The 59,641-nt window shown below is 38.6% G+C and overlaps 5 protein-coding genes and 3 long non-coding RNA genes across 8 annotated transcripts; 3 read left to right on the top strand and 5 right to left on the bottom strand.

Moving 5' to 3' along the window:
* Positions 1–2,134: 2,134 nt before the first annotated feature.
* LOC126633248 (uncharacterized) lies at positions 2,135–2,728 on the bottom strand. Its single transcript, XR_007627009.1, has 2 exons — positions 2,625–2,728; positions 2,135–2,459 (listed from the first exon to the last, which is right to left on the bottom strand). It is a non-coding gene; the product is annotated as an uncharacterized LOC126633248 (long non-coding RNA).
* A 1,519-nt stretch (positions 2,729–4,247) lies between these two features.
* Positions 4,248–7,694, top strand: LOC126632982 (uncharacterized). Its single transcript, XM_050303527.1, has 4 exons — positions 4,248–5,072; positions 6,653–6,745; positions 6,955–7,022; positions 7,281–7,694. Exons 1-4 carry the CDS (start codon positions 4,443–4,445, stop codon positions 7,441–7,443), a joined length of 954 nt encoding a protein of 317 aa, XP_050159484.1. The 5' UTR covers positions 4,248–4,442; the 3' UTR covers positions 7,444–7,694.
* Positions 7,695–7,760: 66 nt separating this feature from the next.
* Positions 7,761–15,662, bottom strand: LOC126632984 (14-3-3 protein 7-like). Its single transcript, XM_050303529.1, has 7 exons — positions 15,334–15,662; positions 14,401–14,707; positions 14,105–14,192; positions 13,867–13,976; positions 13,596–13,741; positions 8,154–8,188; positions 7,761–7,999 (listed from the first exon to the last, which is right to left on the bottom strand). The coding sequence occupies exons 1-7, from the start codon at positions 15,398–15,400 to the stop codon at positions 7,994–7,996; spliced, it is 759 nt and encodes a 252-aa protein (XP_050159486.1). The 5' UTR covers positions 15,401–15,662; the 3' UTR covers positions 7,761–7,993.
* Positions 14,186–15,399, top strand: LOC126632988 (uncharacterized). Its single transcript, XR_007626922.1, has 2 exons — positions 14,186–14,367; positions 15,114–15,399. It is a non-coding gene; the product is annotated as an uncharacterized LOC126632988 (long non-coding RNA).
* A 2,694-nt stretch (positions 15,663–18,356) lies between the features above and the next one.
* LOC126632986 (uncharacterized) lies at positions 18,357–22,029 on the top strand. Its single transcript, XM_050303530.1, has 6 exons — positions 18,357–18,674; positions 18,784–19,030; positions 19,346–19,504; positions 19,884–19,989; positions 20,077–20,191; positions 21,810–22,029. The coding sequence occupies exons 1-6, from the start codon at positions 18,627–18,629 to the stop codon at positions 21,849–21,851; spliced, it is 717 nt and encodes a 238-aa protein (XP_050159487.1). The 5' UTR covers positions 18,357–18,626; the 3' UTR covers positions 21,852–22,029.
* A 5,799-nt stretch (positions 22,030–27,828) lies between these two features.
* On the bottom strand, positions 27,829–30,694 carry LOC126632983 (5'-adenylylsulfate reductase-like 4). Its single transcript, XM_050303528.1, has 4 exons — positions 30,182–30,694; positions 29,122–29,309; positions 28,917–29,041; positions 27,829–28,560 (listed from the first exon to the last, which is right to left on the bottom strand). The coding sequence occupies exons 1-4, from the start codon at positions 30,362–30,364 to the stop codon at positions 28,115–28,117; spliced, it is 942 nt and encodes a 313-aa protein (XP_050159485.1). The 5' UTR covers positions 30,365–30,694; the 3' UTR covers positions 27,829–28,114.
* Positions 30,695–32,796: 2,102 nt separating this feature from the next.
* LOC126632979 (uncharacterized) lies at positions 32,797–39,052 on the bottom strand. Its single transcript, XM_050303522.1, has 5 exons — positions 37,909–39,052; positions 36,235–36,370; positions 34,379–36,154; positions 33,653–34,090; positions 32,797–33,208 (listed from the first exon to the last, which is right to left on the bottom strand). The coding sequence occupies exons 1-4, from the start codon at positions 38,958–38,960 to the stop codon at positions 33,737–33,739; spliced, it is 3,318 nt and encodes a 1,105-aa protein (XP_050159479.1). The 5' UTR covers positions 38,961–39,052; the 3' UTR covers positions 32,797–33,208; positions 33,653–33,736.
* Positions 39,053–53,218: 14,166 nt separating this feature from the next.
* LOC126632987 (uncharacterized) lies at positions 53,219–53,801 on the bottom strand. Its single transcript, XR_007626921.1, has 3 exons — positions 53,733–53,801; positions 53,335–53,436; positions 53,219–53,274 (listed from the first exon to the last, which is right to left on the bottom strand). It is a non-coding gene; the product is annotated as an uncharacterized LOC126632987 (long non-coding RNA).
* Positions 53,802–59,641: the final 5,840 nt, after the last annotated feature.

Genomic DNA, 59,641 nt, shown 5'->3' on the forward strand with positions numbered 1-59,641 from the left:
AGCAGCATAAAGACCGTCGGGTCTAGGTGTTTTTAATGCACCAATGTTATTCACTGCTTCCTAAACTTCCTCATCTGAAATACATTCAAGTAGTTGCATATTATGCGTATGATCAATGCAAGGAGTTATGATATCAACCATTGTAGCCAATGTTTCCTAACAAGGGAAACTATCACAAGAAAAACGTAGTATAAATTCCTACACAAAAACTTGCTCTAGACCTTCTCCATAATTCCACTAGAAACCATTACTATCCTTAACATATTTTATTTTATTTCATTTCATTTCTTATGGATAGAAGTCACCGTTTGAAAATATTTAGTATTTTTATCTCCCAATTGAAGCCACGTAATTTCCCCTTCCTGTAAAACTCTGTTAAGCTCACTTCTAATTTTAACCTTGTCCTTCATTCTTATAGAGTTATTTTGATCCCTCATAATTTTATTTTGAATATCACATAGAGAAAAGCTTATCTTTACGATTTTTGACATTACCAAAGGTCTCTTTGTTCCACTTCCTTACCAAATACTTGAATGTCCCTGCACAAGCAACTAACTTTTCTTGTGGCTTTGAAGTATTTGTACAAGTCCAAGCACTTTTGACAAAATTCCTAAAATTAGGATGATGTAACCACATAGCTTCAAACTTGAAGGAATAAGAGCCTTTTTCTAACAGGGTTTATATTATTCGTAAGTTTCACATTTGAAACAACGTTTTCAATTTTCAGAAATTAAATTGGATTATATCATAATTTTTAAATTCGGAATTATCGGCATGTTTGAAAATTTTGGAATTGGAGTAATTTTGGAAATTTAGGAAAATTATATATTTTATAAGTTTTTAAAGATTCTAAAATTTTTATGTACGTGCAATTTATTGTTCTTTCTTAATATTTGGTATATATTTTTTTACACAAATTTTGACACATTTTTTGGGCACGACTTCGTAACGTATTCAACTATCCGAATTGTCTATCTTTTAAGTCTTCTCTCAAAGATCATGTCTACCAAAAATCACCAAAACCTAAAACTCATATGACCATTGAATTAAGGAGCCGGGGGGGGGGGGGGAGTTGTGTAAAAGAAGTGGTGTCATGGATCCGTCCTCTTTTTTAATATATAAAGGCATGTTTAATATAAAAACAATGAACATAATAACTTTTAAAAGTTGGATTATTTCAAAAGGTTTTCTATCGTAATCGGTTCGGAGCACTTCAGAAAAATTTGGATTGATAATTCAGAATTCTCAGAATCTCTAAATGCACTCCAAATTTTTGAAAAATATTTAGTTTCAAAATTTTCAGGTTCGCATTCAGAATTTTTAATGTCGTTATGGGAATCACCATTCCAATGTAAAAAAATTTTGGTCCTCAAAATATTATAGTATGTAGGTTTGTTTGACACTGCAACATTTCATAATTCTTCTACAACGTAGTCCAAGCCAAGTCAGTTTAGCGTAGTCCCTAAAACTTGTTCAATTCTAGCTACAAAGGTGAAACAAATGGGGCCCGAGAGACAAGAGAGTAAATTGGTTGTGAACTCGCCATTATCTAAATATGAACTTAAAATCTCTTACTTACAAGTTATAAGTAAAGAAAAATACTATTAGATCATAATACTAAATGACTCAAGACTAACTTGTGGAAAAAGAAAAAAAAATCCGGTGATTTTGTAGAGGAAGAATGACACCAAAGAAACTTTGCAACTAATTAAGAATAAGTTAGAACATGAAAAGTGGTTAAGTTAGGTGTTTTTTTTTCTTATGTTTTACATTACATCTAGTCTGCGATCACTCTAAGTGATATTTGTCCCTTTGACACTACGCCGATCTTTATATGTTTCGGCCACGTTTGTTTCTGCTTCGAAGAGGAAGGTTTAGACGTGTCAATCTTATGCCATCTCTCCCAATATCACTTGTAAGAGAGAGAGAGAGAGAAAAAAGGAAAAATATAGAGATTAAGATCTAAAAACAAATCCTGATATATTTTGTAGTATGAAAACAGTGGCGAAGAAGAGTGGAAGTAAGAAGTAGGAAGTCAGACCATATCAAAGTAGGAAACATGAAGTTAGACCAAATCAAATCGAGAAATAGGACTAGTAATTCTTTCCTAACTGAAAATCTAAAAGAAAATAAAGAATGTTACCCAATTCGAAATATAGTTGGACAAGAAATACGTTTAATTTCCTCTACATATACTCCTGAAGGACTTGTCCTCAATACAGTTAAGATTCTTTCTGCAGTTCCAAAAATAAAATCGACATGCCGCCTTCAATTGAAGCTCTTGCAATGGCTGGTGCTGATTATCTACAATGTGGCATTACCTTGAACGAGTTGGGCAGACAATCACAACCAAGCCACTTACTGGTTGATGCATACCGGAGCGATATCGATATCTTTAATTCCCTAAGCCAGCGCTCATCCAGTTCCCACAGCCAGAAAGAAGGTTGCAATCTAGGGTACTACAACAAAGAACGCAAGGGTGGCGGGAATGAGTTGAAGAGAGACACCCTTATTATCACAAAGGTGATAGGTAGGGTTTTGAAGAAGGCAGCTCAAGCGATGAAAAAAGGGACGTAGATACGATGAAAATCTCACTGGTGTGAAAACTGACGCAATTGACTTACATAATTTAGAGTAGGTTTGTTTTGTGGCCAGTCACATTGCACATAATATGTTCAAACTTCAAGGGTTAATTCCTCGCTGAAACAACTATCTGTTGTAGTTGTAATGTGCTTTATTAGCGAAATAGGAGTATTTTTTACTGATATCATTAATATTCATGTCATATCGTGCATTTATTAATTTTGGATATGACATACCTTAAAAAGTTTGGTATAGAATAATCGGGCAGTTATTTATCTTACTCTTTTTTATTTTTAAAGATAAATGATAATGTCGATGAGTCTTGAAGAAGGGCATCCGGATACGATCAGGAGGGATCCCACTCCAAACCATATTACAACCAAAAGAGAAAGCAAACTTTGCTGAACGATGGGTAACCTCATTTCCGAGGATGTGAAACATAGGTGATTCTCACATCTTGTAATTGGGAAGGCCACTCATTTGTATCCTCCATCAAACAACCTAAAAACGTGGAACATAAATAATTATCACATCTCATACAAATATTCTCACACTGATTCATTACTTTTAAGATTTTAAGTAAATATGTCATTGTTTTTGTGATGAAATTTGTTCAGTTTGCATCTACAAACTACAAACTTGTCTACATCCTCCAGTTCGAACATAATTATAACCTAAATATACTTCCATCATCTGCTGTCTACAGGAGCATTCTCCGCGATTCCATAGATAATATGCACACCAGCTATTGGAAGCTTTTATTCTTAATATACTACTGCAATTTTTATCTCAACCAAATTCAGGTTGGTTATAATTTGAATTGGGTCAATATAAACAACGTTATTCACTTGGTTGGGTCAATGAAAACAACATTGCGAAAGGTCATATATTTGGAGATACGGAGGTGATTTTTCACACTTTTTTTATTTATTTTTTAACTTTAAACACTCTCTTTATTTCTAATCGTCAACTTATTATAAAAACAACAAATATAATTAAATTAGAGTGTGTGAAAAGTTAAAGGTTATTGCATTTTATCATTTTCTTTGCAGATATTGTGATGACCGATCGGTACTTGGATTCAAGAGATATTATTAGTACGATATCCTCATGAACCATGTGATCCAGATCATATTGTCCCTTCATCTCACCCAATTTGTTCTATTAGGAAGTGCCATCTTTGCATATGAATTATGGGCATTGCTTCTCTTCTTAAACTTGAACACATTTTGATAAAAATCAATTGATCAATAGTTTGAACACATTTTGATAAAAATCAATTGATCAATAGTTTGATTCATTTATTAGAGAAATTCGTAGGTGTGGATTGATGAAATTAAGATTTCTATATAGAACCAATTGGCAATATAAGGAGTAGCCCAAGATCATATAAACACATAGCAAACATTGTTCCTCACCGATGTGGGATAACTCTCAACATGGATGACCAGATTACATAACCCTCTAATCACAGACGTACAAAACACTTCATAACACCTCCCACTTTTAATTTTAGTCCCACGCTATGGTGTCTGGTGGCTATGTACACAGGTCGACGTTGAAACTCATTTTCTCCCTTTGTGGCTCTCAACTACCACATCCATGTCAACACTATTACTAGGACTAGTCGACTCCCCGAAAGCATCCTATTCCTCCTCCTCAACTACTTTTCAACCCATATATGCATAAATTCCCCGTGTTTCCGCACCTATTTCTTTCCATGCAACATTACATCCACATGAAAATTGTGCAGCCAGCCCAATCCGACCCAGCCATCACCTTCTCCCATCTCAAACCGACCCAAATTGTACCACGCAATCTCACCCGTTCCTCAATTTAGTTCCACACACAGTCCCAAAATGCCATGCTTCAGCCTCACCCAGTCCAAAAACTCATGCCACCGGTCCACCTTCGCTCGAGCCGGCCTCCGGTCCGCAATCACCGACCTCAAAGACGGCGCCACCACCATGCACTGCTGGGTCCCGCAGTCCCCAAACCCTTCCAAACCCAACCTCCTCCTCATACACGGCCTCGGCCTCAACGCAATGTGGCAGTTCGTAGACCTTCTCCGCCATGTCACCCCTCACTACAACGTCTACGTGCCGGATCTCGTCTTCTTCGGCGATTCCTACACGACCCGGCCTGACCGGTCCGAGTCGTTCCAGGCGGAGTGTGTGATGCAGGCGATGGAGGCGCACTCGGTGCGGCGGCTGAGCCTGGTGGGACTGAGCTACGGCGGGTTTGTTGCGTACAGCTTGGCTGCCAGGTACAAGGAGGCAGTGGAGAGGGTTGTGATATGCTGCGCCGCCGTGTGCCTGGAGGAGAAGGACCTCCAGGAAGGTGCGTTTCGGATCTCGGATTTGGATGAGGCGGCGGAGATTTTGACGCCGCAGACGCCGCAGAAGCTGAGGGAGTTGGTTAGGTACACGTTTTTCAGGCCACCTCCAGTTGGGTTGTTGCCCTCTTGCTTGCTCATGGATTTCATTGAGGTAAAAAGCTTGCTAATATTTTGATCCCCGTTTAATTGTTTTGCAATAGTCCTTAAATTATTAGACTAATTGAATCCGACTGAGAGATTACCCATATAACAAAACAAGTTAACCACCAGGGATCAGGTTAGCAACGAATTCCAAGTTCATACCATAGTTATTAACCGAAGTCACCAACTGCTTTTTTATTTTATTTTAATATTACAAAACAAGTTTGTTTCACTTTTAATTGCATTCCAGTTCCCTTAACATGGAAAATCCTTCTTCTTAGATTGAGGTTAGTCCTCTGTGTGGCTCATAATTCCCTTAACATGGAAAGTATATTCATAACAAAAAGGGTGATTTATCTTTACTCTTTAAAATAATTAAAGACGATATTCAATTATCATCAATCTCATCATATGGATCAGGATCCTCTCCTGAGCAGATGGAGAGGATCCTCCTAACCAGGCTCATTGGGCCGTTCAATTTTTATCCAACGATTACAAACAAGGGACCTCTCTAAAAGTTATAATAATTATAGTCTTTGGATAAAAATTGAACGGCCCGATTGGCCTGGTCAGGAGGATCCTCTCCATCTGCTCAGGAGAGGATCCTGATCCATAAAATATGATCTATCTAAAATTATTCTAATAAAATAATTACAAATTAATAATATAATAAAATTTTAATAGCACATGAAAGCTTCAGTTACACCAAAAAATGTAAATACACACTTTTTAATCTTTCATGCATTTAATTTAGGAAAACTAATGAAAATGATTTAAAATTTTAATAAAATAATTACAAGTTAATAATATAATAAAATTTTAATAGCACATGAAAGTTTCAGTTACACCAAAAAAACGTAAATACACACTTTTTAATCTTTCATGCATTTAATTTAAAAAAACTAATGAAAATGGTTTGAAAGCTTTGAGTTTTAACAATAAGGATAAATGATAAAATAAATAGTACCACAATTGACTTTTTAATGTAAAAATATAATTTTTCATTAAAATGAACAGTATCTAGTGTTTTGCGTTAAAGTTTCCTTTAATTTTAATCGTTTCATTTGGCAGTATCTTTATTGTCCTTTTTTTGTCGAATATGTCCATTTTTCAGCAGTATCTTCTTGGCCTTTGACAAGCGTAAATATTACGTATACGCATACAAACACCCAAATTTGACTTCTCCTTTTTGTTGCTTTTTATTAATTTACGAAACGAGATTGGAAAGAACGTATCATCAAATCAACAGTTAGTTGACACGTGTAAATTTAGTTTTTTAAGTCATATCTTAAATTCTTGTCCCCGGAAGGATTAGTCGTAAAATCCCTCGTTTTATTGAATAATTGATCGTGTGTGTGACAATTGAGAAATCAAACAATCAGTCATAAGATTTGTCGGTCAACATTGTCCGGTACAATACAGTCTTCAAAGAAATAATAAATTAATTTCATGCAAGTGATTGTTGCAATTATTATATAACGTAAAAAAATTTCGGTGCGGAGTATAAAGTAATTTAATTTTTTAACGATTAAATTTTAATTTGTATGTTTTTAAATAAAGATTAACGATTAAAATATTTGAAATGAACAGGCAATGTTCACCGAATTTGTGCAAGAGAAGAAAGAGTTGATCTGGGCCGTCCCCCAAAACCGTAAACTTTCAGAACTCCCCAAGATTCCTCAGGTTCAATCTTCTTCTTCGTCTTTTCCAAAAGAAAATGCTTTGAGTCAGTCGCCCGCATTCACTATGTAACTTTCAACCGTTGATGCATATTGGACCAACTGTTGAAAATCTCCCTAAGTATGCGAGGGCAACTATCTCAAGCAAAATTCACAAAATTTAGAACAACGTTAGTAACAATAAATTTCGAATTTTGTTCGCTTCTCTCACAGCCAACCTTCATAATTTGGGGAGAACATGATCAAGTGTTTCCAGTTGAGTATGCTCACAAATTAAAAAGGTCAGTTTTTCTGATGCTTAGCTCAAAATATTTCACATCACAATTTCCTTACTTCAGGCTTTGTCATTAAGTTGATGGCATTTCGTCACTCCTACGGTATGGTTTTATCGTCAATTTAGTAATGGCCAGCACATTTCCACCCTTAGCTGGAACGTTAATCGGGTCGGGGTGTGTCAGTTAAAGTCTTTGACCAAATGCATTTGTTTAGTCACTCGGTCGCTCACTCTTCTGGGTTTTGAATTCTTTGGAAAAACACAGGCACGTCGGAGAAAACGCTCAGCTTGTAGTAATCAAGGATGCAGGGCATGCACTAAACGCAGAGAAGCCCAAGGAGTACCATAAGCACATCAAGTCCTTCTTAGTCGATTCGCTGCCCCGTTCCCCTCCGATAACTCCATCTGCTATACCAGTCACTCACTAATTAATCATCTGTAGAGAGATGCCGCTGCGTCAATGGGTGAGGCTCTGAAAGTTGATCCCCATAAGAATCAACTGCAGCGAGTTGCCCACGCGCACATTGTTGACATTGCCAACACCTGATTCGTTCAAGGCTCCAAGAACAAGCTTGTGTTGTACCGAAAACAAACATCGTACTAGCTAGTTTGGACATGTTGTACAACAAAAAGGGGATTCATTTGAAGGATCCTATTTAACGTAATTTTCATCGCATAAGGGGCACATAATCTGCGCGCCTACCCTGTAAGCAATAGGCGTGTCTTGTTCATAGACGAAAGCAAATTCTGATAGGAGAGCAAACATAAACATAAATGAGTTCAACAGTTTGGCATACAAATTCCAACAGGATCACAAATGCAGAGTGTGATTATGTTGATAGACAATACATACACAGATACAAGCCAATACTACTCACTTTCCCTCTGCTACAAACTTAGTAATCCGTTGAGTCACAAGCCTTATGTTGCTTCATTGTCGAAAGCCAGTCCCAAATAATTAGTCTCTCTGATCCCCATCTAACTCTGCAGATTCATTACTAACTAGGGATTAAAGGAAACAAGGTAATTTAACAAACAAAAGCAGAAAATCTACGTTCGAAAATAAACAGCACAAGGTGGGAATGACATTTTGCCAAGATGAAACTGCAGTTTTCTGTCATAATATTATCTGACTTACCTCTGGAAGGGGTTCTTCAATTTTAAGTTTCTCACCTGAGAATTCAATAAAAAAACAGTAATCACCAATTAAGTGCATAAACTCTTGATTAATTTCCATTACCTACACATGCAACAACAACAAAAAGAAAGCGAATAAGTTGGAGAACATAATCAGATGGAAAGTATTTCTTGAAGAAAGCAGACGTATTCGCTTTCTTTTTGTTTATGTAAAAGCAACACAGAATGGTCTAAGAATTTAAATTTCACCACAAGGAAAAGAATTTAGACAAACTAAACTTTGTGATAACGAAAGAATACGCGCTAACACAAGAATGAGAAAAGAACATAATGAATTTAAGAAGATTTTACCCTGTAACACGATATTGAAACTGATGGGTGGCCATCACTTTGTGTTAAAGTGTTATTCCTTAATTTTAGGGTTTATGTCTTCTAGGAGATTTCTTGTGAGTTGTATTTAGGGCTAGCCTTTTATTCCTTAATTTTAGGGTTTATGTCTTCTAGGAGATTTCTTGTGAGTTGTATCTAGGGCTAACCTTTTTCTCTCTAGCTACTACTTTGTAGCTATTTGCATTTGTTTATTGGGTAGGTTTTTCCTTCCTTGCTTCGTCTCCTTTTTATGAGACCTCTCCCTTGTAATTCTTTTTCATGAATACATACACATTTTGTTGAACTTAAATCTCAACATGGTATCAGAGCAGGAACCATAGAGTCCTGCCTCTGTTGTTCAATCCATTCCATTCAAAAAAATTTCATTCTTTCTTGGTGTCTTTTGCTCTTCGTTCACTGTCATGGCAGAAGACCAAAATTTAAGCCGAGAGGCAACAAGCTCATCAAACACTTTATCTTCCAGTGTGAATCATGGTGAAATCAATCCAAATTTGTGCCTGTGCTCAGTGTTATTAAACGAGTTTATTTACCTACCATGGTCTCGCGCCATCTCTCTTGCCTTAGGTGGAAGATCGAAGTTAGGGTATGCCAATGGAAGGATTAAAGCACCTGAACCATCCTCTACATCGTATGGTGCATGGCATGCAAACGATCAGCTTGTTATGTCCTGGATACTTAACTCTATGGAACCTAAGTTGTCTGAACTCTTCAGTTACTCAGAATCCTCTCATATTTTGTGGGAATCTATCAAAGAGATGTATGGCAGCCAAAACAATGCTGCTCGTATATTTCAACTCAAGAAGGATCTCACTGGGCTAAGGCAAGGTGATCAATCCTTCGTGCAACACCTTGGGAGCATGAAGTCCATGTGGAATGAACTTGACATGTATCATTCAGATACAACAGATTCTGCTGCACTCTTCAAAAGAGCCGATGAAGACAAAGTGTTTCAACTTCTGGCAAGTCTTGAAGCATAATATGAAGATCTTCGAAGTCACTTGCTGATGACTGCAGATCTGCCCTCGTTTAATAGTGTTTGTCAAGCTGTCCAAAGGGAGGAAACTCAAAGAAAAGTCATGCACATTGAACCCAAGTCCAACTTTGAGGCAAGGGTTTTCACCAGCAATCATAAACACATTGGTGAAAAAAAATTTACTGGAAAGAAGGCAGATTGGAAATGTACCTACTGTAACATGAAAGGGCACATAAGGGAAAAATGCTGGATCCTACATCCAGAGTTAAAGCTAAAGCTTGATAAGGAAGGAAGAATGATCAAAGAAGGCAAGGGAATTTTTCCAAAGGCTCTCCATTCAACTAGCTCGTTGACTGGTGGTTTACCAAACTTCACTGCAAATCCCATAGATTTGATAAATGAATTTGCAAGCTTTCTTTAAAGGAGAGGAGGCACCACTGAAGACGAGGAAGTGATCTCTAAGAATCCTACTGCCATGCTTGGAAAATTTGCAGGCTTCTTGAATGAGACCACAACGCAAGACAATGTTTCAGGTATTATCTCTGCCCTCTCCACTACTCTCAATGAAATTACGCATGATTGTTGGATCATAGACTCAAGTGCCACAGATCATATAACAAATAAGTCCTCTTGCTTAGATAAGTTTCAAAATATGACTGAGTCTTCACTTGTGTCTGTAGCAAATGGGAAAAGAGAACCTATTATGGGAAAAGGTAAACTTAAACTGTTAAGTGATGAGATTGAGTTAACAGCTTTGTATGTGCCTTCATTTCCCTTCCAGCTTTTATCCATAGGAAAACTCACAAACACACTAAATTGCCTTGCCATATTCTCCCCTCACAATGTTGTATTTTAGGATCGAGTCACCCAGAAGAAGATTGGTGAAGGGTTTCTATTGAATGGACTCTACTATCTTTCAAAGAAGCTCAAGCCTGTTAAGCATACTTTTGCCAACCTAAGTCTTCCTCAAGAGTACCAACTTTGGCACTTCGATTGGCCCATCTCTCAGAACCTGTGATGAACAAACTATTTCCAAAATTTTGTAAAGCCACACATGAATGTGAAGTCTGTCAAATGTCAAAAGCTACTAGGCTTCCTTTTGTTTCTTCCAAGTCTAGAACTAGTAAACTGTTTGAGGTTGTTCATTCAGATATTTGGGATCCTTCCCGTGTATAATCATTTGATGGATATAAATATTATACCACCTTTATTAATGACTATTCTCGTTGCATTTGGATTTACCTCTTGAAATTCAAAAGTGAATTCTTTGATGCTTTCAAAGACTTTCATCAATCTTAAACCAATTCTCCTCTAAGTTAAACATTTTACAGTCGGATAATGGCAATGAGTATACATCTAACAATATGTCTAATTATTTGAGCAATCATGGGATTTTACATCAAACCAGCTGTGTTGGTACACCACAACAGAATGGTGTAGCCGAGAGAAAAAACCGTGACTTATTAGAGAAATCCAGATCTCTTATGCTTCAAATGCATGTTCCTAGAAGGTTTTGGTCTCAGGCTCTCCTCACTGCAGCCTACATCATCAACAGGTTACCTATCCGTGTATTGAATTCAAAATCACCTGTTGAAGTAATGAAGGGAAGAACTATTGACATCTCACACCTGAGAACTTTTGGATGCACATGTTATGTCCATATTCAAGCTGCACATCGAGACAAGCTCGATCCCAGAGCTGTCAAGAGTGCCTTCATGGGATACTCAAGCACTAAAAAAGGATACAAATATTACAATCCTCTTAATGGAAAGATTGGTGTCTCAAGGGATGTTCGATTTGATGAGAATGCTCCATTCTTTCACAAAAATAGCATTGAAAAACCTCAAGGGGAGAACTTACTGGACATTTTCCCTTTGCCCATTCCAACAAATCTACATGAATTTAATGTTTATCTCGACCACCACTTAGAACAACATGATGATGAGGAAACATCTCCTGATCAAGGAAGCTCATGCACTACTCCTCAACCTGTCTTGGCACCACGAAGAAACCCTACTCGTGATAGGCATCTTCCTCTAAGGCTGCAAGAGTATGTTACGTACACGGCAAGACATCCCATCTCCAAAGCCTTAACTTATCAAAAATTGTCACCATCCCATACAGCCTTTCTACATCAGCTGTCCACTAATGATGAACCAAGAAATTTTAATGAAGCTGCTCACATTCCAGTATGGCAGAAAGCTATGAAAGAAGAGCTTCAAGCACTAAACAACAGCCAAACATGGAGTGTGGTTGATCTTCCAAAAGGAAAAAAGGCAGTAGGAAGTAGGTAGATATACAAGACCAAGTTTCATTCAAATGGCAATATTGAAAGACATAAGGCTTGTTTAGTAGCCTGTGGCTTTACTCAAACTTATGGCATTAACTACAAAGAGACATTTGCTCTCGTAGCCAAAATGAGTACTGTACGAGTGTTGTTATTTGTGGCAGTCAATCTCGATTGGTCCCTATTTCAAATGGATGTGAAGAATGCATTTCTTCATAGTGACCTCGAAGAGGAGGTGTACATGAAGCTTCCTCCCGGACATCCACAAGAGCATGAAACTAACAAAGTTTGCAAGCTCCATAAGGCCATATATGGACTGAAGCAATATCCCCGAGCCTGGTACTCGAAGTTAAGTTCAGTCCTTGAAGCTGCAGGATTTACAAGGAGCCATGCCGATTCCTCGTTATTTGTTCGCACTGGTATAAGTGGCAAACTAGTTGTTCTTATATATGTTGATGATCTTATTATAACAGGTGATAACATAGAAGAAATCAATGCCCTCAAATCCTCTCTTCATCAACAATTTGCCATTAAGGATTTGGGAATCTTAAAGTACTTTCTTGGCATTGAAATGGCTACTTCCTCCAAGGGTTTGTTCTTAAATCAAAGGAGGTATGTTCTTGATCTATTGGATGAAGCTGGCATGTTGAATTGCAAGCCCGCTTCTACTCCTCTGGTGAGTAGACTTCAAGTAGATGCACCCAGTTAACCACTACCAAACCCTAGGGTTTATCAACGCGTGGTAGGAAAACTAATCTACCTCACTATCACCAGACCTGATATTGCTTATTCTGTAAGTTTTTTCAATCAATTTATGCACTCTCTCTCGATGATTCACTGGGAGAGTGTCAAAAGGATACTCAGATACTTGAAGGGATCCATTGGCAGAGGTTTACTCATGCAAAAACATGGTTCAAATCATATCATGGCATACACTAATGCTGATTGGGCGAGTAATGCCCTCGATCGGAAGTCTACCACTAGTTTATGTACTTTTGTTGATGGCAATCTTGTGACATGGAAGAGTAAAAAACAAACCGTGGTTGCAAGATCAAGTGCTGAGGCTGAATATAGAGCCATGGCAGCCACGGCTTGTGAATTAATTTGGTTAAAAAGTCTCCTAACGGATCTTGGTTGTGTTAACAAGGAACCTATGTCCTTATTTTGTGACAACCAAGCTGCCATGCATATAGCTTCAAATCCGGTATTCCACGAAAGAACAAAGCACATTGAAGTTCATTGCCATTACATCCGGGCACAAGTCCAATCCAAAGTCATCAACACCGTGTACACTTGAAGTTATGATCAACTTGCTGACTTGTTTACAAAAGCTCTCGGCTCTACTCATTTCCAAAGATTGCTGAGCAAGCTTGGATCAATCAACCCCCTTGATCCAGCTTGAGGGGGAGTATTGAAACTGATGGGTGGCCATCACTTTGTGTTAAAGTGTTATTCCTTAATTTTAGGGTTTATGTCTTCTAGGAGATTTCTTGTGAGTTGTATCTAGGGCTAGCCTTTTTCTCTCTAGCTACTACTTTGTAGCTGTTTGCATTTGTTTATTGGGTAGGTTTTTCCTTCCTTGCTTCGTCTCCTTTTTATGAGATCTCTCCCTTGTAATTCTTTTTCATGAATACATACACACTTTGTTGAACTTAAATCTCAACACACGAGGACTCCAATTAAGACGGATTATCAGGACTTGTAGAAATCATACTAAGACATGGCTTGAAGATAATATAGAAAGTTGACACAAGATTCAAACAATGCAGAAAGAAACCGACTCGTAAAATTACCTCCCTCTGGCAGATCTGAGGTCCACAATGTGAGATTATCTTTGAGAAGCTGCATAATGAGGGTGCTGTCCTTGCTAGATTCTTGGTCGATGCTGTCAAGTTCGGCAAAAGTCTCATCAAATGCCTTCTTAGCTAGATGACACGCCCTGCACGGTGCAATGTTGCAAATGGAACATAAAAGTGGTGACTCGATGTTGTAAAAGTAAACACTGTGTAAAAATAATTGGAAGGAGGCATGCAAGTGGGGCAGAAAGAGGAAGATTAGGGAAACCTCTCCGGGGAGTTGAGAATTTCATAGTAAAAAACAGAGAAGTTTAGAGCCAGGCCGAGCCTGATTGGATGTGTTGGGGGCAACTCAGAGGCAGCAGTATCAACCGCAGTCTGCAGCACAAATGTAAATTGCGTTATGATCTAGTTATTGGTACGTGAATATAACATGACAATGAAAAGAAATTGTAAACATGATAGGGGAAGAAGACGTCCAGCAAGGAAGCGGAATCAAAGCATACCAAATAGGCTTTAAGCGAGTGATCAGCAGCTTCTTTGCGATCATCACCAGATTTAAATTCAGCTAGATATCGATAATAATCTCCTTTCCTGTCACACAACAACAAGGGTCACAAGTCAAATCTCTCTCTCTCTCTCACCCACACATGCCGTATTGTTGCCAAAGAAAACCGCAACATTACTTTGCATTGTGATAGTCTGTCAAAAGGAATAGGCAATGAAGCGAAGATCCTCCGAACATAATGCACACGAAAAGTAACCAAAGGTAAGAAATTCATAACGAAATAGTTGCTCTCACATCTTCTGGTAAAAAACAGTAGATTCCCCAGTGGACGAAGAGGGGAGAAGGTGATAATCAACAACTGTTAGTATGTCATGGCAAATTTTCGCAAGCTCGTCTTCAACCCTCTGCCTGTACTCCTTTATCCTCTTCACATTTTGTTCACCACCCTTGGCCTCTTCCTTTTGTTCAATGGAAGACAGTATCCGCCATGACGCCCTTCTTGCCCCGATCACACTCTTATACCCAACTGACAACAAATTTCGCTCCTCCACGCTCAATTCCACATCCAACTTGGCAACTTTCTTCATTTCTTCAATCATCTCTGAAACAAGAAAAATGAAATATAATTAATTTGTATTATGCAAGTGTAGTACTGACCCAAAAACAGAAAATTATTTGCGCCACTGCCACCGCAGATGACCAAAACTCAAATCAGCAACTTTCCGGAAAATTTGTTGCAAAAATGATAAGACCAATACCTTATTTCCATTAAATTTCAGATGATATTACACATGCCACACACAAACCAAATAAATGGTACTGAATTGAGTCTCAGAATGAACAGGTGATCGAGGACGGGGTATGACATGTATCGCAATCAAAGAATGTTTAACATAGCCAGTTTTGCTTGTAAACAACTGGAAATTTAATTTCTGCTTACGAACACCTATTGTATATGTAATCACTCTTCCATTTCCTCTCTTTTCCGGATCAAAAAACCAAACCAGGCAAAGCTATCAAGGATCAAGCCGGAAACTTGAGATAATCATTGTTATAGGATCAAACACGCGCAGTAATTAACTTGGTCTAGTTATGATGCAAACTTAGATGCTCCTTGTGTAAAACTCATAACTTGGTCTGGTATTCCAAAAGCCATGAGAATATAACAAACACTTCACGCCACCACAAATCACAAAAGTAAGAAGGGTCCATGCAAGAAGAACATACCGTCGTATCTTTCGGCTTGCTCGGCAAGTTTCGCCTGGTAAGCATGCTTCTCTCTCTCTATCTCCATAGCCTTTCTCTCTGAAACTCTGGTTTTGGCAACTAATAAAAATTCTGCAACTAAATAATATGCTCTAGCTCTACTTATATATATCTCGTCACAACCCTCCGTCTATCTCTTTCATCACATGACGATTCAAATAGTTCAACCGAGAGACCGTTGGATATGGTTAGTGGACAGGTACTAGGATCAATGGTCTGAAATGGTTGTGGATTTTCCTCAGAGGGCGAGATAAGGGCCGGTGATGGAATTAGATTCGAACGTGGATCACATGGAGCAACGTGGTTGGGTGCGTTAGTGAACGGGGCGACCACTGATGGGTGTTTGATGTTGGAAAGGATGAGAGTGGTGAGTGGTGCACTGCAAGTGGGCTCCATTTTGTATATATGCTTACATGTTATGTCAACTCCTTTTCATTACGGTTTTCACCAAGAGAGATCTTTACGCAAGGGTGCCTACCAAGAAATGACTTATCTTGGTAAGAGTAAAATTTGTATTGAATCATTGCAATGCTAGCCACAAATTCAATTTTTGCTGTAATTTTTCGTCCTCCAATTCGCTTTCTTGTTCATCTTCCTCAATTTCTTCATCCCCTATTTCCCCCTCAATGTCTTCCTCCTCCAACAAGTCTTCCTAAATTATTTCATTACCCCCATTCATATTTGAGACATTATATGTATAGAATCACCTAAGAAAAATACATGAATATAAATAGGGATACTTTAGATGCGGTACCTAATATTCAACATTATTTGACTAAAACCTTAATGATATTCAAAGTTTGATCAAAGTCCCTTGACTTTGTACACCTCATTATATTACAATTAATATTTATATTTTTATAGTTTTGACATTAATTGTTTGATATTTTATGAGATTTATAACCTTATAAATTTAAAATCCCTCATTATAATACTATTAGAAACGGTTACAATACAAAAAATTCAAACATTTTGATTGAATAAATGGATAAAAACTATGTAAAAATAAGAAATAATGAATGGCAAAAGAATGCATCCATAGTGTTAAAAAAAATTGGTACATTTTACAAAAAATTGGTACATTTCACATATAACAAAGTGGTACATTAATAAAGAAGAATGGGTACTTTATAAATAAATTAGGGCAAAACTCAAGTTTAGCTCATTTTTCTAACAAGCCTAATATTGTTATAACTCGGCTAGTTTCATTTACCAACCGAGTTAGAACAAACGAAAGACGAACTAAATACGAGTCGAACTCAATTCATTCCATCTGATTCTATCTGGAAGTACCTAATCTTGTTATTTGAATAGTTGATTGAAATAAGAAAAACTATCTGATAATTATTGAAAAATTATACAAGTCTTTAAGGGCCTACTTGGTATCCTATTTGAAAATTTTAATCATTTCTTAAAACATTTTTTAAGAACATTTCTTGAAAATAATTTTTTTAAGACTCAAAAACTTGATTGGTTTGTGATTTAAAAATTTTAAATCTTACGACTTAAACTAGACAAAGAAATCTTAAAAGAGGGGGTTGCATGAGAGGGAGAAAGATGAGAGAAGATGAAAGAAAGTAAGAAATGATTGAAGGAAAGATAAAGAAGAGAGATGATTGAAGGAAAGATAAAGAAGAGAGATGATCGAACGAGATAGAGAGGAAGATGAGTGAGAGAAAGAACCAAAAGAATAAAGAGAGCGAATTAGAGGAGAGACGAAAAAAGTAAACGAAAAAAAAGAGGAGAGAGAAAGAATAAAAGATTAAAAATTATGAGTACAAATGAATTTTAAAAAAAATATAGGTGCTAAAAGAAATTAATACATGGGTACAAAATAAAACTAAAAAGAAAATACTACAAATTTAAAAAAAAAATGTTGCAAATTAAAAGTGGGTACAAACTCAAAATATAAATATATGATACAAAGTTTAGGCATAAAATATAAATATACCATATGTAATTTTTCTATTATGGATTAAATATACAATGTCACGTGACGGTATACACATGGATACAAACACAAATAAAACTTTAAAAAATATGGGCACAAAAAGAAACTAATATACGGGTACAAATTAAAAATGAAAAGAAAATTGATACAAATTAAAAATAGGTACAAACTAAAAATAAAAATATATGATAAAAAATTTAGCCATAAATATAAATATACAAATTTTAACATTTTTAACATTAAAGGAATATATTTAAAAATAAAAATATTTTATTATTCAAATAATTAATGATGTTATTAATACCCAAGGACCTTGATGAAAAATTGAAAATGAATAGGATTTTAATCAATGGAGTAGCAAAAAGAAGGATGTGAACCTAATTTCTCCATATAAATATTAAAAGGTTAACAATCTGCATATCTTAAGGTATTTCTCTTCACTTGAGAGTGAGAGGTTTTTGGTTCGATTCTCGTCAAAGGCGAATTTGAACCACATTAATGCTAGTCCATTGTGAGGTTTAGCCCACTCTCCCACCCTATTAGTGTAAATAATATCGTTTATAAAAAAATATATATTTGAATATAAATCCATAAAATAAAAGTTTGTAACTTGAAATTGAATATAGCATATGAAAATAGAATATTTATGAGAGATGAAATGAAATCAAGGTTTTAAAAGACGCTAGCCGCTAGTTGGGCGGCGGGACTTAGGCAGGCGGCTAGGCGAACTTAGGCGGGCGGTTAGGTGGACTAGGTGGATTTAAGTAAATTTATTATATTTTGTGTAAATAAATGTCTGTTTATACTTAAAATATATATAAACTACAAAATATAATGACATATATATTATAAAGTAATGGAACATAATGAAAATATGGGGAACAAACATATAATATGTGTTCATTTAAGTATTCAACAAGTCTCTTACAATTTATTGAAAAAAAATAATATGCAAAATTAAATTTATCTATTTTCTGTCTATGTGATTTGCAACTTAGGCGGGTCTGGACGGGCTAGACGGATGCCTAGGCGGTTTAGGTGGGCGCCTTAGCATGTTTAGGCTGCCTAACGCTTAGGCACAGTTTAGACGGAGATTTTTAGAACAATGAATGAAATCATTGAAGCTGAAAAAAAAACCCCGGCCCTCCAACCCAGGCCCAACACAACCCGCTAAAAGGAACATTTCACATTCCAAACCTTAGTGGCTCATCGGTGAGAAAGCAGATTTCCCGCCACAAAATCGCTCAAGAAAAAGGGGATTAGGGTTTCAGATTGAAGGTAAAATCCCCAAATTCCCTCCATCATGTCACAACCAGTTGTAGATCTCTCTCAATTCGACATCTCCAAAGAGGTAAGAACGCACTCGCACACTTTCAATTCCAGTCTTCGTCTCGGATTCCCCAAATTTCAGAAGAAGAAAAAATCTCCGATTTTTCGTTTTGGGTATTTATTTTTCTCAGGAAAAGGACAAGCTTGTAGCGGAAGTAATCCGATACGTGCTGTTCAAGACGCACCACAGCTCGGGGTGTCCGATAAAGAGGGAAGAGCTCACCCAGCTGCTCACCAAGAACTACCGCCAGCGCAATCTTCCTACTTTCATCATCAACGAGGCCGTACAGAAGTTGTCCTCCATTTTCGGGTACGAAATGCGGGAGCTTCAGAGGTCTCGTCCTTCTTCCGCTAATCAGGGACGCATTTCGCAACAGAGTAAGATTCTTTACCTTCGAAATTTCGATGGTTATGTTTCTAATTAAGCTCAAGGTTCAAAATTTTATTTGAATTGTAATTCTGTTGTGATTTGTTCTGGTCCGAGTATGGTAGGATCCATATGAGCCAGTATTGGCCAAACCATATATCATGGAAATTGAGGTTTCCTAAATTGCAGGAAATGTGGGTTTCTCGATTGTAGGTTATATGTTCCCTTTTGATACAAGTTCAATTGTCATTTTACGCTGTACCCATCATTCCTTAGTAATTTCGAGGATTCCGGTTTTGACAGTAGTTTATGAACACATTATTCAGGTGCTGCGGAGGCAAAATCCTATATCATCACGAGTAAGCTACCTTCTGATGTGTATAAGAAGTATGTCTTGAACGACAATGATAGTACGGTTCCTCTCAATGGTTTCACTTTTGTCGTACTGAGTCTTGTACATATTTCCGGCGGTAAAATGACTGAAGGTATGGCTGCCTTTTGGTTTTATTTTATAGTTTTATGTTTACAAGCTAATCATTTGCGAAAGGAAAGATGCCAGGAGAGCTGGCAGAACAATGTAGTTGGGAAATTGCTTATATATAAGCCAAATTCTTTTTTTTTTTTTTGGTAAACTATAAGCCAAATTCTTTGATGAATGTACTATTATACATATTCGGTGATCTGCTTGCTTAATGGGCTCTTCCACATCTGGTATAATGAGATTGTGTAGCAAAGTGCATGGATCAGACATCACCACATATTGTCTTTAAAATGCTAAAAACCAATGTGGGCAATTATTTATTTTCTGTTACCTTGTGTTGTGTTGTGAGACAACCAACTTTTGCTGTCCTGGTGGAACTGCAGAGGATCTTTGGCGTAATTTGAGACGAATGGGATTGGACGAAAGCAATGAAAACCATCCAGTCCTAGGAAACATAAATCAAGCACTGGACACACTTGTCCAGCAAAGGTTTGGCTTTATTCGCTGTGAGATAAGGCTTTGTTGTTGTTGTTTGTATCTGTAGGTATCTATCTCAAGTATTGTTCTTCATTTTAGATATTTGCAGAAAGACAAAGTAAGTGGACCTGAAGGCAATACTTTGTTTTATGAGCTTGCGGAGAGAGCTTTAGATGCACCAATTAGTGAGAGCACAAAAGCACACATATCAGAGGTATGATTTAGAGATCAATTATTCATGATTAAGTATCTTGTGCAGCTAAAAGTAAGTTCTGTTTGGAGTGTATATTTATCTCCCCTCAACAGAGAAAAAGTATATTTGGAAACTTACTCATGTCAACTTGCATGGTTTTCAAATTGGTGAACATTTTTGTCGTCTATTTTGGGAATTCATAGAGTTGTTAGAGGTTCAATTTTTTGCGTCTCCACTCATTTAATTCAAAGTGTAAACTGTACACAGACACGAAAGTTGAAAGGTTGTGCAAGGTAGAGCTGTAGACAAAGTAACACAATGAACAGTGTAGAGAGTTCATGAAGATTGCAAAGAAACAAAACGTTAAGTTTGCATTTAAGGAAGGTTAAGAAAGTACACATTGGTTCTCTATCCTAGAATAAAGATTGGTCTTACCAGAGTTGACAGCGCAGAGAGTGACTGAGCCTGTCATATGGATGAGGAGGGGTCCTGTAGTTTAGAAGGGAGAGGAAGCTGAGGAGTCTAAGAATAGGAATAAATTATACAAGCAGTTCTATATAGAAAATGAGGAAATACTATGTTTTTGAGAATAAAGAACTAGAAGAAAATATAAGTGCCCGTTTGGTATCCTACCAAAAACTTTGATTGTTCCTAAAAATAATTTTCAAATAACATCACTAAAAACAGTTTTCTTTTAAATCTCAAAATTTCAAAAATCTGTTTGGTTGAGTTTTTAAAAATAATTTTTTTAGTTTGAATTCAAACTACCTTGAGCAGAAATTGGAGGAGAGAAAGACAGGGAGAGGGTGAGGAGGTGAGGGAGAGAGCAAAAAATTACGGTGAGAAAGTGAGGAGTGAGAAGAAAGAGAGGTGATGAGACAAAGGTTGAGGAGAGAGAGAGAGAAGACAGGGTGTGATATGGGGGGAGAGGAAAGAGAGGGTTAGGAGAGAAGAAAGAAAGGGTTAGGAGAGAGAGCAAAAAAAAAAGATGTTGAGGAGAAAGCAGAAAAAACTCTAAAAACTCACTTTTAGTGTTTTTAAGAAATAGCTTATGTTTTTAAGTTAGTTTTGAATTCAATTTTTAAAAAGAGTCCTACCAAACAAGAATTCAACGCCTAAAACTCAAAAAGTGTTTTTCAGTTAAAAAAGTTGAACTCAAATAGGATACCAAACAAGCCCTAAGGAACTGTAAGAGGTTGCAAGAATATGGTAGAAACTATGAGTGTCAAACTAGTAGGAGATTATAATTACTCCGAAAACCCTAGAGACAAGTATGCATTGCAGATGAAACATTCTCTAAATTCATCCATATACCAAAAGAAAGTAGTAAAAGTATAGAAGACGATAAAAGGTAAAAGATATTAAAGACCATTTGAAAGAACATTTTTCCGAGGGTGCTGCCACTTATTTGCAAATATTGCTCTGGGGAATTAGCTCGGGAGAAAGTCTTGTTCGGCGGTTTTGTTGCTTTGTTTCAGAAAAAAAAAAATTCATAGTTGTGTGATTTGTACTAAAAGCTCAGAGCTTTCCCTGTCTAAATCTAATTATTTATGTCCAGTGAAATTCATTTGCTTAGTTTCTGCAAACCTGAAGTCTTGATTATGCTATGCTATGTATTTGTATGCATCTATTCTTGCAGATTGTGAACAAAGAGGTTGTCTCCGTGGATGTCGACGACTAGCGGCGGGCTGCCAACTTGGATATGACTATCAAAGTTTTAGTTTGATGGTTCCATCTTGCCACCATATGACTTTTCTCTAGTTTTAAGGAAGCTTATAATGTCAATAGATGTATTCCATTTTTGGGTCTTGTATGAACTGACAAATGATAATGATATGTTTAGATTTCATTATGTTAAATCTTCATCTAGGATTTATATTGCGTTAGATTTGTTTTTTTCTGAAAGAAATGCCGCTGATGAAGTTTAGATACGGGGCAGTCGGCACTCCAAAAATCTCTTTATAAGCGAATGAATCACTGAAGCAATATGTTAGTTGTAAGAGAATGTTAACTAGTTTGGAAAGTGCTTCTAAATGACTAACTGCTTTTAGAGAAAATGTTTTTGGATTTCAAAAGCACTTGCAAGAAGCACTTCAAGTGTGTTTTAAGAATTAACTTGCATTTTTACTAAGGATTGGCTCCAAAAATATTTTCTTTGAAAGTGCTTTCAGTCACTTACAAGCATTTCCTAGATGAGCCTGTATCTCCGATTTATGCCTACCAGTTAACAAATTTGGGTTCTGCTTCTAGTAATTATGTAGACGAAAATATCTCATATTAGCACCCACCATTGACGCCATCGGCCTCCGCTCAAAGAATATAATACAAAAATATATGTATATACTAATTAGTGAGAACATTAAAGCACACATATTGACCATTTGAGATGTAAAAAATACTACATAGACACGTAATGGTAACAAATGATGTACCGTTTATTTAAACCGAGATGTCAAAGATAACATGGAAAAGAAGGCTAAGAGCATCTCAAAATGTCCAAATCAGCAATAACGGTAACAAAACACAACATTAATGTTTTCCATCCGAGAAGCCAAATCTAATGTGGCATGACATGGATTGACATCTTTCCCCCTTGCTGCCAAAGTTTAAAAGATGCCAAAGTGCCACGTAAGCCTTCAAATTTAAATTTTAGGTAAATTTCACATCTCCTTTGGAGATGGTCTAAGCGAATATGGACAAAGAGATATTTGAAGCTACCTTCAAATTTGATTTTTGCTATTTCCAATGACATTTCACTTGCCTTACCTTAAATGCTAGCATATTTAAGTATTATTTTGTTATTTTTAAATCAATAACAACCATGGTCTAAAATATCCATAATATCCCGATATTTCCATCGAAATTTTCGTGTTTTTGGACTACCGATATTTCCGATATCATCGATATTTTAGACCATGCTAAGTCACTCATGTATCTTACCATGAAATGTATAAAGTGTAAAATATTGTACTAATTCATTATATATATATGATTATGGTGTGTTTAAACTTCTTTCATTAATTACTATATATTTTCTACACTTACAATGTTTGTCAGCTCGCTATATAATCAACTTAAATCAGTTATATCTATCATGCAATGCATTTCCTTTTAATTTTTTGTAATAAACTAATAGATAATTGACTAAATAAATATCCTGCAAAGTTTCAATAAAAATTTCCAAGTTTTTCTTACAATTTCAGTGGTTTTTATTCAATTTTTATCGATATCGATAATATCCCGATATTTCCATCGAAATTTCTGTATTTTTAAACTACCGATATTTCCGATATCATTGATATTTTATATCTTGATAACAACCTAAATTTTATTATTTTTGTTTAAAAAAAAACATAAATGAAGCAATAAATTTTGTCATATCAGGTGGAAGGAAAACATTGACAATATGTCAAATTACCAAGTCAGCCACCAAATTTAAATTTGATGTTTTGAATTTAACATCTCTTTTGGAAATTCTCTTTTTATAGGTATCATTTTAGAAATCAATTAGGTATGGTTTTATAATTTGATCATGATTATTTTCGAAAATTTCCTCTGCCAACTTGAATGTTTTTTTAATTGTTGAACATTTTGTCCTCTTTGTGTCAATTCATAAAATTATTAAATATTCATGTTTCTCGGGTCTCCACTCAATATTGACTTTGTAAATAATAATTGAGTGACGACACAAATAAAGCTGACTTAAACAACCAAAAAGCTCTACGTCGAACTTCAACTCCTTTGAGTTGGCCGCGGTGTAATGGCCTCTGACACCCCACACCATTGCGGCAAGAGGGGGCTTGCCCATCAGCCTTGCTACTTTGCCAAGAATTCTAAAACCACGGAACCAACTGGTTTAACATACGGAGCAGGTTTCTTTAAAAAACAAAGAAAGTAAACTAGGTCTTTAAATTCATATGATAAATCCAAAAGATTATTGTAGTATCAATATCCATAAAACACAATGATAAAAGAGGTTCTAAGTGCTAACCTCGCCCTAAAAACAAAATCTAACTCCACTAGGTAAACATGCAAAAACGAAACGAAATAAAAGAACACCCTCACATCCTAAAGAAACTTAAAGAGTAACACTCTAGTCTTAAACATCTAAAGAACCAAGGAAGTCCTTTGTTTCCGAAAGCTCTCTGATTTCCACACAATTGTGCGTTGCTAGATGCTTGCGATTGTTGGCCGTTGCCGCATCTTCTTCAACTTTCGTTGGCATAAAATTGTAGTAAGAAGTGTTCTTCACCTTCATGTTGGCCTTTGCCTTCTCTACTTCAGCTTTGGTTGGCATAAAATTGTAGGGAATGTTGTTATTAGCCATGAGAGTTGAAGACTTCTTAATCTTTCTTTCGTTGTGGATGATCGAAGCTTTGATGGTTGAACATTAAGGTTGTGTTTCGGAATTTATAGTGATCTATGCATGCTATGTAACAGGAAATTTAGACTATCTTTATTTATTTATTTATTTTGCTATCTTGATAGATTTTCAAAGACATGTAAAGAGAAGTTTTTTGCATGGAGGTATTAAACTTTTCGTTACTTTTACTTTTTACTAATATCTAAAAATATAGAACCGGTGGATTGAAGAGGAAGACATAAGTACTGGCTTACTAATATATTTTGGTGATATGTATCTTATGACGTGGATTCTATACACAAATGGCATGAATATTCGCAGTGAATGGAGCAACCTATGGCTAGTTATTTGATATCATTTATGCCTACCAATTACCAAATTTGGGTATTGATTCTGGTAACCCTATATAGGATACGATTTTATGTTAGCAAGAGCTCACATGTCGATCAACTTTTGAATTGACCACCTTATACACATCACTCAAAGTTTTAATCATTCAGTTTGTTAAGGAAAGAACTTGGCTGCTGAAAAAATCAGCAGTAGTTCCTACTCGTCACCAATCGTAGATGAACACGTGTTCAATCTATGATTAAAAAATTAATTACTTGAACACGTGTCTATCTGTAATTGATGAGGAGCAGGAATTGCTGCTGATTTTTCAGCAGCCAAGTTTCGTTCGTTTGTTAATACTACGCTAACTATATTTGAGGGACAAAATCTATCTTGTAAATTTGCAATATTTAATACAATTTCCTATTTGAATAAATATTTGCTATGATCTGCAAATGAGAACCTAAAATATATATGATACAGATCATGAGATTATTTTCTGAAGAGAGTATAGACGAGAAGTTAACATCCTAGTTAGCATTCCAGCACTCCTATAAGATGAGAGTTAAACTTTATAGGGAGTTTGTAAAACAACATTTTAGGATACTGTTATTGGCACTTTAGAAGTTTGAAGTATAAAATTTCTATACAACAACCAAGCCTAATTCTACTAAGTGGGATTGGCTGTATGAATTCTTGAATACCATTGTGCTCAGTTTTGTGTCAAGTCTTCCATTAGCTTCATGTACTTCATACCTTTTCTTAAAGCCTCTTTCCACGTCTTCTTAGGTCTTCTTCTACCTTTTTTGTCTTGAGACTCTGTCTCATAATTGCATTTTTTTTAACCGGTCTTTGTTTGACATGTCCAAACCACCTTAATCGATTTTCTCTCATCTTATCTTCAATTGCGACCACTCCTACTTTACCTTGGATATCCTCATTCTTAATCATGTTCTTTCTCGTGTGCCCACACATCCAACAATGCATTCTCATCTCGCTGCACTCATATTTTGCACGTGTTGATACTTGACGACTCAACATTCCGTGTCGTAAAGCATTGATGGCTTATAAAAAAGTTCTTAAGCCTTAGTGACATACAACAGTTGCACAATACACTCAAATGCATTCTTCCACTACATCTATCCAACTTGTATTCTACAATGGGAACTTCATTCATTTCTCCGCTCTGTTACAAGATAGATCCAAGATAACAAACACGTTTGCTCTTTGGTACTTCAGAATCTCCAATCCTCACCCCTACCTCATTTGGACCCCCAACTTCCTACTAAACTTATCACTCCGTAGATTTTATTTTTGACCTACTTAGGCAATCATCTTGAATGCGTTTCTTTAACTCATCCATTACCAATGCGAAATGCTAAGAAGTTAAAGCTAAGTCTTGATCTAACCCTATGGTTATGAGAAAACTTTTAATTTGTCCTTCATGAGTTCTTACTGCATTCCTTACTCCATCATACATATCCTTTATTGCTTGGATATATGCTCTCGTATTTCTTTCTTCTCTAGAATCCTCCATAGAATTTCTCACGGGACCCTATCATACATTTTTTTTTCCCCAAATTTATAAAGACCATGTGCAAATCCTTTTGCATATCTATTTATCATCTATTGACCTCCGTAAAAGATAGATTGCCTCCATAGTCAAGCGCTCTAGCATGAACTTGAATTGATTGTTTGAGACCCGTATCTCTTGCCTTAGTCTATACTCAATTACTCTCTCCCAAAGCTTCATGGAACGACTTATTAATTTAGTACCCCAATAGTTCATGCAATTTTGTATGTCACTCTTACTCTTGTACATAGGCACCAAAGTGCTTGTTCGCCACTCATTTTGCATCTTCGTTTTTAACCTATGCCATGCTATACTCGTCTCTCCCAAGACCTTCCACACTCCAAACTTTCTATACTAAAAAATATATACATACCGACAAGTGCACAATAAGTTTTTTAGAGCAAATAATCGTATGTATATTTTAAACTAAGAAGTGAGATGTTAACTAACTCATACAATAAGTACGCCATAATAAGGTAAGATCAAACTCGTCATCCACAAACATAAACCTAATACTTCACAATTGAAGAATATTACTAGACAATAATAATGGTGGCATGTAACGAGGCGAGAGGTAGCCGTGCTAAAAAGAACAAAGGAGTCACCATAAAGCCTCCATAGATTAAGTGTATAACGTCAGAATAAATTGTGGCAGAAGGAAATGATGAATGCAACTGTGCTCTTGCTAATAATGGAGTCTGGATTCACAAACTGCATGTGCTTTCTGAGTGCTGCCAATCATTATTTTTAGCCTTTACCTACTTATGCTTTGCAATAACTTTAATTTAGTCCGGTCGAGAAATAAATGCGAAGGTGGGCACCAACTTCCATCAATCTCAACACTACTCAGAAATTTCTAAGCTACATGATACAACACATCACTGTTCTAAGAATTTCCATCTAATCCTGCCTAGGAGTTAGGCGACTAATTATCATTCCAATTAATTCCTAGATATTTAAAAATTAAAAAAGAGCACCTAGTAGCCTAAATCAGTCTAGGTTGCAACTCTCACTTAAACAAAATAGATTAACTTTCATTTTGCAGTTTTTTTTTTCAAAAAATTGTAAGAGACTTGTTAAATACTTTGATGAACATTCATTATATGGTTATTCCTCATGTTTTCAATATGTTCTAATTCTTTATAATCTATTGTCATTCTATTCCGTAATTCATGTATCCAAATACAATTATGTATTTTTTTTTAATATAAATAGACATTTATTATACTATATAACAAATTTAATTAAAATTAAAAAAAAACTGCCTAACCCCACCAAGGACCCGCCTAGACGTCTAGGCCACTGCCGGCCACCCGACTAGTGCCTTTTGGTACCTTGCAACGAACCCCTCACACTTCTTTTAGACAAACACCGAACGCAAGCGAATGTAAGTGGCATATGAAAGGGTTACTAGTTATTAAACCTATTCAAAAATTGGGGTCCAAATTCAGCAGTTTGAATGATAAACATATTGTAACCTATAAAGCATATAGACAAGGACGGAATGATCCGCAACAGCAACAAAATACAACGACATATTTCACCTTCGTTGCAAGACAACCCTAATCAAGGGGTGTTGAGATGATTACCAAACGCTTCTAGCACAATACATTTTCTGCAGCTTCACCCTTCGTCATGGAAGCATCAAGGCCTGTTCAGATAAAACCGTCCATGGCATTCAGTCAGTGCTATAACCCCTGCTGGTGCTTGCATCCCCGATAGAAACTGTGGCAAGTGACTTGGAAGCCCACACCCTGGCGTTCATTGCTCCTTCCTGCAAATTACTCCTCTTGCAAGGCTCTTTTAGAGAATTAAACAACTGCACTGCCCGCTTTAGAAAAGCCAAAGGGTGCTCCAACAAGCTCCCCAATCTCATGTCTTGAATATGCCATCTCCATGCAGATTGAGCAAACGATAGCAGAGCAGGAAAAAAGAAGTAGAGCAATCTCAGAAGCACAAAAGCAGAAGCGAGAGCCAAATATGTTTCTTGCCGAAGCAAATTCTCTGGAGATCTAGCCCAAGAAAATGGGCAGCTTTCCTGCTCAGTGCTATCATGCCTCTCATGATTTAGTGGGTATCCAATTTTTTCCAGTGACAATTGATCCAGTGATACAGTCTTGAAGCCTGCACCAATTCACCTCGGTCAATAACTCCCCCGCAGGGGAAAACAGTTTTCTATATAAGATAAATACAAGGACAGTGAGAGACTAAAGAATGGCAAATCTGATATTAAGAAAACATGATTCTGGACGGTAACGCAGAATATCAGAAAAGCGAACAAGTTGTTCTGTAGGACTAAATAGAATCGGTGGGTCACGCATAATCTAAAACAGTTTATTTAGAATAAAAATCCAGTTCTCTTTAGTACACATCACTCGATGAAAGGTTTTTGACTGCTTTTTATTCATCATACCAAATATTATAAAAGATAAGAAATAAAGTTCACAATCAAAGCCTATGATCTGAACAAAAAGACTTACCAGTAACATGACTATAGAAAGCAATAAGAGAACCAGGAGTGCGGGCGCCTTGATATCGAATACGCATAGTAGAATTCAAAATGAAAAGTGTAGGAAATCCATGAACTCCATATTTGGAGAGTATACTGCAAACAATTAATCAGTTCTGTTCAATTTCTAATGACAAATCGTTTAGAATATACAGTCTCTACAGATATTTACAAACCTTGGCCTGATGGCTGATTCTTCAAATGCAAAATGGGGGATCGAAGGATACAAAGAAGCCAGGATGGAAAACGTTGGTTTAAACATCCTTGAAAAAGGGCACCATGACGCATAGAAGAGCACTGCCACATAATCATGAGTATTCTTGTGAACCATATTTAATGCCCTTTGTAAGGAAACCTCATCTCCCTTCAATGCAGCAAGACATAAACAAAATTAGAATAACAAATGTAAGAGAAAAGAAATTTCAACTTTCAATACAACAACAACAACAAAGCCTTATCCCACTAAGTGGGGTCAGCTGTATGAATCCTAGAACGCCACTGCACTCGGTTTTGCGTCATGTCTTCCGTTAGATCCGAGCAATAGACTACGTATAAAATAAAAAATAAAAAAACAAAAAGACATTTTTTGTCATCCCAGCAATAGACTAATCTAAGGAATTGTGATAAAAGCTGAACTTTCTGTCACTTATGCATTGCAGATTCATCTTCAGTACCATATATTCCAATTCTACTTTCAGAAGAAAACCGCTTCCATTACCTCACCCCTAAGGAGACCTTTTAGGTTCTAAACTAAACTGCATGTGATATTTACAGCATTCACAGGAGAAACTGGTTGCAGGATTCTAATATTCAAGTAACTGCATTTGGGACAAGTATTGTTCTGGTTTATCCAAACATATAAATTCGGAAAAGGGTTCGCTATCAGAGGCCAGCAAAGCACTCAAAATACAAATGTAGCGAAACTCAAAAACCTAAAATGATCCTCTTGGAAACACTCTATGAATCAAGCCATTTCGGATAGAGGCCGGCAGCTCCTTTGAGCACCATTTGAAAAATCGGCATTGCCCAACTCGGTCTTTTACAGGAACAATACAAATTACTACCCTAATTGCAAGGTCAATGCACCTACCGAAAACCCGAACTTTTAATAAATACATATAAATAAATAAAAACAGCATCTCCCTAGTACACCCCCAATGATACTCTAAATAACACATAATTTTCCCAGAAATAAAAATTAATAGCAAAACAGTAAATAGATAAGTAATTGCGTACCACAATAACACCCATGGATTCAACGGATCTGCAAGCGCCGTCGACGGGGCAATTGGAATACCGGAAGCCGAAGATCGTGTCGGCAACGGACTCCGTCGGGCAAGAGGCGGGCTCGGCGGCGCAAACTAGCCGGACCCATAAAACCAATATCACGATCCCACTTTCCCAAACCCTAATCCCCATTTAAGAATCAAAGCCGCCCCAAACACCAAACAACCAAAATAAAAAACGAAAAGCTAAAAAAGGGAGCTGCTTGGCAACAGCGCGACGGCGGATGAGGAGGAAGGAGGAGGGGGCGCAGGGGAGAAAACCCGGCGCATTTTAGCGTCGAGGGTTGTTGGTTAGGGAAGCGGATTGGATTGGATTGGATTGGATTATTAATGGTAATTTGTGAGAAAATGGGTTGGTTTATTTGGAAGTTTGGTTATGGGGTGGGGTGGAGAGGAGAGGAAACAGCCGAGACGTGGAGATATCGGTGAGTTCTTTGTTTGGGTCACACACTGGTGTGCGTGTCCCTGCATTTGCCAACTGGGTTCTCAACTGGTCTTCCTCTTCCCTGCCTGACATCATGCGCACGTGATCAGCTTAGACTCATAATGAGTTAGCAACAACGAAATTTGTGAGAATCAAATATAAAATATTTATATATAAGTGATATGAATACCACTAAACTAGTACCAAGTGGTTCATGCCCTATTTTTTACTAAAGAAAAATATTTATTTATTTTGTATATAATGATGTTTTAATTTAGCTTTTGGGAAAAAAACATTTTTAAAAAAAATTCTACTTTTTTATGTGATGATTATGAAATGGTGTTTGAAGTCTCCTTATATATAATTTAAAACAAAAAAGTTACTGGGTGGGTTGTTTAGGTCCCTTAAAAGAGTCGCAAGTTTATTGTCTCTAATTTTTGTGTCTCTTTAATGTTTGGTCTTTATTTGATTGACATGGGTCTATTTACTTTAAGTAAAAAATTAACACTTTATAGCTCAATTCACGTACGATCCTTCCGACCTCAAGGGGAACAAAGATGGCGGCTTTATCTCTTCTTTTATTTTTAGTTTTGTATGTTAATAGATTGAACATTAACGTTGTTAATTTTTAAATTAAGCGAATAAACACATATCAAGCAAATAAGAAGTAGACATGAAGACACCAAAACAAGGACAGTAGGCCAGTGGCCATTATTCGTGCTTAAGCTCAAAAAGTCGCGTTAACGTATGCTAAGCTCATGTTGAATTAGTTTTTCAAGTTTGATGTTGACTCGGCTCATTTGTAAATCAAAACTGTTGCGTGGTTAGCTGGCTAGCTGAACTTATTTTCTTGAGTGAGCTCAAGCTTACATTTGTTTGATTTAATAAAAAATAAAAATAATGAGATATATAAATTAAAATGATTGCATTCAGCGTCATCAATTGATATATCAAAACTCAAGTTTAGCTCATTTTTCTAACAAGCCTAATATTGTTATAACTCGGCTAGTTTCATTTACCAACGGAGTTAGAACAAACGAAAGACGAACTAAATACGAGTCGAACTCAATTCATTCCAGCTGATTCTATCTGGAAGTACCTAATCTTGTTATTTGAATAGTTGATTGAAATAAGAAAAACTATCTGATAATTATTGAAAAATTATACAAGTCTTTAAGGGCCTACTTGGGATCCTATTTGAAAATTTTAATCATTTCTTAAAACATTTCTTGATAATTTTTTTAAGACTCAAAAATTATTTTCTGACAACATTTCTTGATAATTATGTTCCAATAGCTCATTTTATATATATATATATCATTCTATTTTGTAATTTATGATAAAATTATATATATTTTAAGTATAGAGACACTTATTTATACAAAATATAATAGATTTAATTAAATCCGTCTAATCCGCCTAGGCTCTCGCCTAGACCCCGCCTAGCTGCCTAAGCGCTAGGCTCTAGATCGTCACCCGACTAGCACCTAACCTCTTTTAGAACCTTGGTTACAATAGCAATAGCAATTAGCAATTAAATTGTCATACCAGCTTTTGATTTTGATTGAACTCGTTCGTTTGGATGTGCTTTTAAACGACCAAAAAATGAGGGGAGAGAAGGGAAGGAAAAAAATAAAAGAGAGACTTGTAATCATATTGGGGCTCGTCCATTTTTCATATTACTTTCATCATATTTTTCATATCACATTTGTACTATCCACACTTAAAGGTTTCGAAAACAAGACTTGTTATTAACACTTCAAAAACGTAGCTTATTGCCCAGATGGCTTACGAAGCTAAACCTTTGGCTAAGAGGAAAGACAACACTTCACTGCTGTGAATGTCTTCATAATCTCTCACCTCTAATCCATATCCCTCCATCGCATGAGATGGGGGAAAATGGAAAAATAAAGTTAAAATCCAGTAAGAGCTCAACAATGAAAAGAAAAAAATGTAAAAGAAGAGGGTGGGAGAGATGGTGATAGCGGAAACTAGCAAACGACCACTTGCTTAATGCAAGTGATTTCCGCATTTTTTTCTCCTTCTGCATACCACTCTTTACTTGCGTCCGTTGATACTCCTTTGGTTTATTCATTTCAAAGGCCTGAAAAAAGGGAAGCGCGCAGAAGGAACAAAAAAAGGGACGAACAGAAGTCATTTCTATTGTTTAATACCCGGCATTAAACGTTTCCCCCAGTTAACAAAGTAGCTCTCGAGCCTCAGAGACAAAATGGTCATATTCTCAACAGCATAAGAATTCTTATCGTCACCATCTTCGTTAACAAAATAAATGTTTTGTTTGAGAGGCTAATATTCGGAGCAGAAAATGTTATCGAAGTTGTTATGCACAAGTTAGTCCAAAAAACCTAATTGGACATTCAGTTTCTTTCTCGTGCGGAGTATATGAAAAAAGTCCTCCGCCGGAAAGGAAAAAGAAATCTGGCAAGAAATGGACACAGAGCTCCATACCAGAACCGGAAACATCAGCCTCTTGCATAGGATCATTAGATCTATCAACAAGAAAAGTGATCTTCATAACAGTTCCATCAAAGCCTGCACGATACATAACACAAAAGAACAATCCACAATCATTCACAACGCCATTATCTTCATTAAAATGATTTATTTTTCAATGAAAAATGGAACATATTGGGGCTTAATCTGCATTGCAAACACATAAAGACTTGAATCTTGAATGCCAAAACAGACTAAAGTCCAAACCTTTGACACTCAATATGACAACTAAAAATAGAAGAAATTTAACCCAGAAAGATCGGAAATAAGACCAAATTTGTATCCTCTCCCCCATTGATAAAAAAAATAAAGAAAAATAGGAAAGGGAAAGAATGAAAAATGGCCTGTACACAAGTGTACTGACCAGGGTATATCCAACATTCATCAAGTTTGTAAAGTTAATTCTACGCACAAATATATTAAAGGCCAAACAAAATGTCGCACAAATATATTCGAGTTCGTAAAGTTAGATAAGATAATTACCTCAACCAAGAATTCTTCTTCTTGCAAGGAGGATGGATATATAACAAGAAAACCATCACTGGGAGCAACAGCACGAATGAACAACTACAAAAAATTGCCTGAGAAATTGGCCTGGCAGGTTGCACACATCAAACCGACAGAACCAGGTTGTGTCCGTTCACAAACCTCATGATGAAACTCATTTCTGCACCAGACACAGGTGTTAATCTCATACCCGCTTGCGATATTTGGCATTGAGGGCAAAGATTCCTTTTCAAGCCAATCTGATGAACTGAAACCTTGTTCCATCTCTCCATCATATGACAACACTTTTGATTCCTTTGTACGTGAGGTTGCTTGCACTGTTGGGAAATTATAATCAAACTGACCCAGTTTCAATCCTTCCAAACCTGACATGTTGTCACGCTTTTCATTTACACTTAAAGCTCCGTTTGCACCCTGTTCATTGAAGCAAAATTTGATATAAAAATAATTCTATTGAAATTACAACATATCAGATTCTTTGCAGCTTTTAGTTGTAAAGAAAAACTGAAATAATTCAATGGAGGAAGGAGATGGACAGACTAGCAAAGGAACTCACTGTATGTTCCAAATAAGTAAAAAATTGTGCTCTAAGATTAAAACAAGTGAATCGTGCAGGTAAAACAAACGTTGAAAGGTATATTGCAGTCTCAAATAAATGCGTACATCAGTCCCTAATATATATATTCTCTATATACAGCATACCTTGTCAGACAACAGACCAATGTTCGGATAGTGGCCAGATGATTGCATGAGTTCAAATGGTGTATCAACCAGTCCACTCTGCTGAACATTTTGCCCATCACTTCTCCACATAAATTCAGCCATGACATCCCCAGAAGGTTGGGAATGATTTAGGGGCTCATTGTTCCTGGACTTTTCAGCACTCTCAGTGTTAGGCTGCTCCCACATTATGCTGCCATAAACCCTGTTTATATTATGTTCTATCCCAGGGATTTGTTCTTCACCATTTGGATGTATTGAACCATCAACAGAACCTCTAATGAGCTTATCATCCAATACTGAGCTACTGAAAATGCCAGTTAATTTATTTCCAGTGAAAAATGTTTGACTGTTCCCTGAATGAACAAGGGAAGGTCCTCCAGAACTCCTTTCATGCGGAGTCTTTGTCAAAGAATTGGCAACTGATCCAGCATAACTGTTGCTAAAAGAAAGCATTACCTCCTTATTCCAAGACCTTTTAGAATCCTCATGTTTTGATTCTTCCATTGAGCTTGAGTATGTGCTATTCACATTGCATGCATAGCCAGAGGGGTTAATCATACCAGTTCCAGAAGAACCCCTGCCCTGTTTAACAAATGGAACGGACACATTGCTTTGAAAACTCTTTTCCTGCCAGAGTTCCTCCACCATGCAACTAGGATTCTTTACATTACTTAATGCGATACAACTTTGTCCATCCAAACCTGGGACGCTTGAACAGCTCCCAGTACTTATAACATGCTCATTCATTTCCATTGCACCCGCATTCGGCATAGCATGGTCGCTGCTTAAACTGATTGCCTTGTCGTCATTCCCAGATAGATCAATATTATCAAACTTGGGCCCATAAGATGTGCAGAGTGACTCACTATTGAAATCATCCCTGACATCACATGTTTTCTCAACAGTAGTTCTACATAAACCTCTTTCAGAGCCTCTGTTCTGCAGAGACTGTATGATAGTTGAAGGAAGAAGCGAGCAGGCTTCAGAAGTACTTTGCTGCACGACATTAGTACAAACATTATGGGGTCCAATGCAATTCTCACTAATACCAGATATCAACCTGCCATTCCCACGATCATCCACATCATCAAACTTTGTACTTTCTTCTGTGCTAGTTAATTGGTTGTTATCAATATTCTCAGACCTCCGTTCTTTTCGCGTACCATTTAAAGCAGTATCAGTGTCTACTTTGGGCAAATCAACTGAACTCACAGAAGCCTTAAAACCATCATTTATTCCACCATGAAAGCAGTCCACAATATTTGTTTCACCAAAGCTGAGACCAGGACCAGTAGGCTCATCCACCAACTTATCATTTGTCATAATAACTGCACTACCCTGCTCAGAAAATCCCAAATCCTTACCAATTTTATTATTCTTCAAAGCTTGATCCTCACAAGACAATGAATTAGATTCACTATTGTTCGATCCAAAACAATTTGTGATATCATTATTCACTTTACCACAAGGAAAACCAGCACTCGATTCATATTTGGCTACTGCATCAGAAGATGCTTCACTGTCTATTTGACCCGACTCATGAAACTTCAAAGATGTCTGCAGAATACCAGTCTTTATCGAGTCAACTTTCTTAGGCATGCCCATTTCTTCTCCTGCGTGAAATTCCTGTAAATTTTCTGTATGAAAGAAGTTTTCTTGTTTCTCATGACCAGGTGATACTGAAGTAACAGGCATTAGCGAGCGGCTAGCAAGCTCAGTAGCTTTGCTCTCATCTTCAAAGGTAAGATTTGTATCCTGTTGCATACCCTGAATAAATAACATGAATGAAGAAAAAAGAATGATAGAAAAGAACAAAAAAATGCAGAGTGACTTACATCTCCAGAAACCATTTTATTAGAAAGCTGAATACTGCCACCTGTATGACCAGGAATTGACTTGTTTCCAACTCCAAAATAAGAGATCAAGTACGAATTAACTTCCTTGCACGACACAAACTGCTGCCCATTAGGGCTGAATAATACCAAATTAGGGAAACTAGTATAAGAGCCAGGCAACAATCTAACTTAAAAATGCAAGATCAAAAATTAATAGTAGCTATCCCGAAATAGTTGATATTTTTTGCTATGAATTAATGAAACAATATACAACACATCTCCTGAGAAAAACAAATATAGAAAATTTGAATAACCTCCCACTCCCTTCTCCCAAAAAAATGACAAATAAAAAATGGGTATCAAATGCACCAACTTCCGGAAATCAGTTTACTCTTTGAAGTTATGTCCAAGGATTAAAATTTCAGTAATATTTCCAATATATCAGCCGAAATTTCGAAAAAATCAAGTAACCGACAATCAAAGGGGGCGTCAAGGTATATATCATATATGTACTGACTTTCCACAAAAATTCAGTGGTTTTGGTTGGATATCTATTCTTCAATTGAATATCTCCCAAATTTCAGAGGTTTTGATGGAAATATTGGTTGAATTTTGGAGGAATTTCAAAACCCAGATTGCCCAGAGGCAAGGAAGGGGAGACGGTGTGGGGCAAGTTGAAGGCAGTCCAGAGGAGGATGAAGAAGAAACAAAAATAAAAAATTAAAACCCTGGACGAAACAAAGTCGTTTTGTTTTAAAAGGTAGAACAATTGCCAGTATCAAAATGGAAATGTATTGAAAATTGAATCATTATGGCTGGAATCAATTTCCAATGGTTGTTCAATCATTAAATTAGCAAACCCCGATCCAAATTAATAGAAACAAATTCAAATAGCTTTTTTGTTTAGTTTGAACAAATTTAAATCACTTGGAAATATTAGAATATTTATATGTAATGTAGAGGATGCATTTTGAAGAGTTTATGTACTAGTATTTTTATAGGCGGGAGCTGATTTTCACACCTTTTATAGCTTTTCCCACACCCTCTTTGTTCCAGGCCATCGAATTGAATAAATCAAACGAAAACAACGGACATGATTAGCCAGGGGTGTGTAGGAAGCTATAAAAGGTGTGTGTTTATCATTTCCCCTAGCATATGTTGTTTTAATTATTGTGCTTTATTTTGTAGTTAGATTTTATTTTACTCTTTACTAGACCGGAATTTCCTTCTTTAGGAGGATTTTTATGGCAAGGTTTTCACGAGGCTGCTTTGTACTTTATCTTTGTAACCATCATTTTATATGTTAAGTGAACATATTATTAGTTTGTTTTGGAGTTTGTAGAGGCTCACATATAATTTAAATTTTTATAGCTACTCTTTTTTCATTTTATTCTTTTTTACCACTGTTTCTATCTGCATCGATATACCTTTCCATATATCTCTCTATTTGGGCTACAAAATCGAAACTCAAATCCTTGGTTACATGCACCCTAAAATTAGCAAGAAAAAGCAAAGATAAACCTATAATAGATGAACATTATTTCTTTGCAATGTTAATGCAAATGAATTCTAATTTGTATGACCCAAAACTTTGTATTAGCAATGTGCACCGAAATAACATTTAAATTTCATAAACTTAAACTCAAGCAGTTTCATTGACAATGAGAGAACTACCTTATGTATCGTTTACAAAAGAGTCGAACTAGGCCTCCATTCCTCTTGAGAGATAGCAAAATCTTCCAATGCATCGGCAACACGTCACCAAGCTCACCCGCAGGCACAATCTTCCTCTTCTTCCTAGCGCTCGACCACTGCCCCTCCAACCCTCCCAGAAACCCTAACAACTGCGCCTGCGTCTCCATCGCCTCCGTCCTCCTTCTCAACTCCTCCCCAAACAAACCGTCCGCATTCTCCACCGCAGCCAAGTCCACAACAACTCCATTTCCGTTCACCATCACCATCTCACCCTCCTCCACCTTCACTTTCCCTTCCTTGACCGTCACTTTCTTCTCACGCTTAGCCACCGAAACCACTCTGTTCTCATCTTTCCGCGGCCGGCCTCGCTTCCGGCTGCCCTCACTGCTCTGAACAACAATCCCGGGCGGCGTATTGTCACCACCACGCATCTTCATCGAAACATCAGCGTTGACGCTCCGGTAAGATATAATGGCATTGTGATCCTTACGCGGGCGGCCTCTCTTCCTCTTCTTACTGATATCGACGGAGAGTCCAGCCGGGAAGTTTTCCACGAATGGGCCGGGCGTGGCGTCGTATTGGGCGAGGCGGACGGGGACAGGGACGAGTACGTCGTCGTTTTCGTTTGGGGCTTTTTCTGAGGGAAAAAGCTGTTTCAAGAGAGCGATAATCTGGAGGGTTTCGGAGTCTCGGGGGTGGAAATGGGGAATCGTTTTCTGCGATTTGGGGTTTGGGATTGGGAATTGGGAGTTACGAGGAGCGAGGCGGAGTCGGGAGTAGGTCTGCTTGCGGCTGCCGGCGGATTCATTGAAGACGGAACGGTCGATTTTGGGGATCAACACGTCATCGTCGAAGCGGCGGGTGGGGTGGGATTGGGAGGAGGAGGAGGAGGAGGAGGAGGAGGAGGAGATGAGGGAGAGAGAGTAGAGGTCTGATTGAGAGAGGAGGCCGAGGTCAATGAGAGGGAGTGATTCAAGGTGGAGGTGGTTAGGGTTAGGGTTGTGGTGGTCGTCCGCGGGCGGGAAGGCCATGGCATTGAACTGTGAGCGGAAGAAAAAGAGAGTTGGGCGGAGAAGAGAAACGAAAAAGTAGACGAGGGTGGATGTTAAACGACGAGGCGTTTCGGCATCCGACTTTTGATTGACTGGCGCGCAGTGTTGTTTGACTTCTATGGGAACCCGACTTCGTACCGACACGTGTGTCAGTAGCGTTTGTGTACACATCAACTTTCCATGAAACATGCTCACAGTTATTGGATGAATAATGTTAGTGAGATTAAAATTTTAAATTAAATGATGTGCTACTGTTTGGATCTGATTTTACATCATCGGTCCGTGCAATTAAGGAAGTTGAGTGAGCATAGTTCCCGATCATCAGATGGAAAACTGAAGATAATTTTGTTAAAAAATAATATTATGGTTTTTATCATAATAATTATTCTTTTAATATGAATTATCTTGGCATATTCTTAAATAGGATAAATAGGATGTGAATTATATCCCTAAGCAAGCGGTACAGTTCAATTTGAGTTGGGGTGTGTGTGGACGTGTGGATTGAATATGCTGCAATCTGATATTGAAGAAAGGGGATAAGGATGCGTGCATGGATGGGGGTGATGAGATAAGAAGCCTAGGTAGGCTAGACCTTTGGTCATGATGTGATAATTCCATTAAAGGTGATGAGTGATAGGAGCATATTTATGCGACTTAGTTAGCTTGTTCTTGTGCATTTGTGTTGTTATTTCTTAGTTAATTATGTATTTTAAGCTATTTTCATGTGTTTGTAGGTCATAATAACAAAGTTGGCAAGAAAGTGCATTTTGGAGCATTTTAGAGCATTTTTTAGCCAAGATTGGATAGTGCAAGCATGGAGACATGAGGATGGACGTTTTTGAAGATTTGAAGGCTAGAAATCAGCATGTGTGTGTGCAAGTGTGTTGACCTACAACTCCAAACATTCATCCACTACACCCATTATATCCACTCATTACCAAACACTCATCCACTACACCCATTACATTCACTCATTACCAAACATCCACCCACTACACCCATTACATCCACTCATTACCAAACACTCATACACTACACCCATTACATCCACTCATTACCAAACACTCATACACTACACCCATTACATTCACTCATTACCACAACACTCACCCACTACACCCATTACATCCACTCATTACAACTCCATACACTCCTCTCCCTAGCCTATAAATACATCCACCCTTCACCATAATTTGGAGGAGAAAAGATCATCCAAAGACACCACATCATCTACACAACTCTCCACCCTTCACCATAACTCACCTATATCCATCCACCACCACAAGAGACCATCCATTCACCACTCACATCTTGGTGCCGCATATTTTGCAAGGAAGGAGGATTGCTTGGAGTTGTGCTAGTCATTCAATTTGGATTGCTGGAGCATTCTAGGTGTATTCTACTTTGGTTTTCAATGTTTAATTTCAATTGTTTCTGTTTAATTACAAGTATGAGGAACTAAACCTCTTTTGGCTAGAGGAGAATTCGAAACCATGAATATATTTGCAATATGAATTGATTTCTTCCAATTGTGATTTGATAAGTTGTGATTGCAATTCAATTATCTATTTTATTCATAACGGATTTGTGTATGTTTATTAAGGATGCATACTTAGTTTTCATGCATGAATTTAATGCTAGGATATAAATAAGTTTCACCTAATCGTTACAAGTTTATATTCATGAGTAGTGAATGTTGCTTGTCACAATCGCGTTAATTGAATTCTTGGCAAACGTATCATGCATTCATAGTTACAATTGCCTCGTCAACGCTTATGATTTTCATGGAACGTAATGATCTTTAATTGTATCTCTATTATGCATTCATATAGGGGACTTTTAGAGAATGATTTGGGTTGTCGCATGCATTCATCCAATTCAATGAGTAAAGGAAAATCTGAGGGTTAATTTGTGTATCACGGTTAATCTGGGGTGTTGAGCATCATAGTTTATTGAAAAGCAATTGGAGATTGATTTGTATGCAAGTGTGTCATGTGTGGAGAAAAACCTTCTAGCTAGCCCATCATCCATCCAAAACAACCAATTTCGTGCAAATCTGTTTAGTTCTAGTTTCTATTTTGTTTTACTTTATTTTCGTCCAAAACCCAATCCCTTTTTACTTTAGTGTATCTAATTAGTTAGAATCTGTTTTAGTTTATGTTTTTAAGTGTTTTGAGTCTATAGAGTCTAGTTAAGTGTTTTTAAGTTTCTTTTTGTAAGTCAGTTTAGTTTAGATTAGCAATCCTTCCTAATCCCCGGTCCAGAACGATCCCTACTTATACATATACTACAATTGTCAAAAGAGGGTTTAATTTGAGTGCTTAACTTTCATCGCATCAATGAGATATGAGGCTTAGGTAGGCTAGGTCTTTGGTCATGATGTGATAATCTTGAATATGTTTTTATTTAGTTATTGAAAATTATGGATAGCCATCTGGAAGATAGGCTTTAGCCTATGTCAGTTTTTCATTCCACCAGTTAGAGTTGCAATTGGACTCTACTATCTGGTTGTGCCAAGCAGAAGACAGAATGCTATAAATACAAGACTGCGACGGAGAGATGACCTCCAACTTATCACACAAACTGCCCTGCGCAAACTCTCGCTCTACGCGAAACCTCTCAAACATCTTGAGATTTTTATTTTCTTTTTCGCCAAAACATCTTCAGTTTGGATAAACATCACTGTGAAGGCAACCGGCGAACATCTTCAGTTTGGATAAACAGCACTGTTGCCATAGAATCAGCCGACTGCGGAGCACCTTTAATTTGGATAAACAGCACTGCGTCGAGGCCGACTGGTTATCTATCCATGTCTTGGTCGAGAAGGATTTTCAAATCCTTATTGGCAGAGGTCATCTCATTAGCCTTCTTGGCGAAGTGAGGTGTTACAAGTTACTACATTTGGCACATTAAAAGTCGAATTTGATATTGAACTTCGTAGAACTAGCAGCCTTGTCTTCAGGCTCTAGAACCCGAAGGCTGAGACGTGTTCCTTCCTCGGCTGCAATTGTAAGATCAAGAAGTCAGCAGTGCACCCAACCTAACATCAACACATTTTACTCCTCGGCCGAGCTCGGCTGACGAGTTGGCACGCCCGCATATAACCGAATGACGTAGTTAGCTCATTAGTTACTCGGTTTGCGCGCCATGTAGGCTTGGTAGTTTTTAGGGTCAACATTTTGGCACGCCCAGTGGGACTCAGTGCTAAAACTACGAAGTTCATATGATACGTCAAGATCTTAGTGAGGGTGATATTTGTCACCTATTAAAGGAAAATGTCAAGGAGCAAACAAAACTCCTTAAGGAGTACTGTAAAGTTCTTAAAAAAAGGGCTAGAGGCCAGGGGCAATTTTTCACTTTGGCCACAATCAAAATTCGGCATCAGAACATTGTCGAGACAGCCGAAGAACTTAGGCCACTTGTTGTTTCGGTCGAGACTGAAAGTATGGTAGGCCTAGAAGAAAAAATTCAAGTCTCTGAGCCACAAATTGACTTAGAAAATGATTTGTCAGAAAAGTGCTCCAATGACGAACAAGGCCTAGACATTGGCCTAGCCCAAGAAACCACGCCAATTGATATGATTATTGGCGATAAGGCCGATATAGAGAAGTTCCATTCGGCCAAGTTATTTGAGTTAGAAGCCGACATTAACAACGTAATTATGCCTGGGGGCATAATAGTTGTCTAACATATTCGGCGGCCGATAAAAAATCTTTCGTCAAGCTAAACATATTTGGAGATATTATTCTATTCAGCCTTGCAAAAATTCAAAGTGAAAGTTTTGATATAAAAAGACTTCGGCTTGAAATAAAACATCGTTGGCCTCCTTCACTTTATAGTATGGCCACTTTTGTTTTCTTTTGCTAAAAAAAATTATTATTTTCTTAACCAATCGGCTGCTCAGCCGATGCTTAAGAAAATAAATGGGGCATAGGTGGTACATTTCGAAGGTTTCGGCGATTAAAATTATTTTAATCTCGTCGAGAATGAGTGAATTTAAATAGCTACTTGGTGAGATTGTTGCTCAGTGCAAAAATCTCTAACCTACAATCCAAATTAAATGGTGATATTTAGCGATCACGCGACAGTACAGCTACTACTGGATTAATTTCGTGCAATTAATGAATGCATGAGATAAAGGTGAATTTGTGGGATGGTGATGTGATGTGATTAAGACAAAAAAAAGATAGTAGGCTTCAACCTATGGACATGTTTGGCGTGAGAAATCATGATTTACTTCCAAGTTATGTCAGGATACCATTGGCAATGTCATAATACCATCTTTTTATACGACATGTTGTTCGATGAGTTTATGACCTTGGTTATATATATATATATATATATATATATATATATATAATGCTGAGGAGTGGATGGTTGAATGACATGCCAAACTTAACCGAGTGTGATTGTTTCAGAAAAGTGATTGCAACATCTTTGATGGATGACAGGCGGAGCTGCCAGGAGTGGTTTGTCTCAGCTCGGCCCTTATTTTTTCTCGACCTAGGCAGTCGAGAGCTACGGCAAAAAAAAAAAAAAGAATGAATAAATTATTTTCTTAAAGCCTTTCAGGCCGATGTATGAGAAAATAAGGGGCAACATTGATAGTTGATGGCTCAGGTTTGTTTGCTGTGTTGCTGAGATATCCGGCCTAATATATATATATATATCTCGCCTTATTTTGGGTCGACCTTCATTTTTTACTGCCAAAGTCAAGGAAATTAGGGGCCGATTTGACTGCCGAGGCCAAGGAAATAGGGGGCCAAGACAAATTTTTGGGTCAAAAGTTGAGAGTAGGTCAACTAGTCGAGAAAAGTGGATTGAAAAAAAAAACATTAATTAAAAAAATATATATGTTTGTACCATACACCAATCCCGAAACTATTGAGTAACGGTCAACGTTATATCGTCAAGGACCCATAAGAGTTTCCCTCCAACCAGGAGGCCAATCACAGCGCGACACGTGTCGATATCAGAAGCCAATCATAGCGCGACACGTGTCAAAATCAGAAGCCAATCACAACACGACACGTGTCAATGTCAGAATGAAAATAGAAACTCTCTTCTATAAATAGAGATCATTCTCTCACAATATTTCCGAATGTCATTTGTACTAAATCATTCACTAGTACTCACTAAAGGAGAGCTTGAACCTATGTACTTGTGTAAACCCTTCACAATTAATGAGAACTCCTTTACTCCGTGGACGTAGCCAATCTGGGTGAACCACGTACATCTTATGTTTGCTTTCCTGTCCCTATCCATTTACATACTTATCCACACTAGTGACCGGAGCAATCTAGCGAAGGTCACAAACTTAACATTTTATGTTGTACCAAAGTCCTTACTGATTTTGTGCATCAACATTTGGCGTCGTCTGTGGGAACGACACTTATTCCCACTCTCTTCAGCTTTGTCAAGCTGGTTTCCCCCATTCGTACACTTTCTTTTGACCAGGCATCCCTCTCCAACCTGGGGAGCGAATGAAGCCACAGCACACAGAATGACACTCCTCTTGTACCTAGTGCGAAGCAACGAAAGAAGGAAGGAAAGAGGGTTGCTCTTCAAGCTAAAGTCGATGAGCTAGAAGCTCAAAACAACAAGATAGCAATGAAGAATGAGGTCCTCCATGAGCAGTATGAGAAGCTCTTTAAGACGCTCCATGAAACTATGCGTACTCAAACATGCGAGCTTGTTGCCCTTGTGGACATCAACCATCATCTGGGTGCCCCCCAACACGGAGGGTCACCTTCCTTCGACATGGGTATCCCTAATGAGGAGCGAACTAATCATCAAAACATTGATCAACAAGAGACTTCTCTCAACCCAGCTGTTTCGACCTAAAACAGGATAAGTGGAGGAAGACACCTCCTTGCAGAAGGGTTGGAAGGCTCGAAAGCCGTTTATCGTGACTGCCGAGACTTCCTAAAGCAACATCGAGAGAATACCCTCCATATATGCTCGAAGATCAATGACCCAAGGGTTTCTGAAAGACTCGGTCCCCTCCCACGACCCAGGCCAACTGCCAATCTAGCGAAGGAGCGACATGTCCTAGAGGAACATGAATGTACAGGGGACTCTGAGGTATTCCGATAGACTCACCCTATAAGTCAGTACGGCGAGTCCAAGGAAAAATCACACGCACTTGCTCAAACTTTCCTACTTCCAAGAAGCGATGGAGACTTACGAAAGAAAATCCCAGTGGTACATGACTCCACACAAGACCCCATTGTCCTACAGCTCCTTGAGGAAATAAACAAGTTGAAGGCCGAACGTCAGGCCGAGATACCTGACTGAAACTAACCCAGGCTTGTCCCTCTCACAAGAATGATCATCGACACCCCTTTTTAAGCGAAGACAAAACAAAAGCTTGGTTTACAACTCTATACTGGAAGGAATGACCCAATTAAACACATTAACCTCTTTAAGTCCAACATGGCATATCGGATGCACACCGACGAAGAGCGATGTCTTCTCTTCCCCTCCACCCTCTCTGACAGAGCTCTAAACTGGTATTGCCGTCTTCCACCTGAGACAGTAGACTCATTTGAGGAACTGAGGAAACTGTTTGTCTCTCAACACATCTTCTAGACCGATCGCTTGCATTCTGCAGATGACTTGTACACTATTCACCAAAAGTCGGACAAGTTACTACGAAAGTATGCTAGTCGTTTCAGCCATGAGTATTCTCGCTGCGCTGAGGCAGATAATAAGACCGCCCTCAAGGCCTTCACGGCAGGCTTACGTGATTGTTTCTTCAAGTACATGATCAATGCCAACACTTGGAAGACTTACTCTGAGGTGATGGCACAACTTACAACCATGCCTCCGCCGAGGCAAGGACATGTCAAGGGAAACCCCCCACAACCACCCCTTATCAGCAAGTAGGGAGTTGAAGCCAGATCTAACCAAATGAGATACCTTGACCTTCTAAACGGCAGCGGTGCCTTCCCCTGCCTTACTTAATACTTTGCCAAGTCAACAGACATATCAATCTCAGGGCAAAAGGAAAGATTTCCATCCTCACCAGTCTCATTTTAGTAAAAGGAATAAGGGACACTACCGCGATAACCAAAGGTATCGCCATGATAATCCCCGACCCCAGGTAGTCAACACAGTGGGTCAAACACGTGTCAGGACAGCCCCTACCCCGAGGTATGAGGCATACACACCTTTGAACGCCACATGCGTGGCCATTTACCCCAGCATATCACACTTGATACCGAAGCCAAAGCCAAGGCACCTGGATTACAAGCCCACGAAGAACACGGGCACGTTTTACTGTTACCACGAGCATAACGGCCATGATGCGAGAAGTGTATCACCCTTCGTGATCATATTGAAGCTTTGGCACGTGAAGGAAAAATTTATCAATTCCTCATTCACCCTCCAAGAGGTAACCATAACCAACGCCAGGTAAATGTAATATATTTGGCACACCCATATCTAAATCTTCCAACAGGGCCATGAAAAATAGTGAACGAGCTTTAAGGTCTGACCACCAAGTGTTTCACGTGGAAGACATCAGGGGAGGTAAGTATCAAAAGCCTAACTGGGATCCAATATGTTTCTACCCTGAGGAAGAAAGAGGTATCATCTACCCTCACAACGACCCACTGATCGTGGAAGCTCACATAGCAACTTTGAAGTACAACGAATCCTGGTAGACACGGGGGCTTCGGTCAATATCATGTTTGCTGAAGCTTTCAGGGCACTTAATGTAGCTGAACACTTGCTCAACCGCTCGATTTCCCCTCTGATAAGCTTCTCCGGTGATATCGTGCAACCTTTGGGGAGCATACACTTACCTTTCACCATTGGTACAGGCCCTTACACAGCTACCATTACCACTAACTTCCTGGTGGTTGATTGCCCGACGACATACAATGTCATCTTCGGACGCATAGGTATCAATAATCTCAAGGCCATGGTATCCACACATATGTTATTGATGAAATTTCTAACCCCCTATGGCAATGGTTACATCAGAGGAGATCAACTTAGTGCACGATCATGTTACAACACTTCGGTCAAGCAACAACACCTGCCTGTGCCCAAGGAAACCCTTTCTATACATGACCAAGTCATAAAGACCAGCCCACATGAAGCCAACTTGGATATTCACGGTGGTAACAGTTAACCCGACGATCCTCGAGATGACTCTTTCACCGAGCAAGCACAACCCGCTGAAGAGTTGGAAAAGGTCTCTATCTCAAAAGATTATCCGGATCGCATGGTGAAGATTGGTACCACCTTGTCACCACCCATTCGGTTGGCATTAATCTTTTTTTTGCAAGAGAACACTGAGGTCTTCGCCTGGTCATACGAGGACATGCCAAGCATCTCTCCCGATATAATCTGTCATCGCTTAAATATTGACCCCAAGACCAAGCCAGTGAGACAAAAGCGAAGATCTTATGACGCTGAACGGTACGAGGCAATGAAGGCAGAAGTTGAAAAACTCAAAGGCATAGGCTTCGTCCGCGAAGTCAATTATCCAACGTGGGTAGCAAATGTTATCCTTGTTAAGAAGAATCCGACCAAGGAAAGTCTCCTGCTCCAAAAGGTCTTGTGGAGAATGTGTGTCGATTACACCGACCTAAACAAAGGATGCCTGAATGATAGCTTTCCTCATCCTCTCATAAATAGACTTATAGACTCTACGGCAGGGTGTGAACTCCTGAGCTTCATGGATGCTTACTCAGGATACAACCAAATCCTCATGAACCCTCCGGACCAAGAACACATAGCCTTCACTACTGACAGGGGACTATATTGCTATAAAGTCATGCCTTTCGACCTAAAGAATGCAGGAGCGACTTATCAAAGACTGGTCAATTCAATGTTCACCGAACAGATTGGGAAAAGCATGGAAGTTTACGTTGATGATATGTTAGGCAAGAGCAAACATGCTGACCAACACATCACCAACCTATCTGAAACTTTCACCATTCTGAAGAGGTATCGAATGAGGTTGAACCCCAACAAATGTGCCTTCGGCGTAGGCTCTGGCAAATTCTTAGGCTTCATGATAGGCCAACGAGGCATTGAGGCTAATCCCGAGAAGATCAAAGCAACCCTCGACATGAAGGAACCGATAACTTCAAAAGACATCCAGAGCCTTACTGGCAAGGTGGCAGCCTTAACTAAGTTCATCTCTAAGGCCACCGACATATGTGCTCCTTTCTTCAAAGCACTTAAGGGAAGTAAAAAGTACATTACATGGACTGATGAATGTGTTGAGGCATTCAAGAACCTCAAAGACTACATGAGTAAAGCCCATTTGCTCTCCAAACCTGAGGTTGGTGACACTCTAATTATCTATCTGTCTATATTGGCTTCATCAGTAAGTTCCGTTCGCATTCGAAATGATGGTAATGTTGAACGGCCTGTCTACTACGCTAGCAATGCCTTACAAGATGTGGAGACACGATACTCCAACATTGAGAAATTGGCTCTAGCATTAGTCATGTCTGCTCGAAAACTTCGCTCTTACTTCCAAGCACACTTCATCATTGTGCTTACCAATCATCCTCTTCGACAAATACTTCAAAGTCCTGACACTTCCGGGTGAATGATCAAATGGGCGATAACATTGGGTGAGTTTGACATCTCCTACCAACCAAAGCCAGCTGAGAAAGGCCAAGCAATGGCAGACTTCATCTCCGACTTCACATATCTTGTTGACATTGTTTCTACGCCTAAAGAAGTGGTTTCATTACCCTCGGAAACTCAGAAAATAGAACCAACAGCCTCAGCATGGAGTCTATATGTTGATGGCTCGTCCAACCAACAGGGTTGTAGAGCAGGACTAGTCCTTACGACCCCTTACAAAGTGGCGATGGAGTATACTCTTCGTTTCAAATTCAAGGCGTCGAATAATAAGGCCGAATATGAAGCCCTCCTAGCAGGCTTACATTTGGCCAAACACCTTGGGGTTAAACGAATTGATATCTTCAGTGACTCCCAATTGGTGGTTAACCAGGTCACCAACAACTTTGATGCTAAGGATAGCTCCATGGCAGCATATCTGGCACAAACACAATTTTTGCTCAAGCACTTCCACTACCAGATCACCCAAATTCCTCGAGCGGCAAACAGTCATGCAGATGCTTTGGCTCGCCTCGCCTCAGCGATGGAAGACAAGATTGGGAGAAAAATTCAGGTCGAATTGTTGGCAGCACCAAGCACCATGGCTGCGGAAATGTGCAACTTACAACAATAAGATAGTTGGATTACCCCGATTTATAGATTCCTTGCTCATGGCACCCTTCCAAATAACAAAGTCCAAGCTTAGCAGATTCGATACAAGGCTACCCGTTACTTGATCATTAATGACCAACTCTACAAGCGAGGTTTTAACCTACCATACCTAAGATGCCTTACGCCCGCAGAGGCGGAAACCGTCCTTCGGGAAATACATGAAGGAGTCTGCGAAGATCATGCTGGATCTCGATCCCTAGCACACAAGACTTTTCGCCAAGGATATTACTGGCCAACACTCCACCAAGATGCCATTAGAATATCTCGCTCATATGATAAGTGTCAACGCTACGCAACTATTCCTCACTTTCCTCCCGAACCACTCACTCCTATGATCAGCCCTTGGCCCTTCGCCCAATGGGGACTTGATTGGATTTGCCCAATACCTGCAGGGAAGGGCAATGTCCACTATGTAATCGTTGCAGTTGACTACTTCACAAAGTGGGCCGAAGTAGAACCCTTGGCAACCATTACTGAGGCAAAAATAGAAGACTTCGTATGGAAGAACATCCTTTGCAGATTCGGCATTCCCAATGCGATAGTCACTGACAACGGGCGACAGTTCGACAACAATAAGTTCAGGATGTTCTACTCTAAGTTCAACATCAACTTATGTTTTGCCTCCCCAACTCATCCCTAGTCTAATGGACAAGTTGAAGCCATTAACAAAATAATCAAGTGAACTTTGAAAACCAGCTTGGACAAGACTAAAAGTTGTTGGCCAGAATTTGTACCCCAAGTTCTTTGGTCATACCGCACTTCATATCAGACATCAATAGGAGAAACCCCATTCTCACTTGCCTTTGGTACAAAGGCAGTTGTCCTAGTTGAGCTTGAGCAAGCAACGTTTCGAGTCCAGAACTACGTGCAAAAGGAAAATGACAAACAGCTTACCCTTAACTTAGATCTAGTTGAGGAACACAGAAACCAGGCTCACTTGAGGAATGTCGCCTACAAGCAGCACATCTCTAACTACTATGACTCCAGGGTCAAACCTCGTTCTTTCAAAGTGGGGGATTAGGTATTGAAGAAAAGATTACTCTGCGACAGAGTCCCGAGTGAAGGAACACTTAGTCCAAACTAGGATGGACCGTTTGAAGTTGTTGGCATCAGTCGCCCTGGCTCCTACAAGCTTAGAAGCTCTGATGGCAAGACCCTTGGCCATCCATGGAACGCTGATCATTTGAAGTACTATTACAAGTAAACTCACATTGTACAAATGTTAAGCTTCAGCCGTTCGGCATCCTATTTAACAAAGACTATTTGGCATGAATTTAATAAAGAGGTGATTTAGACAACTCGGACCTAATCCTCTTACATTCCTAGCAATGAAACACTCGGGTTCAAAGCTTCAACATGAATGCTTCCAACATGAAACAAAGTCTAAATATGTGTCAACAAGATTATACAAATAAACGAACAGCTTCACAGTATATTCGTTCAATCATACATTCCAACACATTCATACATAAGCCAACTGTGTTTTGAAAGGGTTCAACATACTTTGTGTCATTCGACACTTGCTACAATGTGCCTAGACACCTTGCCCTTATTCTCACCAACCAGGTGTTGAAATGCAAACAAGGAACTCATCTTCATGCCACCAACCAGGTGATGAAATGTACAACCCGTACTCTCCTTCATGCCACCAACTAGGTGATGAAATGTCCAACCCGTACTCTAATATCATTTGGCAACTTGCCATTCTTGCCACCAACCAGGTGATGATATGTACAACCCGTACTCTCCTTCATGCCACCAACCAGTGATGAAATGTACAACCCGTACTCTAATATCATTTGGCAACTTGCCACTCATGCCACCAACCAGGTGAAGAAGGAACTCATCTTCATGCCACTAACCAGGTGATGAAATGTACAACCCGTACTCTCCTTCACGCCACCAACTAGGTGATGAAATGTACAACCCGTACTCTAATATTATTTGGCAACTTGCCATTCATGCCACCAACCAGGTGAAGAAGGAACTCCTTCTCGTGCCACCAACCAGGTGATGAAATGTGATGAAAGGTGATGAAGGAACTCACCTTCGTACCACCAACCAAGTGATGAAAGCAACTCACCATTCATTACACTTACCCGAAGACGAGTGGTACAACTTGTACATGTGAACTCCTAGCATTCACAAATAAGCAAAAACCCTCAAGTTTGACAACTCAACTAGGGGAGCACTTATGCCCAACAAGAGTTATAGTCACCAACAAAGTCTTATTGCAAGCCAACAACAACTTCAGTGCATGGCATACGAAGATCAAGCTATTCAGCCCTCTTGTATTTGCTTCAAACATTTCCTCTCTGTAACAATGCAAACACTGCAATTCGTAGAAAGCTTCACACACTCTTAATCAAGACAGTGTGAAGCAAAACTAATTTATGGTGCCAATAAGAGCTTCATCAAAGGAGTTCAACCACAACTCTCAAAAGCTTCACACACTCTTGATCAAGACAATGTGAAGCAAAACCAATTTATGGTGCCAACAAGAGCTTCATCAATGGAAGGCAACCACAATTCTCAAAAGCTTCACACACTCTTGATCAAGACAGTGTGAAGCAAAACCAATTTATGGTGCCAACAAGTGCTTCATCAAATGAGTTCAACCACAATTCTTAAAAGCTTCACACACTCTTGATCAAGACAGTGTGAAGCAAAACCAATTTATGATGCCAACAAGAGCTTCATCAATGGAGGGCAACAACCATAATTTTCAAAAGCTTCACACACTCTTGATCAAGACAATGTGAAGCAAAACCAATTTAGGGTGCCAACAAGAGCTTCATCAATGGAGGGCAACCACAATTCTCAAAAGCTTCACACACTCTTGATCAAGACAATGTGAAGCAAAACCAATTTATGGTGGTGCCAACAAAAGCTTCATTAATAGAGGGCAACCACAATTCTCAAAAGCTGAGATCAAGACAGTGTGAAGCAAAACCAATTTATGGTGCCAACAAGAGCTTCATCAAAGGAGTTCAACCACAATTCTCAAAAGCTTCACACACTCTTGATCAAGACAATGTGAAGCAAAACCAATTTATGGTGCCAACAAGAGCTTCATCAATGGAGGGCAACCACAACTCTCAAAAGCTTCACACACTCTTGATCAAGACAGTGTGAAGCAAAACCAATTTATGGTGCCAACAAAAGCTTCATCAAAGGAGTTCAACCACAATTCTCAAAAGCCTTACACACTCTTGATCAAGACAGTGTGAAGTAAAACCAATTTATGGTGCCAACAAAAGCTTCATCAATGGAGGGCAACTACAATTCTTAAACCTTCGAAGCAAATTCAAGACTGTTCGAAGCAAATTCAATTTATATGGTTCATCTAAACCTTCGACTACTACAAGGTGTAGCTTACATCACAATCTTTTGCTCAACAGTGTGGAAGCAAAATTTGTATATGTTGTCTCTCCCACATTTTCAAATTTCTAGTTTCCCAAAAAAAAAAAAAACAAAAGGAAATTCAACAAAGCTTTATCAATGGAGGACAACTACAAATTCTCAAAAGCTTCACACTATCTTGATCAAGATAGTGTGAAGCAAAATCAATTCATGGTACCCAACAAAAGCTTCAACTCCAAAGCTTCACCTACAAAGCTTCAACTCCAAAGCTTCACCTACAAAAGCTTCAACACAAAAGCTTCACCCACAAAAGCTTCAACACAAAAGCTTCACCAATAAAAGCTTCATCAATGGAGGACAACTACAAATTCTCAAAAGCTTCACACTATCTTGATCAAGATAGTGTAAAGCAAAATCAATTCATGGTACCCAACAAAAGCTTCAACTCCAAAGCTTCACCTACAAAACTTTAACTCCAAAGCTTCACCTACATAAGCTTGACCCACAAAAGCTTGACCTACACAAGCTTGACCCACAAAAGCTTGACCCACAAAAGCTTGACCTACAAAAGCTTCACCCACAAAAGCTTCACCTACAAAAACTTCACCTCTAAAAGCTTGACCCACAAAAGCTTGACTCACAAAAGCTTGACCCACAAAAGCTTGACCTACAAAAGCTTGACCCACAAAAACTTCACCTACAAAAACTTGACCCACAAAAACTTCACCCACAAAAGCTTCACCTACAAAAGCTTGACCCACAAAAGCTTGACCCACAAAACTTCACCCACAAAAGCTTCACCTACAAAACTTCAACACAAAAGCTTCACCTACAAAAGCTTCACACTATCTTGATCAATATAGTGTGAAGCAAAATCAATTCATGGTGCCCAACAAAGCTTGACCTACAAAAGCTTCACCCATAAAAGCTTGACCCACAAAAGCTTCACCTACAAAAGGTTGACCCACAAAAGCTTCACCTACAAAAGCTTGACCTATAAAAGCTTGACCCACAAAAGCTTCACCTACAAAACTTCAACACAAAAGTTTCACCTACAAAAGCTTGACCCACAAAAGCTTCACCTACAAAACTTCAACACAAAAGCTTCACCTACAAAAGCTTCACCTACAAAAGCTTCACACTATCTTGATCAAGATAGTGTGAAGCAAAATCAATTCATGGTGCCCAACAAAGCTTCAACCTCAAAGCTTCACCTACAAAGCTTCACCTACAAAGCTTTAATATATATATATATATATATATATATATATATATATATATAATTTTTTTTTCGAAAATTCGAAATTTCGAAAATTCAAAAATTCAAAAATTAAAAAATTTGAAAATTCGAATATTCAAAAATTTAAAAATTCAAAAATTCAAAAATTCAATAAAAAAAATCGAAAAAAAAACAAATTGCCTAGGCCTCCTCTTCTTTGGGCCTAACAACTTTTATAACAAATATATATATATATATATATATGAAGAAGGATTTTTGGGCTACCACTTAGAAAGGAAATGCCTCATTCGTCAACTCCCTCGACCGGAAACTTGGGGGACTCCTATCATATGCTATTGCACCTTGATACTCGGAAGTCTCACGATCACTCAGTGACTTGGATTTTTCAAATCTCCAAACGAGAAGTTTTCCTCACTCGGGAAATTAAGGGAGCACTACCTGAACCTACATGCTTCACTCACAAAGCTTCAACATACAAGCTTTAACAAAAGGAAAAATTCAAAGAACTTAGTGAAGAAAGCCTTGGTGTATTTAACACAATACGTTGAAATGAAGCAAAGCTTGTTTATTGATATCTCTGATAAGTTACAAATATGTACATATACATGAATCAAAATAAACAAACAAGAGGGAGCCTTCACAAAGGTTGCTCAGGAGAAGTCTCAGCAGTCTGCAGAGCCCCAGAAAGAGGAGGCACCAGAGGGTGATTATTCAGAGCCTCAGTACTAGGCAGAACCCCAGAAGGAGGAGGCACCAAAGGTTGATCATTTGGAGCTTCATTACGCGGTACAGCCCCAGAAGACGAAGGCAATAAATGCCTTTGGAACAAACCCATAAACCTCTGATGATCAAGTAAAATCTGACCATCAAATTCCTGCAGCTGGTCGAGCTTCCTCTTCATGTTTGTAGCATAGTCATGTACGAGCATGTGCAACTGTTTATTCTCATGCTTGAGCCCTCTGATCTCCTGTTTAAGACTTATCACTTCAACCGCCAATGATTCAACTTGGCGGGTTCGAGCAAATATGTGTTAGGCCATATTAGACACAGAACCTGCACACTGAACACTGAGAGCCAGAGAATCCTTAACGGCTAACTCATCAGACCGTTTGGAAAGTAGTCTGTTATCTTTGGGAATGAGAAGGTTCCTGACCACCACCGCAGGGGTCATATCATTCTTCATCACAGAGTCCCCAATGGTAAGAGGACTAGTAGGAGATAAGAAGGATGGGCACCATATGTTGTCTTGAGAAGGCATGGCTGCCTCTTTACCAAAGTTCAAGTCAAAACGACGGTCTGATGGGCTAGACATTCTCAGAAATGATGAAGGAGAAATGAGGTGCAATAAATCTCTGAAGTAAGGGGAAAATTCCTACAAGCAATAACTCTCTAAATGTACTTCTTGCACACAATTGGTGCCCTTATAAAAGAAAAGGCAACAGTGCCGTTGGTTTAAAAATCGAAGATGCACCACTTTCCGGATTTCGAAGAGGCACCACTTTCCACATGCAACATCAGCTCCTCGGGTACCACAGATAACTTTGCCAAAGATCTATGACAAAGTTTAGACACATAAATTTTGAAGGTCCAGCTACCCTATTATTACACACAAGGGTAAAAGAACATCACCACTGCTTGATAACTAGAAAGTCTCAATGTGTGTCAATCTCCGTGCTCTGTGGCAAGGCAGACAGGCAAAAATGCCTAACCTTTACTCGCACTCGAGAAAACACTCCCAACAAGATTGCTTGCTCAAAAATCGAAGAGACACTGCTCTCGAAATCTCGAGAGCCAGACTCTCAACAGGATTACTTTCTCAAAAATCGAAGAGACATTGGTCTCCGAATCTCAAGAGTCAGACTCCCTACAGGATTACTTTATCAAAAATCAAAGAGACACTGCTCTCCTAATCTCGAGAGCCAGACTCCCAACATGATTACTTTCTCAAAAATCGAAGAGACACTGCTCTACGAATCTCAAGAGTCAGACTCCCAACAGGATTGCTTTCTCAAAAATCGAAGAGGCACCGCTCTTCGAATCTCAAGAGCCAGACTCCCAACAGGATTACGTGCTCAAAAATCGAAGAAGCACCGCCCTCCAAATCTCGAGAGCCAAACTCCCAACAGGATTACTTTCTAAAAAATCAAAAAAGACACTGTTCTCCGAATCTCAAGAGTCAGACTCCCAACAGGATTGCTTTCTTAAAAATCGAAGATGCACCATTCTCTGAATCTCGAAAGCCAGATCCCCAACAGGATTGCTTGTTCGAAAACCGAAGAGGCACCGCTCTCCGAACTTCGAGAGCCAGATTTCCTTGGATAAAGCTTGTCTGCAATCTTCACACGCAACATCAGCTTTCCAGATACCACAGACCACTTTTTCAAAGTGCTCTGACAAAGTTAAAACATGTGAAGCTTGTAGCTCCCACTACATTGCTATGACCAAGAAGGGTAAATGAATAGCACTACTACTTGTTGTTAGGGAGACTCTCGAAATACTCAGCTTTTTTTCCTCCCGATAATAAAAAAATGCTCAACTTTTCTTCACATCCGAGAGGGCTCTCTCAGCAGAGTCTCTCGAAATACTCAGCTTTTTTTCCTCCCGATAATACCTCTGCAAACAAGCCACACTAAAGCAAGAGTATCTCATATCATCAGGGTTAAAAGCAAGAGTATCCCATATCATATTTTTTTCCCTGTCTTTTCCTTTGGCCTTGTTCTTACCTGCAAGACAATGAGAAAAAGAGCAATCAGTCAGCACTTGGAATCAAGCTTCCAGTCAGGAACTGACTGCCTGGAACCCCTTGCCTGATTACTTACCTGGCATTGCTCTCGAGTCCTCATCTTCAACATTTTATGCTTCCAGAGAAGATACCACATCTGCCTGAGGAACAGATAGGGCAAGTGAGAAGGATACAAGGAAGCATATCGAGACAAGCGCAAAGGAACACGTGCTGATTCATCTATTACTTCGTCAACAGCAAAAGTATCCCATATCATCAAGGTCGAACGCACTCTTGATTTGATGGACTTATTTTGACCCTCAAATTCTTGAGTCGGCCTTATACTCTAGAAGAAACCAGAAAACCCTCCAGCCCAGTTCAAGAATAAGCTTGTGGAAAGTTACTTCTTCAAAAGCAAAAGTATCTCATATCATCTCTTCTCCATTTGCTTCTCTTTATCCTTGTTGCTGTTTACGACGGCAGGAGAAGGAGAACAATCAACCGGAAGCCGAAGTCAAACCTCCGATCCAGGTTGCTTGCTTGGAAGTCTGATTGCTTACCTTGTCTGTTACCTCTTTCGGCAAATCTCCTAACTCGGCGACTTGGGGGACTCCTACTATAGGGTTTTGTATCGCACTTGACCAAGCCCAAAACTACAAGTAAGCTTCAAGTGAAATTGATACATTACCTTGTGCATCTTCATCGGTTAAAGATACCACCCCTGGATGGAGGAAAAATACTTCCAGAGAAGATGCCACAGCTACCTATGAGACTGATAAGGCAAGTGAAAATGATACCACACTTTGGTACTTAGAAGTTTCATGATTACTCAATGGCTTGGCTCTTGCAAGTCCCCAACCGAGAAGCTTCCCTCACTCGGGAACTTAAGGGAGCACTGTTTGTACCATACTTGACCAATCCTAAAACTACTGAGCACCGGCAACGTTATACCGTTAAGGACACAGAAGAGTTTCCCTCCAACCAGGAGGCCAATCACAATGCGACACGTGTCGATATCAGAAGCCAATCATAGCGTGACACATGTCAACATCAGAAGCCAATCACAATACGACACGTGTCAATGTCAGAATTAAACTAGAAACTCTCTTCTATAAATAGAGATCATTCTCTCACAATATTTCCGAATGTCATTTGTACTAAATCATTCACTAGTACTCACTAAAGGAGAGCTTGAACCTATGTACTTATGTAAACCCTTCACAATTAATGAGAACTCCTATACTCCGTGGACGTAGCCAATCTGGATGAACCACGTACATCTTATGTTTGCTTCCCTGTCCCTATCCATTTATATATTTATCCACACTAGTGACTGGAGTAATCTAGCGAAGGTCACAAACTTAACATTTTCTGTTGTACCAAAGTCCTCACTGATTTTGTGCATCAACAATATATATTATGATGTCTAGAATCATGATTCCATTTTCCCTGACATGATGTCCACTTTCCCTTTATTCTATATTTTATAATATAGCTGAAAGGTAGGCCACTTTTTGGTGAAGCAGAGAGATTTGATGTGACTCAAATATGGTGATATTATTATGACCCATTCGGTGTAATAGTCTCAGGTCTTAGTAGTGTGTTTGTCGAGTTTATCTAGCTCAACAGTGCTTTCACTTTGCTTCTGCTTGCCTTCGTTATGAGCTTCTCGACCTCGGCTCAGTATATATATCTATATAGGCAGGCCGAGCTGCTAAGAAAATTCTGCTCGACCTCGATTCAGTTTCTCTCGACAAGTTACTAAGAATCAAGTGCACGGTAACAAGTTTCTCTTGGCCTGATAGGTAGACAGTCGACGTACTCTTGATTGGCTGGAAAGACTTAATTTCCTTAACCATTCGGCTTACGAGCCGAAGCTCAAGGAAATTGGGGGGCAATGTTTGGACCTAATTTTACATCATCGGCCCGTGCAATTAAGGTCGTTGAGTTAGCATAGCTCCCGATCGTCGAATGGAAAAGTGAAGATAATTTTGTTAAAAAATAATATTATGGTTTTTATCATAATAATTATTCTTTTAATATAAATTATCTTGGCATATTCTTAAGAAGGATAAATAAGATGTGAATTATATCCCTAAGCAAGCGGTACAATTCAATTTGAGTTGGGGTGTGTGTGGACGTGTGGATTGGATATGCTGCAAGCTGATAATAAAAAAGGGGATCAGGATGCGTGCATGAATGAGGGTGATGAGATAAGAAGCCTAGGTAGGCTAGGCCTTTGGTCATGATGTGATAATTCCATTAAAGGTGATGAGATATGAGGCTAAGGTAGGCTAGGTCTATGGTCATGATGTGATAATCTTGGATATGTTTTTATTTATTTATTGAAAATTATGGATAGCCATCTGGAAGATAGGCTTTAGCCTATGTCAGTTTTTCATTCCACCAGTTAGAGTTGCAATTAGACTCTACTATCTGGCCGTGCCAAGCAGAAGACAGAGTGATATAAATACAAAATGCTCTACGACAAAGAGATGACCTCCAACTCAACACACAAACAGCCCTGCGCAAACCCTCACTCTACGTGAAACCTCTCAAACATCTTGAGATTTTTATTTTCTTTTTCGCCAACACATCTTCAATTTGGATAAACAGCATTGTGAAGGCAATCAGCGAACATCTTCAGTTTGGATAGATAACACTGTTGTCGTAGAATCAGCCGACCGCGGAGCACCTTCAGTTTGGATAAACAGCAATGCGTCGAGGCCGACTGGTTATCTATCTAAGTCTTAGTCGAGAAGGATTTTCGAATCCTTATTGGGAAAGGTCATCTCATTAGCCTTCTCAGTGAAGTGAGGTGTTACAAGTTACAACATTCGGCACATTGAAAGCCGAATTTGATATTGAACTTCGTAGAACTAGCAGCCTTGTCTTCAGGCTCTAGAACCCGAAGGCCGAGACGTGTTCCTTCCTCGGTCGCAGTCGTAAGATCAAGAAGTCAGCAGTGCACCCAACGCAACATCAACACATTTTACTCCTCGGTCGAGCTCGACCGATGAGTTGGCACGCCCGTATATAACCGAAGGACATATGCAAGATGAAACGCCCACT

Source organism: Malus sylvestris, chromosome 8, assembly GCF_916048215.2.
Source record: "Malus sylvestris chromosome 8, drMalSylv7.2, whole genome shotgun sequence".
Taxonomy (NCBI): Eukaryota; Viridiplantae; Streptophyta; class Magnoliopsida; order Rosales; family Rosaceae; genus Malus; species Malus sylvestris.

Bases quoted from the DNA above. Each gene is read 5' to 3' on its own strand.
- LOC126632979 (XM_050303522.1), bottom strand. From the start codon at position 38,960: ATGGCCTTCCCGCCCGCGGACGACCACCACAACCCTAACCCTAACCAC. The intron at 36,371-37,908 runs GTAGTTCTCTCA...GGTATTATTCAG, and splicing joins TTTTGTAAACGATACATAAG to CCCTAATGGGCAGCAGTTTG. The intron at 36,155-36,234 runs GTAAGTCACTCT...GGTATGCAACAG, and splicing joins ATAAAATGGTTTCTGGAGAT to GATACAAATCTTACCTTTGA.
- LOC126632983 (XM_050303528.1), bottom strand. From the start codon at position 30,364: ATGGGGATTAGGGTTTGGGAAAGTGGGATCGTGATATTGGTTTTATGG. The intron at 29,310-30,181 runs GTACGCAATTAC...GCTGCATTGAAG, and splicing joins AATCCATGGGTGTTATTGTG to GGAGATGAGGTTTCCTTACA. The intron at 28,561-28,916 runs GTAAGTCTTTTT...GAATTGGTGCAG, and splicing joins TTTCTATAGTCATGTTACTG to GCTTCAAGACTGTATCACTG.
- LOC126632982 (XM_050303527.1), top strand. From the start codon at position 4,443: ATGCCATGCTTCAGCCTCACCCAGTCCAAAAACTCATGCCACCGGTCC. The intron at 6,746-6,954 runs GTTCAATCTTCT...CTTCTCTCACAG, and splicing joins AACTCCCCAAGATTCCTCAG to CCAACCTTCATAATTTGGGG. The intron at 7,023-7,280 runs GTCAGTTTTTCT...GGAAAAACACAG, and splicing joins TATGCTCACAAATTAAAAAG to GCACGTCGGAGAAAACGCTC.
- LOC126632986 (XM_050303530.1), top strand. From the start codon at position 18,627: ATGTCACAACCAGTTGTAGATCTCTCTCAATTCGACATCTCCAAAGAG. The intron at 19,031-19,345 runs GTAAGATTCTTT...CACATTATTCAG, and splicing joins GGGACGCATTTCGCAACAGA to GTGCTGCGGAGGCAAAATCC. The intron at 20,192-21,809 runs GTATGATTTAGA...CTATTCTTGCAG, and splicing joins CAAAAGCACACATATCAGAG to ATTGTGAACAAAGAGGTTGT.
- LOC126632984 (XM_050303529.1), bottom strand. From the start codon at position 15,400: ATGGAGATAGAGAGAGAGAAGCATGCTTACCAGGCGAAACTTGCCGAG. The intron at 14,193-14,400 runs GTGAGAGCAACT...GTTGTGTGACAG, and splicing joins ACTGTTTTTTACCAGAAGAT to GAAAGGAGATTATTATCGAT. The intron at 13,977-14,104 runs GTATGCTTTGAT...TTTGTGCTGCAG, and splicing joins ACTCGCTTAAAGCCTATTTG to ACTGCGGTTGATACTGCTGC.